The 72,089-nt window shown below is 35.8% G+C and overlaps 1 protein-coding gene across 2 annotated transcripts; it reads right to left on the bottom strand.

Annotated features, from left to right (window-relative positions):
* Positions 1–12,831: 12,831 nt before the first annotated feature.
* Positions 12,832–62,078, bottom strand: LOC105475527 (CAS1 domain containing 1). 2 transcript variants are annotated; one of them, XM_071094843.1, is made up of 18 exons: positions 61,393–62,078; positions 53,777–53,873; positions 53,122–53,242; positions 43,973–44,017; positions 42,939–43,001; positions 37,957–38,001; positions 37,416–37,539; positions 35,700–35,914; positions 33,348–33,770; positions 31,871–31,960; positions 25,912–26,031; positions 24,745–24,901; positions 23,268–23,347; positions 20,506–20,607; positions 18,340–18,480; positions 17,385–17,462; positions 15,218–15,310; positions 12,832–14,299 (listed from the first exon to the last, which is right to left on the bottom strand). In XM_071094843.1, exons 1-18 carry the CDS (start codon positions 61,937–61,939, stop codon positions 14,033–14,035), a joined length of 2,808 nt encoding a protein of 935 aa, XP_070950944.1. In that variant the 5' UTR covers positions 61,940–62,078; the 3' UTR covers positions 12,832–14,032. The 2 variants fall into 2 exon arrangements, with proteins under 2 accessions (XP_070950944.1, XP_070950945.1); XM_071094844.1 differs by lacking the exon at positions 61,393–62,078 and adding an exon at positions 60,663–61,004 and having other exon boundaries at positions 13,537–14,299.
* Between the last annotated feature and the right edge of the window lie 10,011 nt (positions 62,079–72,089).

The following is a 72,089-nucleotide window of genomic DNA, read 5'->3' as shown; positions in this document are numbered from 1 at the left end:
AAGTCAGAGACTGGTAGAATGGAGTTTTTCAAATGATCCAACTATATGCTGTCTACAAGAGACACACTTCATGCCTGGTGTGGTGGCTCACACCTGTAATCCTAGTACTTTGGGAGGCTGAGGTGGGAGGACCCCTTGAGGCCAGGAATTTGAGACCAGTCTGGAGAACATAGATAGACTCCCATCTATACAAAAAATTTAAAAACTAGCCAAGTGCGGAGGTGCCAAACTACTTGGGAGGCTGAGACAGGAGGATTACTTGAGCCCAGGAGGTAGAGGCTGCAGTGAGCCAAAATTACACCACTGCTGTCCAGTCTGGGTGACAGAGTAAGACTCTGTCTTCTTAAAAACATGAAATATACTCAGATTTCTGAAATTTTTTTCACTTAGCAATATTCCTTGGGATTTTTCCCTGTTAATACATAATCTCCCCATTCTTTATCACCACTACATGGTGTTATATAGTATTGGTTACCAGATCATCGATCCACTATTCCTTTATTGATGATGTTAGTTCCAATTACAATTATCAATTGTACAATCAATTACAAGTAATACTGCAGTGAATGACCTTATGTATATACCCTTTTCCACCAATATAAGTCACCAGATGTGGTATATGCATTTTTTATTTTAATATGTGTATCTAGACTGCCCTCCATAGGGACCCTAGGAATTTATATTCCCACAGCAATGCATCTGTGCTGTCCTGCCATAACCTTCACTCAACAGTGTCTTATCAACTCATATCTTGTCATATATTTAAAAGGCATTAATATTTCCCTTTCTGTGAACAGTTTGCTTATACTGCTTCCCCTCTGTCTTAGTCCATTTGGGTTGCTATAACATGTACCACAGACTAGGTAGCTTATAAACAACATAAATTTATTTCTTACAGTATGGAAGGCTAGGAAGTCCAAGATCAAAGTGCTGGTAGAGTTGATGTCTGGAAAGGGTCCATTTCCTGATTCCTAGATGGCCATTTTCTACGTCCTCACATGGTGGAAGGGGCAAGGAAACTCCCTGGGGCTTCTTTTATAAGGGCAATAATCCCATTCATGAGGGTTTGCCCTCATGACCTAATCATCTCCCAAAGGCCCCATCTCCAAATACCATCACATTGGTGATTAGGTTTCAACATATTAATTCATACACATTCAGATCATAGCACCCACTTCACTTATCTGTTGTTTGTTCTTTTCTCATCAATGCCTAGGAAGTCTTTATATTTCGGGGAGATTCGCCTTTTGTCTATAATATAAGATACAAGTGCCTTTTCTCAGTCTACCTTTGGATTTACTTGTTTTTGCTTTGCAAAACATTTTTTTCTAACATAGCAGATTTTGTCAATCTTTTATGACTTCTGGATTTTGCATAGTTTTTGAATAAAGAGTACTTTATCATTCCAAAGTAATACAGGATATCATTTGTATTTTTTCCATACTCTTATGATGTATGGTAGGGATCCAACTTAATTTTGTTTAAAATGACAACCTTCTTGCCAGTATTATTTATTAAACAATCCATCTTTTTTGTAACTGACTTGAGTTACTACCTATAGCATATACTAAATTCATAAACATGTATGGGATGATTTATGTACTTTTTACTCTGTATCACTAGCTATTCATGCATCACCTCCACACAGTTTTAATTCGACAGGCTTTCTATTATATTATGTCATACGATATTATAAAATAATACATTTTTATTTCTGGTGAAAGTACCCTCCCATAATGCTCTTCCTTTAAATCAGAGGTTTTCTTGCGATTCTTATTTTTCCAAATATAATTCAGAATCAGCTTATTTCTTTAAAAAACTATTAATGTTCATGTTGGAATCACATGAACTTTATAAGTTAATTTAGGATAAATGTTAAAGGAATATATATTTCCATTTCCTTATAATGTATAAAGGAACTCTGTAAGAATACATAAAAAGCTAGTAAGACTGGTTATGTGTAGTTGGGGAGTAGCAGTCGTGGGAACTAGGCAGATGAGGAATTGTAGAGGAAAAATAAAACTTTTCACTATCTGCCCTTAATATTTTATTATTGAAACACCTAAATATATTCCCTATTCAAAAATACATACATAACAAGGAAATAATAAATGACCTTGCCTTTGAAAAAAGAAGCTAGCAGGCATAGGCTGGCAACAGTAGACATTCCTATTTCAGTTCTCTCCACATAGCTTCCCTGGTATTTTAAAGATGACCAGAATGTTGAGAGAGAGGGGCTTACAAACTCTCTGGTGTCTTCTTTCTGAGATCCCCTTACTGCACTGGTATTTTCAGGGCCAGTGCCTTGCCAAAAATGAAGTGTACACACGCTTCATGAGGTAAAAATCCAGCTCATGGCAATTTTCATTTTTGTTTCAATAATATGTCTTTCTTTTACATGGCCCTACTCAGATAACATTAGAGTTCTGAAGAAAGATAAGGTAACCACTGGTATGACAGAAGCAGGGTATAGGAGGCTCAAATCAATAGAAAATAAATAAAAACTAGGCCATTTCAACATGTTAGAAAAGAGAAAAACAAATCACTATAATAAAGAGCAGTCAACAAAAAACACATATAAAACAAGATGGATGAGTATTAGCCTCTGATAATCATGAAGCAAAATCTGACATGTGGGTTTGAACTCACAGACTTGGTTCCAATAGGAAATAAATCTTTAACAGAAAGACTGAAAAAAAAAAAAGGATGGAACCAGTAAGACTAAACATCACAGTTAGCAGAATAAATGTGAAAGTGTATAACACCCCTGGTAAATATCTGGAGTATAGCTACTCTGTGTGGATGATTCAGGGTACAAATTCAAGTATAAACTGCTAGAGGATCCACCAGGGTTAGGAGAAATATTTCCGCATGTCGGAAAGCCTAACCAGAAGAGCCATCATGCTGCCACACCATGATGAGCCGAGGGGTAGTTAAGACCTGGCTAAGGTTCTCCTCAGGAAGAAACTGAATTTGCTCTTAATCACAGACAAATGGTCAATTGAGGGCCCAGATTTCTGCTCCATATAGCACAGACTCAATAATTTTACTCCGTTAAATGTTTAAGGAAGGCGTAACCAAAAGCCCACTATGGCACATTTGAAAAAAAGAGAGAGAAAACTCAATAAAGCTTCCATTAGAATGCCTAGCTTTAAGCAGTGTTGTTTCCTGATGCACCCTCCAAGCTAAACTATTTATGTAATGGAGACCAAAGTAATGGAATAAAAGTACTATATGGAATCATAAACTATGAAACAGCCATAAGTTGGAGAAAACCTGTGTTTAAAAAAATTGTAAGAGTTCTTTATGTAAGGATGTTAAAAGTAGTCCATTTGTCAAGTTTTTTTTTTTCCAATTTGACTCGTTTGTGGCATTTCTTTTTACTAAGAAATATTTCTTTTTTCTAAGTATTATAATCACATTCATTTTGCTTTCTTTTGTTTATATGCTTGAACTATTCTTTCTGTATCAGAAATTAGATAAAAATTATATTTTGTTTCCCTCCTTTCTTTGCTTACTTAAAATTCTATGTACACTGTACTAAGAATTTTCACATATATATGATTCTATTCCCAGTTTTTCTTCTGGTGTTTTGATGAAGCCCATGAATTTAATTGTAAATTTCTGCATTTATTATCTATAAATGCTCACCTCATTCTTCGTGGTTGACATGAAAATGTGCTGCTCAGCTCTCCCTTCAAAAAACCTATTGTGAGGAAGTCCTGGTTCTCCCTAGGCCGCTGATCCCAGCCAATGACTGGGCATGGAAGCAGTACTAGAGTCAGCTCATTCCCACTCAGTGATTGACATTTCCAATGGTAATCTTGGTTTTGGAGCTCCCCATCATCCTAGCCAAGACTTTCTTGAAGCTGCATTGCATTCTGAAGCTCTTCTTACCCAATTCTCTGACTACCCCTGATACCTTTCCCCTTTATCCTTCACAAGTATTTTCCTTAGCAAATGTATTGCATATATGATTCTGTCTGCTTCTAGGGAATCCAAAGTGACATAGTTGGTACCTGGAGTGGTCTGAGAATGTATATGGTAAGATGAGGTTAGGAGACTGGCTCACTCATGCTTGGCAGGCAACGAGAAGCCCCTTATTAAGCAGAATGTGAATCATGGAGTCCTTGGCATAGGTGATAGCTTAATTGCTGAAATTTTCATTAGTGGAGACCTGGGAAAATGTCCTGGTAGAGGGAAGCACCTTTACTAATGTGACAATTGAGGCATTTGAAGGTTTTGGGAGGAACAGCACCTACAGGGACAGTTAAGTCAATGGGTTATTGCTCAGCTGTATGAATGTCCTGTAGATGGAGGATGAGAAGCTGAAGGCAGTTAACAGACATAAGCTAAGTTTTACAGCCACAGGACCTTTTAGGAAGCTTACAAAGAGGAACTTTACCTTCAGTGGGAAGTAAGTTCAGGATTTAATAACTAGGGTTACAGAGCACCAGAGGTGTTTAAATGCTTAGCCAAGGCAGGTCTATTACTCTAAATTTAGGACCCTTATGTGAAGCTCGGGACTCTGAAACATGGGTTGGGAATATACACAGAACTGGTCTTGTTATTCACAATGGGTTGATAGGCCGCAAAACAACAGAGGCCAGGTAGTGGCACATAATTGTCAGAGTTGCTTTACCATTAGAGTCTTAGGGGTAGCCAAACGGTCTTCACGGCAAGGAATAGTAGAGATAGATAATAGAATATGGTGTCTCTAGGGGAAAAATACATGGGATACATGGGCAGGGAATTACTGTGTTACTTAACATATACAATCAGAAGGCAAGAATGGAGGAGCAGGAGGCTGAGAGCCGTAGCCCAACAAAACATTGCAATTCCTTGCTGATTTCCCAGATCTGAGACTATGTTCAGATCTGGAACCCATTACCTAAAGAGTTGGCCAATTTCCCAAGAGAAAGAACCCTGCAACGCAATCATATATATATACAGTACTACAAAGCTTTGTTCAGTTCTCCCCTGAGATTTACCAACATTTACTAATGTGATTGTTGCTGTTAAAAGGAGAATAACCAGCCATTTTGAGAACTATTTGACATTGATACATGGAGACTCGAAGTATTTTCAAGGCCTTCTCAGTGGGAGCACGCAAAGACTAAGTAGTAAATGGGGTCCTAGCCAAAGTAGGTTCACTGTGTCCATGGATCCACCCTGTTGGACCATGCACCCCATTTAGTACTACTTTAGCCAGGACCCTGTGGTCATTTCCTGAATGTATAATTGGAATTTATATACTTGAAAACTGAAGTTAGCCTCAATTGGGTCCTTTGCCTGTGGGGCAAGAGCTATCACAGAGGACCAAGGCCAAGTGGAAGACTTTGAAACTGCCTCCCTAACTGCTGAAGATGGTAAATTACAATTTCTTATCCCAGGGGTGATGGAAGGTATTAGTGCAACCATTAAAGATCCAAAGAATGCAGGGATAGTGGTCCCTATCACGTCACTTTAATTCATTAGTCTGGCCCTGCAGAAACCAGATGGATCTTGAGGAATATCAGTACACTACAACAAGCTCAACCAAGCAGTAGCCTGGACCGCAACTGTTGCGCCAGACACAGTTCCATTGCTAGAGCAGAGTAGTAAGGCCTCCGGTACATGTCCACGGGCTTAGTGAATGTGTTCTTTCCATTCCAATCAGAAATTGTCTGCATTCACATGAAAGAGACAAAAATATTCATTTGCTTCTTGGCTGTGGTAACTCTTTTGCTGTGTGTCATAAAATAGTCCAAAGAGATCTAAACTATCTAAACATCCCATAGGATATTATGTTGATTATGTTGAGGACATCATGCTCATAAAGTGGTTATCACACTGGAGGTCTTGGTGAGACACATGTATTCTAGAGTATAGGAAATAAGCCATTAAAAGACTAGTAGTCTTGCCACTTAAGTACACTTTTAAGAGTCCAGCAGTCACGGCTATGACAAGACATGTCAATCAAAATAAAAAACACATTGCTGCATCTTGTATTCCCTACTGCAAAGAAGGAAGCTCCTAGTGCCTGGTAGGCTCTTTGGGTTCTGGGGGCAATACATTTCACACTTAGGGATACTGCTCTGGACATATACCAAGTGATAAAAATGGTAGCCAGCTTTTAGCAGGGGGGTAGGGGTGGGGGTGCTAAATAAGAAAGGGTTGTGCTATTACTGAAAAATGTATGGATTTGTTAGAACAAAAAATGTACGAAATAACAGTCAAAACAGAAGACAAGTGGCAACCAGGAAAGTGTTTGCAAAATTAGACAGAGTTGTCTTCCTTATTATACAAGGAATATTTCTAAATTACCAAGAAAAAGACAAGCCCTTAAGTTGCATAAGGATAAAAAAATAAGCAGGAATTTTAAGAAAAATATTGAAAACTGCAAGTATTAGTTATGGCTTCATTCTCTAATTGGCCAAACCACCAAAAAATTGTTTTTCCTCAAATTCCTTATCTATGGGTAAGAGTTTTCCAGAGTTTAACTATTATCTCCACAGAGGCCTTTTCTGAGCCTTGCATGGAAGACGCATCTTTAATATTGCCCCCATTTAGGATATTTGGAAAAGGGGGTAATGAGGGAGGTAGTATAACCTCTTTTCTTACATGGTCCACTCGACGTCTTCAAGTTCCATGTTCCTTCTTGCTACTCATTTCTCTAGCAATTTGGTCACTGCTCACTTTGTCATACATCATCGGAGATTCATAGAGCAGATCCCCCCTAAAGGGGATACTGCTGTTTCTACAAAGGCCTTTGTATTTAAGATAGGGTTGGGCATAAGGAGGACCTTACTCCTTCTAGGCACCATCATATCAGGTTGTTTCAGCATCTCATATTTTTCTGAAGGGCCAGGAAAACTAAGCTGTAAAATACAGGAATTTTCCTGAATCCTCCAGCATTCTCTGGCATAAAAGAAAAAGGAGTCAGCTGAGACTACATCCCAGTTGGAGACCATCTGGTCTAAAATGAAACCACTCCCAGGCTGCAACATGATGACATGGCATTAAGAAGCATCCATAGAAGAGGTTAAAGCTACGTCATAAGGGCCAGTGTGTACCAACATCTTGAGTTTGCAGCCTGACATCTGGTCCTCAGAGCAACAATCTCAAAAGAGGAAACAATTGGCAGTTAGAGAAGGAAATGGCATAGCTACCACTGGAATTTTTGGTAATCTCAAAGGAAAAAAAAGGAAACAGTATTGGCTGAGAAGAAACACATGAGGTGAATAGGATAAGAACTTTCGGCCTTATTTTCATAAGGAGAATTGTAGAGAACTGTGAACATTTATTATAGGGACATTTCATGAGCAACTCAGGGACCCTAATGTGGAGATAAATGACTTGGAAGGCTAGGATTTTCAAACACAACCAGTAATGCAAAAATATTAATACTACTATTTGTATATACTCTGACTCTTGATCATCCTGACTGGTGTGGTCTGAAGAAACGCTTAGGACTACCAGACTGCCTCACTTCAAAAAAGAATGTAAGATGGCTTATACGGCTAGGTAAAATACAGCCAAATAACATCTGAAGTAGGTAAGAAGGAAAAAGAGATCAAGAATGAGACTAATATAAATAATACCAAAGTGCCCCGTTTTCTGGGATGGAGAACAAATTTAGCTCTAGCTTCTTATCGGCAAACATAAAAAGTCAACTCACATTGTACCTAAGACAGGAGAAAATGAGCTGTCTAGAAGAGGTGCAAATATTACAGTAAGGTCAGAATGAAATAACTTCAGACTCCACAAAAAGAGCCCACTGTGTAATGTAATCAACATTCCTACAGTTGACACAATGATGAGTTTCATAGAATTGTTTATAGAATGTCCTGCAATGCTAACCAATGGCTTCAAACTCAAGAGAAATACTAGGGGTAAGTCAGGAAGTTACTGTCCAGGTGGTCTTTGCTAAGTGCTTGCCAGACTTAATTCTCAGGTACCTTCTAAAGTATCTGAGGAAGTGATAAAAAGCAAATCCCTAATATTCCTTTATAAATACTGTTAACCATAGTCAAACCCACAGAAGATAGATATTAGCTAGCTGAGGGCTCATTACTGAAGTTCAGCCACCCTAGGGTTCTAAGAAAAACAGTGTTAATGAGACATTGAGCTGGTGTAGGAGTGACATCTTTTAGGCAAACTTGAGTTTAATAATCAGCAGTTTCTGAGGGAATACTCTAGAGTTTGACCAAGGTTCTCCTTAGGAAAAAAAAAAAATTGAATCTGTGCTCTTGCACAGAGAGATGGGCCATTTAGGTTCCAATGTTCTGTTCAATAACCTAGTCTTAACTAATTTTAGTCTGGAAAATGTTTAAGGAAGGCGTAACTAAATACAGTGGCCATTAAAAAATCTTTCCCCACCCATCAATTCCCAAAAAGCATCCATAGGAAGCCTAACTTTTGAGTACTGTGGTTTCCAGACGTTCTTCCAAGTTAAATTATTTATGTAATGTATATTGAGGTATTTGAATGAAGTGACCTTCTGTATAGAATTAGGAACCAAGTGAAAATTGGAAAACAGCTTGGTGTTTCTAAACTGCAAGAGCTCTCTATACACCCAGGATTTTATTTTATTTTATTTATTTTATTTTTTTTGAGGCGGAGTTTCGCTCTTGTTGCCCAGGCTGGAGTGTAATAGCGTGATCTTGGCTCACTGCAACCTCTGCCTCCTGGATTCAAACGATTCTCCTGCCTCAGCCTCCCAAGTAGCTGGAATTGCAGGCACCCACCACCACACCTGGCTAATTTTTTGTATTTTTAGTAGAGATGGGGTTTTGCCATATTGGCCAGGCTGGTCACGAACCAGGATATTAAATTTTCATCAAATATTAATGTTCTAAAATGTTCCCACTGTATTTTTTCTATTTATGTTTTCTGGCATACTGAAATTTTAAATTTTCATGTAATAGATGTAGCAATTCTGGTTTTACCTTTTGGCCTTAACAGGTCATTTCTCATCTAAGAATGAGATGTTCACCTACATTTTCTACTGTTTATTTTACATGTCTTTAAACCTATTAATCATTTTATATTTCTTTTGGTATACAGAGTAAGAATGGGAATTTATTGCTCTCACTCCCCAATTAAGCAATAGTCCTGGGGCTATTTAAAGAATATTTCTACCTTTCTCCAGTAATGTGAAATCAAACCATTACCTTATTCTAGTATCTTCTGATAAAACCTGTTTTTATGCTTCTGATTCTATCCATTAATCTACATATTCTTGCATCCATTCCACACTGATATTAGCGTAACTTAATAATATATCCAAATATACAACTTTACAAGTCCCACTTCTCCCATTACTCTAAAACTTTTCCTGGATATTCTGGCCCAGGTATTACTTCTTTATAGTTCCCATTTTAAATCTTACAGTCTCTGAGAAAGGGCTCCAGCTCCATGAGCCTTATGCATTACGTACTTTGAAAGTACTGGATTCCTCAGACTTCAACTAAATGTTTTTCCACCACTTTGTCTCTCCCAATGACAGGGTCTAGAGGTGGGGATGAAATGGAAGGGGTCAAGGAAAGAAAGTGCTGAATTCTTAGTTCCAGTTTTCTCTCAACACCAGAAATAACTGCCACTATTTTCTCCTGAATAACCTAAGAAAAACACATCATGCCACTCCCAGTATTAGTTATCTTCAAAAACCTGTCTAGTCTAGTCTCATGAAGGAAGGCATATTCATTCCATCTATCAGCAGGACTTTGACCCTGTGACTTGTTAAAAACAAAACAAAACAAAACAAATACTAGCCTACTTATGAAAGAGCTACAGTCAAAAATCAAGTACTAAGGATGGATAGAAAAGAGAAAGACAAAGCCTGAGAATTAAAACAACCAAACAAACCAACAAAACTGCTAGATATAGAATCAAGCTTTATTTTTACTGAATGATAGTATAAGCTTTTAATACAACATAGGCATGTATAATATTGAAGATATTTAATTTGAAAATAAAGGGAAATACATTTAATTATGACATTTTTCTTAGTTTTACTTTGAATTTGAAATAATAATTTTAATAAATGTTTGGCTGGGTGCAGTGGCTCACGCCTATATCCTAGCACTTTGGGAGACCAAGGAAGGTGGATCACCTGAGGTCAGGAATTCAAGACCAGCCTGGCCAACATGGTGAAACCACGTCTCTACTAAAAATATAAAAATTAGCCAGGCCTGCGGGTGCACAACTGTAATCGCAGCTCCTTGGGAAGCTGAGGCAGGAGAATTGCTTGAACCTGGGAGGCAAACGACGCAGTGAGCCGATATCACGCCATTGCACTCCAGCCTGGGTAACAGAGCGAGACTCCCTCTCAAAACAAAACAAAACAAAAGCAAAACAATTTTAATACTTTTTTACTAAGATGTAAAATGTCAGATGTTAGGGACAATTTTACTGCCAAGTCCTTGAAAAACAAAGAGTATTTTATTCAATTTCATATTCCCCCCAAATTGTTCATAATGGTTACTTTTGAACATAAATATTTGCATAATTTTTAAAGAAATTATTCCATATATATACATATATATACACACATACATATATATAGACATATATACAGAATTTGGGTATTCCAATATTGTTATATTAGGTTCTGGTACCATACTGAATGGCAGTTAAATAGCTTCCATTTGTGTCTCCTTGTTTCTACTATGACTATTAATATGGAAAGGCAGAACAAATAGTGCCATTAAATTTTTGTAAGATTTAAAATCAGAAAATCAGGCCAGATATAGTGGCTCATGCCTGTAATCCCAGCACTTTGGGAGGCTGAGGTGGGTGGATCACTTGAGGCCAGGAATTCGAGACCAGCTTGACCAACATGGTGAAACCCCATTTCTACTAAAAATACAAAAATTAGCCAGGTATGGTGGCAGGCACCTGTAATCCCAGCTACTCAGGAGGCTGAGGCAGGAGAATTGCCTGAACCCAGGAGGCGGAGGTTGCAGTGAGCCAAGATCGTGCCACTGCACTCCAGCCTGGGTGACAGAGTAAGACTCTGTCTCAAAAAATTAATTAATTAAATAAAATCAGAAATCTACTCTGGAAATCAGTCATCAAGCACCACAATTTTGGGAACATAGTTTGGACCACCACTTCCTTTTTTGGAAACCATTTTTAGTATAAGAAAATGAGTCAGAATTCACCTTGCCAAGTAAGTTTCCCCAAATCACAATTATTCTAAGAATGAACAAATTAAGTCATAAATGTACGCAATCATTTTTGAATGTCTTTGCAGAGAAATATTCAAAGCGGTAAGATGGATTGAATTGCCAACCAAAACTGGCAATCTTTATTTCAGTCTCCACTATTAAGCTAAAAAGGTAATTTCTCTCTTGAATGATGTGAAGAATTGAATTTCTTTCAACTGTTCCAAAAATCTCTAAGTACAATACTACCTAATCTCCTGTCATACAGCAGACTCCCATGTGGTATATCCAATTCATCACGCAAAACACTGAATTGTCTGCAATGTAAGCCATGGAACACATCCAGTTTATGATATCAATGACTATATCCAGGATGCATTCTCTTTTTAAGGTTTTAGTATAAAGTCATTTGAGAATAGAATAATGAATGAACTTGGGTTCCACATCCTTGTAAAACATTATTAATTTATGTGGGCTGAATTTTTAATGCTCCTATTGGCTATGCACAAAAATGGGAAGTTTTGGCAAAGGAAAGGACGAACGATTTGACATGGAATTCAGTCAAGCAATTACCTTTTAAAGCCAGATGGTAGATTTCTGACTGTGATTTCTATTATAGAAAATCTGAATTTAGAGAACCTCTGTGGTTTTATCTCAACTTTAGCATATCTAAACATCCTGTTGAAAATCTTATTCTGAAGAATGGTATGACTGAGTAATGCAACTGGTCAGTACCTGAGTCGATGCAGAAAATAAAATATTAAGACATTTACCATATATGCAGGTGCTACATTGTGGCAACTTCCACAATAACCTTTTAAGATTAATTAAGAAAATCAAATATAAAATAGATTTGTAACTACAAATACATATTTAAGTTATACAAATTATTATATATATAATTATATGTAAAAAATAGTGCTTTATATTAAATAAGAATATGTGATGAAGAAACAGGGCTCACCAGGTAAGTTTTAGGCTTGAGTTCAAATAGGAGAGAAAAGCATATATTCACTTGGGCATCACTACTGAAGATGTAAGTGCTTCCAAAAATACACAGGGAGACTGGTCATCTTTCTTTTTCAATTGTTTCATCAAGAAGAACCTTTTCAGGTGATAAAACTTACAAGCTAAATTAAAATGCACTGTACTCATTGGCAAGCTACACGAACAAGAATAATGTGATCACAGTACTTGGAAGTTTTTGATTTATAACTATACTATTCTCTACTTATAAGGCTGCAGTCTAGGAGGCAGAGCAATGAATCATTACAATTGTCTATCTGGGAAATGTCAAAAGATTAAGTAAGGGCAAAAGAAGGGAGAAAAGGAAAGAACACACATTTCTGTCCAAGAAATATTCCTCAATTAATGGAGGTATATCAGTAGCACATAAATCCAGTGCTAAATAAATTACATTTTTAAAATCTTCAAGCAAAATCACTAATGAACCATAATGCTTAAAATTCCTTGGTGGAAAGCAGATGACCCTCTGAAGCTCTGATAACTAAATGATTCTTTATTCAACTATCATTTGGTAATCTACCCCTACATACTAAGCAATTTAAAAAGCAAATTTAAGTTGAGGAAATAAATTAGATATTTGAACCAATCATTAATGGATCCAGCATTTTTGAAAAAGAACACAAAGAGTTTAATTGATACTTTGCCAATACAAAAATAAGCATCCACAGAATGTTTATTTACTGTTTAAATTACTCCATATTTTCATATACTGTGAACAGAAAATATATTTTACCCGACACATAGTAAAAGCAAACAAGTGCAATCTTTCAAACATTAAAATCATAATCAAATCTGTACAACAGATAAATAAATGTATACCTCTAACAGCCTGTAAAAAGAAAAAAAAAAAAAAAAAGCAAAAACATTTATTGACCAAATTCACCAGTTTACTTAAAATTCTACTTACGGTAATACAGCCCAATCATAACAACTTGCATGTTTACTACATTGTACAAGTTTAGACTGATAAATATTTAAAATAGGAGGTGGGTAATAGGAAATACCAAATGGTTATAAAGAGTTTTCCAAATATTGGAAATAATATACGAAAATTAATTAGTGGGGATAACATATTAAATGGATCCACAGGGTAACTGGTATTACACTGGTATAGCTTGAGGAAAGGAAACAGGTAAACGTTTGGATTGGAAAAAAAATTTTGGCTTTTTATAAAAAGAAGCAACAATAACATCAACAATGACAAAACCCTGTACTGGAGCCTCAGAACTATTCTGTGAGACAAAGTGTACAAAGATTTCGGCTTGCATACCTGAAAACCACAGTTAGGAAGAAAAATCATTTCAGAAAACATAACATCAGAACAAGAACACATATAAATTAAAGGCATACTGTTTATCATTCCACTTCATTGCACATATAAGAAAACAATACTGCCGTCATTCTTGAGTAAGAAAGTTTCCAATGAAATAGGAAGTTCCACAATGAATATAGGTGCAGACAGTCTTATTACCACAAATTTAGTTATATCAAAACACTCAGTGGTGTCACTAAGTTAATTAAATTATCTATATTCTTTACTGGAAAGGTAATCATTTCCCTGCCTTCATATGTTAACTTAAAATCATTTACAAATGGAAATATAGATTCAGTAGAAAAGACTTCACATGCAGTTCTATACAATGCATTCCGGTTTTTTGTTTGTTTAGTATTTCACATTGGATATGTACATTTCTAATATATACAACCACACATGTTCAACAGATATCACAGAACTGTCCTCTTGCCACAAACGTTTATATTTACATATACATTTATATCTCCAGATAGATGCTTTTCTCTTCTAGAGACACACAAAGTAAGCCTGAAGAGTTTAGATTTTTTAGAATTTTTGGAACCTAATGTTTTGATTTATCTTGAATGGATGATAAGATGAGGAGTCCACAAAAAAATGCAGCTATACATGCCAACCTTTTCAAGAGAGATGAGTTATCTTTAGGAATAATAATCTGTGCAAGATCATTAGTGATCTGAGAAATTTCATGTGCCACACAAACAAATATGAAAGTGCTGACAATGATGTTGAGCATAGGGTTTCCAGGTATCAGTACCAAGATACCCCTTGTGTCCGCTGCCAGCCATATGTGATATTGGCAAATAAACAGCTAGGAGAAAAAATATTTAAGTCAGATATTTATAGAGGGTCCATGAATAAATTATAGTTTTTCCTAATTTAAACATTTGATCGCATAGTAACATTAGAAGGCTTTCCTAAAACCATTTTATTCTGTCTCACCATTGGCCCTGAAAAGTCCACTGCAGTCTACTCCTTAGAACTCCAACTGCTAATACAATCTCTCTTATAAATGAGACCAAAGAAAATAATAGAACAATTATTCAAGAACTCAAAGAGGAATTTATTTCCCCTATTTATGAGACAATTTAATAAATCTTATACTCTAAAAACTCTAAAATATATGTTATGATTACAATATAAATTGTTTTAAAACATTCTATTTGAAATAATAAGGCTTGGACTACTCAGAATACATTTCAAAACCTACTGTTCAAACTGATTTTGTAAATAATTTCATATAATGCATCTTACACAAAATGTAATGAGTTTATACTTTCTCCCATGATTTCCAATCATAATAAGGATAAATTTTATTATGGTGTGCATCAATAAACTGAATTCCAGTAATATATTTAATTACGGAGATGAACAAAAAATCAAAATCCCCTCAGCTTGATTTCATTTATATACCTGGTCTAATATTTTTCTCTCTTGATCTCAGCATCTTGGTTGTGCTTGAAAGCTCAAGACAACGTAAATAATACTTTGCAAGTAATCTATATCTAGTCATTTAAAAATAAGACTTAAAAACATTCAAAAATACTTCAGTATTGTTGAAAGTTCTAAGTCTTTTCCTTGTAATTCCATAATAGCTTTGGTTTAGAAAAAAGTATGTCTGATTTTCATACTCACATATATATGTGTGATATTTACACACATACACATGTACATACACAAACATGTAACACCTGGCTGTGTAAGATAAGCAAAATATTAATATACCAACCTCTAATGAAATTCTTCCAAACCAAGCAAAAAATGAACTGTAAACTGAACGGGCATATCCAGGGATGTTCCTTATTAGGATGAAGGCTAAAATCTAAAGAAAAAGCACAAAGGCAAATATTAATAATCTCTTTATTGAAAATTATTTTGTATAAAGCTTTCTTTTAAATGATAACCTTATTCTTTGTAAACTTGACACATATACAATGGTCTTTTTATATTCTAAAAGTATTAGAAAGTTATTTTTGTTCTAGAGCCTACTCAAACTGGATTTCTCAACACATGGTCTGTATGCTGCATACCAATGAACATTTTTAGTAGTTCATGACTGAACAATTTTATGTATACTGAAAAAATTACAAATTTGCCTAGGGCCCTTTGTGTAGAAAAAGTTGCTATCATATTTATGTAGCAACACTTCACAAAATCATATAATTTTGCTGCTCTCATAAAGTATCTGCTTGGTTGACAGTCACTCCCTCTCTTGACTCCCTTCAAAATTCTCCTTTGGCTGACAGCCATGATAGTATGGGAAATGGCATGGCTTTTAACATGTCTTCATGTTTGCTCTGCATGGCCTCGTAGATGATGTCTTGAACTATATTCACATGTACGATATTTTCCTCTCTAGATCTTTTCTCTCCCGAAAGAATCTCCAGCTTTTGAGATCCTGGCCTTTACTCCTCTCCCCTATCCTTCTGTACCAGGTGGAACAATCTTTCATTTTCGGTGGAACAATCTTGCATTTTCTTTTCTTCTTATTACTATTTTTTATTATACTTCAAGTTCTAGGGTACATGTGCACAACGTGCAGGTTTGTTACATATCCACACATGTGCCATGTTAATAATTGTCTCACATCCAATAACCAGCTTACCAAGCAAAGAATCCTTTCCTTAGAATCCACCCTCCTTATAAAAAAGCAAGAAACTATAAAGAAAAAAAGAATCTCCACTTTCACTACTACTTTCCAGAAACTTTCTCTTATAAAAGGATTGACAAATCTGTTCACACTTCAGGGAAAAACTCATATTCAATGTTGATCATCTTCGGCATTTTGTCAAAGGATCTAAGAAGTCTCTAGGATGCATAAAAGATGAAAAAGGAGGAGATAATATGGGAAAAAGAAACCAAAGTGAACCACTCAGGTATAATTGAGTGATTCTCATGGGCAATAGCATCAAAAAGACTCAAGGTTAAATCTCGTCTTTTGCTTGTGTTAGTTCTGGGACTTGTGGCAAGGCACTTAATCTTGTGGGTCTTTTTCTTAATTCACACAAATAGAGATAAGCTTTACTTTGAAAGGTTGATGTGAACATTAAATGAGAAAACATACATAAGGTACTAATTATAGCACAGGTTGTGAGTCATTTAAAGAAACACTGTAAATAATTAATAGTACAGGTGATATACAAAATGGTGAAAATCATGAAGGTAAGACCTAAACAAAGGTTTTAAACATAAAACCATTTAATGAGTTTATTATAATAAAAGTATTGTGTAAGATGTACAACACTAAAAATAATGTAGGCTCCAAGAGAGTAGGAACTATGTCTGATTTGGTAACCACTGCAGCCCTTGGCATAATATCTAGCATGTAGTATTAACTTCTTAGGTTTTTTTGTTTGTTTGTTTGTTTGAGACAGAGTCTTGGTTGTCGCCCAGGTTGGAGTGCAATGATGCAATCTCGGATCACTGCAACCTCCGCCTTCTGGGTTCAAGTGATTCTCCTGCCTCAGTCTTTCAAGTAGCTGGGATTACAGATGCCCACCACCATGCCTGGTTAATTTTTGTATTTTTAGTAGAGACAGGGTTTCACCATGTTGTCCAGTCTGGTCTCAAACTCCTAACCTCAGGTGATCCACCAGCCTTAGCCTCCCAAAGTGCTGGGATTACAGGCGTGAGCCACCATGCCCGGCTGGGAATTAATGTTTTCTAAGGGCAGATTAAGTGAAAAATACTGAGCTACATCATTTTCACATATTAAATACAAGAACCCTTTGAAAGAGATTTTAATACCCCTACTACTACAGAGAAAGGAAGGGCTTAGAAAGATGAAGTAACTTCTCTACATTTTCTGGAGTTCAATCTCAAATCTCTCTGCCGCTAAAAACCATTTTCTTATCAAGAATTAAGATGCAAAAATTTCTCTAAATCAAGATAAGTACCTGCACCACAGAAACAGATGGATGGAGTTCATTGCATTCTGCTTTGTTTTTACAACTGCTAGCCCAGATGGAATAGGTCTAAAACAAAAAATGTATGGAAAAGTTCACAAAAACAAGTCTGGAAGAGGCATAAGCCTCACAGTGTTTTTTTTTTTTTTTAACAGTTTTCTTCATTTATAACATTATACTTCATTATGCTATATAACTATCAGTAAAAACCGCTTACAAGTTTGCTCATCACCTGTTTTGGTATGTTCAACTGTCCAAACATAAGAAAGCACAGAGGGAGGTGCACAAGTCTGTGCTTTTCTGGAAATAGTGATCAAAAGGCAGTGATGGCTCTCCATATGAAACACTTTACATTAAATTTTCTCCCAAATTTACTGTAACTTTAAAAATTCCCATTTAATTGAGCTCTCATTTATTCTTCATTTTTAACTTATATACAGTCTCTTTAGAATTTAAGTCCAGTTAGAAAAATAAGGAGATATACATCGCCTCAAGCATTTAACATTACCTTGATTTGATCATTATGCATTGCATGCTTGCATCAAAATATCACATGTGCCCCATAAATATGAATATGTATTCATAATTAAAAATAAACAATTTTTAAAAACTATTGAAAGTATTTTTATAGATAAAAATATGGTTTATTTTGGCAAACATTTTGCATGCATTTGAGATAAATGTGTATTCTGCTGTTATTGCTTACCTAACTATTCTAACATCAGGTCAAATTGATCATGTCCTTAAGATAGTCTATAGCTTTACTAAATTTGTCTAGCTATCCTATCAATTACTGGAAGAGAAGTATTAAAATTTCTAAATATTAAAAAGAAAAATAAGGAGAAAACAATAAAAGATTTATTATTAAAAATAACTAATTATATTTCCATATCTTAACATTAATATTCCATACCATTTAGGATTTTGGAAAGTTTTCAAAACTTACCAAGAAAGAAACTACTGAAATAAACAATAGAAAATTTGAAATTTTGTTTGAAAAAAGAGGTTCACCCTTTCCTTCAGAAAGTATTTGACGCTTCTGCAAAGCCAGATAAATGAAAGCAAACAGCATTCCATGGAAAACTACCTGAAAAGCAAAGACAGAAAATCTGTTTTAAACAGTTAGTTTTCAAAAAACAGGAAAACTATTTGGTTAGTGAGGAATATATGAATAAAAGTAGGTAGGTTAAAAGCTTAAAGTTTGAAGTGTCTATGAAGGACTTCAACTTCAAGAGTGAAACTTCAAGAAATGAAATAAAGCTGATGATTGTTAGAAACCATCAGCAATAGACAAGCAAGCATCTCTTGGAACAATATGAGATAACGCTGGTTCACTCTGAGCCGTCTCAGTGGTAAGTGAAGTAATAAAGACAATTTAAAAATAGAAAGAAACTCTCCTACAGACGTATGATAAAAATTAAATGCACCCAACAAAGATGAAACACATTTTATATCAGTCCTTTCAGTCAAATAAAACAAAGAATAACACCACCAGGTCATAATTTCGAAAAAAAAGTATATGCTCAAAAAAGTGAAAAAAATATGGTAGAACAGAAAGTACACGAGCTTTCTCTTTTTAAACAAAGACTTAATGTGAACTATCATTGCAACAGACTGAACATTTCCTTCCACTCAAAATCGTAAGTTGAATCATGTTAATCCCCAGTGTGATAGTTTTGGAGGTAAAGCCTTTGGTTGGTCATTAGGTCAGAGCCTTCATGAATGGGATTCATGCCCTTTAAAAAAAAAAGACCCCAGAGAGCATCCTTGCCCCTTGCAGCACGTGAGGACAGAGTGAGAAGTCGAGTGTCTATGAAACAGCAAGTGGGCCTTCACCAGACCAAATCTGCTGGTGTGATTTTACACTTCCCAGCTTCCAAAACTGTAAGAAATAAATTTTTGTTGTTTATAAACCACACAATCTACAGTACTCTACTACAGCAGCCTAAATAGACTGGGACAGTCATATCATAATACACTGCTCTAATGAGAATATTGAGTAAATTTAAAAATTATTTGATGTAGAGACTTTAGCAAACATTTTATTCAGATGTGGTTTTGAGATGCAATGTAGTACACTGGAAAAGTGCATAGGTGTTGGAAACTAGGAAAGGCAAAGAATAAGCACTAAGAAAACATTTGTTGGAAAAAAGAGATGAGTCAAAAATGAAAGGAAAAAAGGAAAGAATTAAGTAATTAATAGTTATTTAGTATCTGTTTTCCAAATGCTGTGCTAAATGTACATTTTCTTGGCCAATTAAACCTTAACCCTTCTTCAAGATCAAGTTCATAGACTAATACAAGACACCGCTCTTTCTTCTTTGCACACTTCTACCACAAAGTCTATATTGCATAGTTTAGTATCCTCTTATAATAGTAATCTTGGGTTTTAAACTAGATTCTTTTTTTTTTTTTTTTTTTTTTTTGAGACGGAGTCTCGCTCTGTCGCCCAGGCTGGAGTGCAGTGGTCAGATCTCGGCTCACTGGAAGCTCTGCCTCCCAGATTTACGCCATTCTCCTGCCTCAGCCTCCCGAGTAGCTGGGACTACAGGCACCCGTTACCTTGCCTGGCTAGTTTTTTTGTATTTTTAGTAGAGACGGGGTTTCACCGTGTTAGCCAGGATGGTCTCGATCTCCTGACCTCGTGATCCGCCCGCCTTGGCCTCCCAAAGTGCTGGGACTACAGGTTTGAGCCACCGTGCCCGGCCTAAACTAGATTCTTAAAGCTTAGAAGCCTGTTGGGATGTCTTCTTTCTTTCTCTAATGTATACTTCATGGCATCAACATCTAGGGCACGTATTGAAACTCAATAAATATTGTTTTGAATGGCTGAAGCATATATACAACAGGTCACCTACAAATCAAAATTATAAGTCAGACAGGCCACATTATAGATAACATTTTAAAATAATATTTCCCAGCAGATATATATACACATGCATACTCTTTCACTGCTGTAAAGAAACGAGTGCAAGGGGTAGTGGACTGTTTTGATTTACTAAATCAACATCTTTCTTTATTCTGAAACTAAGTATAGATAGATCAAAAATTTCCACATCATTTTCCAACAGTATGATTTGAAATGACAAAATATCACAAAGTAAATACATACATAACGGTCTAACCTCCATCTGAACCACCATTCATATACATTCCCTTTCAGTTCAAAACACTTGGACAATGGCCAAAGAGAAAAAATCTTCTCAAATGCACCCTGAGAAAAGGAATCCAGAAAATAAATTAAGATGGTACAAGTCAATATTTGCTTTGCAATTCTATTATAAATTATAGTTTTCTAAAGTTTGGATTACATAAGAGTAATTCACAATGTTAAAGTTTTGTTTTATTTCATCTGAAAATATCACTTCATTTGAAATGTATTTCAAATGAAATTTTTAAAATTTGAAAATAAATTTATCTTTCAATGACCAAGAAAGATGACTTAAAACTTGGTAAACTTATTTTCATTTCACGTGAAAGGCTACTGAGAGCGTAAAATTTTCTTAAGCCCCCAAATCAGAAAACCTGGTAATTAGAAAATCATTCTATATAAGGTTTTTAATCTCACAAACAAAATGATAGTATTTACTAATCAAACAGAAAAATACAAAATATTTCAGCCAATATGGTATCAATATCCCAAATAACAACTGTTAAAGTTAAAATATAGTTATCATTCTCCAAATGTCCTCAATAATCTATAATTAACTATTTGAGTTAAAAGAGTCCTCTGAATTAGTCACCTTACTCAATCAACCATACCCAAATGCCATTACCAGCCTTTGAAACAAAGTTTACAGTTTTACTCTGGTAAAGTTAGTGAATAGTACCCTCTTATGAATCTGACAGGTTGGAAAATCGGGGAATGAAGGGGCAGAAGTCTTGGGTACATTCCTGAACATTAATGAAGTCTTTCAAAGAAGAGAACAAAACCCTCAATTTTCAGAATAATCACAATGAACTCTCTATCAAGGAAAGCTCCATTATTAGACCTAATGCTATGGCATAAAAAGTGTAACATCATGATTTTTAAAGAGGCTATTAAAAAACAAAGAAAAAAATGAAAATAATATTGTATTTTAGATAATGTTGAGTCTTTAGGTCAGAAGAACTTTATAATATTATTTTAATAAAATGCAACCATCTCCATTTAGCCACAGAATTTAAAATGCACATAGCATATTAAAAATAAGTTCTATCAAAATCTATGTCTCAGAAAATTAAGGATTTTTTTTTTTTTTTTTTTTTGGAGATGGAGTCTCGCCCTGTTGCCCAGGCTGGAGTGCAGTGGCCGATCTTGGCTCACTGCAAGCTCTGCCTCCCGGGTTGATGCCATTCTCCTGCCTCAGCCTCCCGAGTAGCTGGGACTACAGGTGCCCGCCACCACTCCCGGTTAATTTTTTTTGTATTTTAGTAGAGACGGGGTTTCACCGTGTTAGCCAGGATGGTCTTGATCTCCTGACCTCGTGATCCACCCGTCTCAGCCTCCCAAAGTGCTGGGATTACAGGCGTGGGCCACTGTGCCCAGCCAGGGGTGATTTTTACCAAGAGTGGCAATCTGAAGTCTGAAGTGCTTATAGATCATATATACGTGTGTGTGTGTATATATATATATAAACATGAATATAGATATACACTAGGTACATACCTCTAAGATAAAATATATGATCTTATGGATCATACACATGTAACATACCTATGAATATATATGATGTATATACAATTTAAAATTTTATCTCTAATTAATTTATTATGTGATCAATAAACAAGTATTTATTAAGCACTATTTTGTGAAAGACAGTGGGCTTTTTGTTCTTGTCCAGTGGTCAACACTGACCCAAAGCTAGGGAAACATTCTTAATCCCTATATTGAATCTCTAGTCAGCTTTTCTTTCTTTCCCTCAGCAGTATCCACAGAGTGTTGGGAATTTTAATGAATAACTGTCAAGAAGTTGTTGCCGTAACCTGGCTATTTCTTTATACATTTGTTAGTTGTTTCCTTATTTATCTTCTATAAAAAAGCTTGAGTGTCAGGCAGAAATAACAGTGCTTTAAAGACCTCTAAGTATAAAAACAAATATAAAAGTCTACAAAAAGAAAAAAAAAAACCCAAACAGCATAGGATTGTACATACACACAAAATGCCTATAGGGCACTTCCTTCCACCTGACACAGCCAGGCACAAAACAGAGTGTTGGAGATGTGAGTACACTGCAGAATATGACACAACTATAGGCATTCAAATTAAAATGTGTTGTTATAAATATCATGCTGCCCAAATAATACATCTCCCTGATGGATTTAACCAGCAGGTAGCAGACTGCCATCCTGTTAAAATAATAGAATATCTCAACCATCAGAATAGAAAAATACAAGGTTAGAGCTAAAAAAAATGACCAAAAGTTTTATTTAATTAAACATACTATATATACGTAAACCCCTTTGCTCCTAAGTTGGTTTTACTAACTGCTAAAATTTTACCGTATGTAGTTATGGAAAAATCAAGTAATACTCTGATGCAATGAATAATACACAAACTAGCTGCAAATTCTGTCAGAAAATTTTGATCTCCGCTTAGACTAGTGTCTTACAAGAAGCATTCAATAAATGTTTGATTGATCAAAGTCAAGTAAAATGGATCTTGAACAACTGCCAAAGGAAGAGCTTTAAATTGCTCTTACAACAAAAACAGTGGTAACAAAGTATATATATCTCAAAAGAACTACACTGAGTAGTCAACTACAGAGTGACATTTTTATTACAGTCATTAAAAAATGAAGCTAAAAAAAAGCTCTGACTCTTCTCACATGCTTTAATAGATTTGAACTTTAAAATGAAATATTAAAAAACATAAACTGAAAGGATTGTACAAACCTGAGAATATGCCAAAAAACATATGAATAACAGCAAAAAGCCTAGTTTCAACAGTAAGCCAAAATGCCAGAAACAATTTCCTAAGAGAGAAAATATTTAATTTACTAAAAAATAAATTTATATTACACAACATATTAAATACTCTCTATTTGATATATGTACATGCTGAATAGTTCTTAAAAGAATATAAGAATGCTTACAAGAATACACAAAATATACCTAGCTGGTATAAATTACAAGTAGGACAAAAAGAAAAACAAAGGATTCTTGCTAGGAATGAGGCTATAAAGTATAACTGATACCCTGTACACCTGCTGTTCATCCATTAGAAATAAATTTCAAAATGCCTCCTAGATTCAATTATACTTATTCATTATTCAAAGTTACAGCAACATCTGGAACAAGATGTTCAATATAATTCTAACACTCTTGTTGAATATGACTTAGGTGATATTGCTTAAACATTAAAGTTCCAAGGAGAAAGCTTAAACTCCCTAATGGATTAGAGTTTAAATATAAAATGTATTGTAACATATGCATATTTAAAATTACGTGTTCAAAGTTTATACATATTGATAGTTTATTTGATCAATATGCTGGGTTTGTATAGAGAAATTAAATGACAAAGGCTGTCCAAAGACACTATTGGACTTTAATAGAGGCTAGACCTCAACTCATTCCTGAAAAATTATTTGATATTATACTGGAAGCCAATGGAAAAATATTTTTGACATATAATATTGGGTTGAGTCAAGTTAAATACATTTTTTAAAATAAAAAATTATTTTTCCAAAAAAGGAAGATTTTATTTTAATTATATGATCTTGAGGGTGAAAAAAGCATTAAGATAAATGACTGTGGCCTCACTTTGAACATTATTAGTAACTAACCATGTGAAATTTGAAAATAACAAGCTTTTGGGTATTTACGTTCCTTATATGTAAAACAGGTTGATAATAACTGCTTTAACGCTTGTCTAGAAAATAAATTATATTAGTGCTTTTAATTGTGTTTGACATAAGCAGCATTTTGCAAAGAAATATTTACTCAAAAATCTCAATATATACATAAGAAATCAAAGTAGAGCTGCCAAGATTGAAGCAAGACATAGGGGCACGGAGGCTTATTTGGCTTTCCCTTCTCTCTTTCAGCTCTCTCCACTCTGCCTCTGTATAAGAAGACAGTTTAAAAACTGTAGCATTAGTTAATATGTAAAATGGTTTTGAAAAATTTAAATTTAAAAAAGAAAAAACATATACAATGTAAACTATTATTCTCCACTGTTAATATTACTTTAACTACTTAGCTGTAACATTTTAGAAATATCGTTTAAGAACAGAACTTCAAAATGTCAAAACTACATATAAATTTAAACTGTCTATATCACTTAATAAAAATAATATCCTTTAGCAACTAAAAAGAAATTTCACACTTTGAAAAAATATATTTACTAACATTAGTAAGAAAGTATATTTACCGTTTGCTTTCTTTTGGATTATTTGTGGCCATAGTGCTAAAGTAACATATATGACCATGAACCATACAGTGACCAAGGGGACAAAGTAATAGAATTGATAAGGTCGATCCATTACTATACATAACACCACTACCAGGAAATTGAGACGAAATAAAACCTATTGAAAAGGAGAAGAAAATAGTTTCATTCTAAGTAATGGTTTTCATTCTAGGTATACACAAACAGCAAAGGCAGAATTTCTCTGACAGAGTATAAATGGCTAAGACTCAGTAATGACTGTACAAGTACATATTACTAATCCCTTAAATTACATTTGTTCTACAATCACCGTGAAGAGTTGAATATAAAATATGCATACATCATTACATTAACTAAATCCCAGCAAAGCACCAACCTAGGCTGTCCTCTGGCTATAATTGCTATCTTGCTAAAGGAGAAAAAAGCAGTCCTTCTGAGGGCTATAGTTTCGAAGCACAGATTATATTATCTTAAGAAAGCATTGTCCATTTCATCTAGTTAAATGTTGATTTACCCCATTTGGGATCAAATTAAGAGTTGTCATACATACGAAATAGTATTACTCAAAACTCAAATTTATAAGTGTCTTTGGGACTTTCATAACAGTCATTTCAGATATCAGTTTAATGTCATTCAAAAAACACAGAATTTGGGCAGAGCTTTATTAGTGCTCTACCACTTACTATGTGACCTTGGGCAAATTATTTAAGCTCTCTGAGCCTTACATTCCTCATCTGTAAATATAAGGATAACAACTCAAGGTTGTAATGTGGGGTAAATGAAATAATGTTTAGAAACTACTTAGCACTAGGTAGAAACTTAATTAATATTCATCCTCTTCTCAGAGAAAGAAAACATAGCACATTATACTAATTCCAGGTAACTGTCTGTTTCTACAAAACCAAAGTGAATCAGCAATGCTGTCTCCTGTGTACCAGTGCTTTTATTATATATTAAATTATATTTTCCTTCTTTCACTATTTATCTTGAAATACTAAACACAGAACACAGAATACAACTTTACAGTGCTATTTCATAAATTCAAATTATTCATAGTCTTATAATGACTATATATTTTTTTCTCAAGTTAATGATTTCTCAAGAAAGCATGTTCAACTGAAAGAAAAGGAAATAACAGTGCATTCCTACCTGACATACTCTATGGATTCCAAAATCTCCTTTGATCCAGAAGTATGAGAAATGACCATACCCTGTTTGAAATAAGTATGCGGCAACCAGAACTCGAATGTGCATGTATACAGGCAAAAACTGTTGACAAAGATAAACAGGTAAAACATATGTTGGCATCAACTACACCTTGGATTATCATAAAAAGTACATTTAACAAAGATAATAAATCATTATTAGCACTTGGCATCAGTTCAATCACAACGTTGATTCTCATAAGTTAATCATTATAGCAAGGATTACAAAAATGTAGAATTGGAATTGGAGAGACCTAGGTTCAAATTCTAATTCTGCTACTTTCTAACATGACTGAGTTTTCTGATTTGCAAAATGAGACTATTCCTTCCTTCCTTGAAGGGTTCTTGTGAAGGATGAACGAGATAATAAATGTGAAGCACTTTATACATTAACTTGAAACCAATTAAAATTCAATATATGATAGCTATAATTATTAACTGTCATACATCCTGAATGCAAGATGGATTTGCACTTTTACCCAGTGTAAACATAATTTAGGAATATTATTTCCCTCCCACTCTTATTTTACAAAACAATTTTGTTTTACACTCCTACATCACTATCTTCATCATTACCAAGTAAGTCCCTTAGTGTCATTTATTATGGTATTTGAGAGCATCACATCTTTACTTCTAAGTTGAATGAAATACAACACATTTGAATCCACATATGATAGAAGGCACCAAAAATGTTATCTAATTTACTAGCACTAATTCTCATAACCTTAGAACACTGTCATTCCACCTATCTACCACCTGCTGGCCCTTTATGTGTACAAGCACAATTTCCACAGCATAATTTGTACAGTGCTTTTTTTTTTTTTTTTTTAGACAGTCTCACTCTGTCATCCAGGCTGGACTGCAGTGGCGTGATCTCGGCTCACCGCAACCTCCACCTCTTGGATTCAAGCAATTCTCCTGCCTTAGCCTCCCAAGTAGCTGGGACTAAAGGCGCCCACCACTACATCCAGCTAACTTTTTGTATTTTTAGTAGAGACGGGGTTTCGCCATGTTGGCCAGAACTCCTGACCTCGGGTGATCCACCCGCCTTGGCCTCCCAAAGTGCTGAGATTACAGGCGTGAGTCACTGCTCCTGGCCATACACTGCTTTCTAAAGTGATCTTTAAGGCTGGGTGCAGTGGCTCAAGCCTGTAATCCCAGCATTTTGGGAGGCTGAGGCAGGTGGATCACCGGAGGTCAGGAGTTTGAGACCAGCCTGGACAACATGGTGAAATCCCATCTCTATTAAAAATACAAAAATGAGCCAGGCATAGTGGCACACACTTGTAATCCCAGCTACTCAGAGGCTGAGGCAAGAGAACCGCTTGAATCCGGGAGGTGGAGCTTACAGTGAGCCAAGCTCACGCCACTGTACTCCAACCTGGGTGACAGAACAAGACTCCGTCACAAAAAATAACAAAAATAAAGTGATATTTAAAAGGCTTGTTCAGTGACATGCAATCCTTGTAATTATAAGGCCATTCTTTTGGGGATAATTACTAGATCTATGTAAAATTTCTTTGGCTTCTATTTTACGAACTCATCTGATCATCTCTGCAGTTACCTAGCATTAACACTGCTTGTGATCATTTCAGGTTAATGTGCCTTTCCCAAGTGATACTTTGTAGGATAAAATAAAGTAATTGGGCAGACACATTAAATAGATTTTACAAGTCCTGAAATATATGCATCTTTTGCAAACAACCTTGAATTCATCTGTTTCTTTTTTGACAGATATTTCTTCTGGGGAAAAAAAAACAAACAAACATGAACTTAGATCGTAAGTTCTTCTACACAGCCTCCACTCTAAGCAAACTTAGAGATTCCCTGTCTCTTAAACTGATCCTTCTTGTACTCTTTTGTCAAGTCTCTTTTATTTACCTGCTTATTCTTGCCCTGGAATGTTCTTCCCCTAAGCGTTTTGCTTATTCAAATCCTACTCTTCTTCAGAGCCTGGTTCAAAACTCCAATTTTTGCTATCAGATGAATGTCACTTCTCCTTCCTGAGTTCCTACAGCACCTACAATCTACATATCAAAGAGTTTTTATTTATTGCCCTTCATCATGTTTTTTTTAAATGACTTATTACATCAAAAATTTTCAAGAAGGGTGTAACATTAGAATCACAAGGATGGAGGCAGGAAATGTACTGAAATAACCTCAGAATTTATCTAATCCAAATCTGTGCCCTTACCTCATTTTTGAATGTACTCTAAAATATCCCCTTCGTGGATTGTCTAAGCATCTTTTAATAGCAGAAAACAAACTCCCAACGCAATCCATTCCACCTTTAGATGGTCACTAACTGCTATAATGTTCCTTTTCATGGAAAGTAGAAACCTAACTATATGTAAAAGCTACTAAGTTCAATCCTCTAGAGCAGCGCTGTCCAACAGAAATAAAATAAAATGTGAGCCATAAGCAATTTTCTAATGAGGCTACATTTTAAAAGTTAAAAGAAACAGGTAAAATTAATTTCAATAAATATATTTTATTTAACCCAATATATTCAAAATATTATTTTAATATATGAGCTATTTTCATTCTTTATATAAAGTTTTTAAATCTATTACTGATTCATCATAATTAACCATATTTAATGTGGTATATATTTCACACTTACAGCACATTTGAATCCTGAATAGCTACAAAGTGCTCAACAGCCACATGCAGCGAATGGGGCTAGCACAGCGGAAAGTCTAGCTCTAGAGTCTGTCAGAGCTAACTCACTTTTACATCTGATGGCTCTATAAATATTTGAAAACAGATGTCAAACCTAGGTTAGTCATTCCTAATTACTTTAAGCACTCTCCATAAAACATGCTTTCAACTCCCTTAAAGACTGGGGCTGGGACTACAAAGTTGGGTTGGTTATTACATTTAAACAGTTAGTTCATTTAAACAAAATTAAATACTGTAACAACAATTTTCCAAGTTTTTGCCGATTTTGGCCTTATTGCAAATTTCATGTAATATTTATTCCAACATTTTAAGATATTTAAAATAAACAGAAAAGTTGTACTAGTACAATGGACACTTATATGCTGTATGCTGGACCTTTTAAAAGTATGTTGCAGACCATGTGACAGTGCTCCTAAACTATTTCACCACGTATATCTCAGGAAAAAAGGATGGTTTCTTATATGACCACATTATCATTACCATAACCAATAAATTTAATACGAAGACAACAGTATTTACGGTATGATCCATATTCAAAATTCTCTATTATTTTGTTATGTTACTTACAACAAAAATTTATTATTAAAAATATGTATGAAATTTCAAGTTTACATTACAGTTAATAGCTAGTTTGACTTCCGGTTCTGCTCTTTCTTTAGTCCCCCATATATTCTCATGACCTTTCATTCAGGTCTTTCCATGGAAGTTACAAACTCTCCAAAGGCAAAAAAAACACAAAAAACGAAACAATGGAACACAAAATCCACCTACCATATATACCAAACTCACTATTCTCTTCATATTAAATTCACATTTAATCTATATTTCATATATACACTTTAAAATAATATTTACACTAACAGTGAGAATCTGTCAGACTATAAGGATTATTTTCATAATTCTCCAGAATTTTTGAACAGTTCTTATCTTTTTGCATAAAAACATGACACAACTGAAGTTTGAGATTTTATTCAAAATAAAAAATATTAATTAAAATAATCATGTTAGAAAGTTTTTAAGATGAGTAATCCCTCAAATATCCAAGAATCAAGTCCCCAAATATGCTATAACGTATACTAATAATGTTTTGCCTATGTAGATAAAGCAAATTTTTTAACCACAACATCCTATACAAAAGAACAGGGATATGTTAATTAATCATTATAAATGATCTGTTAGTGAAAAGTATGTCCTTCCAGAACAGAGATTTTTTAAAATTGTAAATTAGAATATATTAGGATGCAGTGTAAGATATATTAGAATGTTAGGTTGGTAAATGATTTTAATAGAATACCAAATTGCCTTCATCCTTTTATGATATAAATCCTTTCTTGAATCACTGAATTGAGGAACTTAATCTGCCATTAATTCTCTCTACCTGATTTTTTTTAAACAGTAGTATCACCCTTTAATATGTCAGCAATTAATTATGTCTCTAAGTGGTATTTTCTTAAAACAAATTCCCATTACCCAGTCTTTATTCACACATCAGAGATATTCTTAGGATTCAATTTTCATCTCTACTTACTTCTTAGAGAATCTCTGGATTTATACTACAAATTCTTAGCTGGGCTTATAAACTATGTCTTACTATCTCCATCTCTCCTTGCCTTGGATCATTTACACTATCTTGGCTCTTTCATAATGACTCAAATTCACTAGCTTCCCTTCAGCTGCAGCATCACAGGAATTTCCCTATTGCAACAAATATACATATCATAGCCAAATAATTTTAGTAAAATTTATACTTCATTTCTCTGACTTCTACACTTCAAATAAATAATTGATAAAATCATAATTTTTGAAAATAATAAAGAGACAATGAAGAAAGACATCCTTCAATTGTTAGAGATATCTGAAAAACACTAGTAACCATGTTATTTATCTTCTTAATGCTGCTTAAATCTTCAAAATACTCCTTTCTGGGCAACACTCCTCTCTAACTTCAACTTATCATTGATGCACGTACTGTTTATAGATGTGTGCTTTCTGTAAGCAAATAGAACAATAAAAAACAGTTCAGTTGTTCCCAAATTATGAATTTCTTAAAATTTTCAAACATATTTTATGGAAAGTTTGCATCTTCACTATAAAAGTTTGTGTGAAAAGTGGCTGTTAGGCTCAGCCACAAAAGTTTGTTTTAACTGTAATGTGGCTGGGGTGTTAAAATTCAGAGCACACATTTTTTTCTAGCCCTGCCACATCCAAGGTGGCCAGAGATTATAATAATCCTGTCTTTTAAGACACCTATGGAGAAGGAAAAAAATATTTTTTCCAGGTACAAAAGGCACTAATTAGGTGACCAAAGGAAGGGTCCTCCACAGCACAGAGGAGGCAATAGTACTTAGCACTTAGGAAGTATGGCACACTCTACATAGTCTACAATGGTAGTTCGCCTGTATTTGGATTCTTTGAACACTGAGGCAAGAGAGTTGTAAGTTTTTTAAACTTTAAAAATGTAAAAACAGCTAGTCACACTTCCTAAAAGACAGTGAAGTATAGAACATAAACTATAATAATCAAATTTGATTTCTTCTGGTAGTAATTTGCCTATGCTACATCCTTTATAATCATCATCTTCAAAGTTTATTTTTTTCTTGTTTTTATTGAGACGGAGTCTTGCCCTGCAACCCAGGCTGGAGTACAGTGGCGAAATATTGGCTCACTGCAACCTCCATTCCCTGGGTTCAAGTGTTTCTCCTGCCTCAGCTTCCCGAGTAGCTGGGATTACAGGCATGCACTACCATGCCCGGCTAATTTTTGTATTTTTAGTAGAGACAGGGTCTCACCATGTTGGCTAGGCTGGTCTTGAACTCCTGACCTCAAGTGATCCACCCGCCTCGGCCTCCCAAAGTGCTTGAATTACAGGCATGAGCCACTGCACCTGGCCTCTTCAAAGTTTCCTGATAACTTCAAATTAGCTGTTCAATAAGATGGCATAAAATAATACCCTTAGATATCAGCTATTTCTATTACATTAAAAATTAAGGCCAAGTAAATACAAATCAATTATTGCCTTATCTTTTTTAAAAAAAAATTTTGCTTTTAAAATTACATTTTCTCAAAGAGTTAGGAGAATGGAAAGGCAGAAAGATTAAGTGGGAAATAAGAAGGGTCTATAACTGGTAGAGAATATAAAACACAGAAAAGCTAGTGCCCTTAAAGAAACATTAAAATGACATCATTTTCTGTACTTTCTGAACTTAAATTCCAATACTTACTGTACTTGCTCCAGAAATGTGATAAATCAAAATCACAAGTTGCATCCAGCCTTTCCATTCATCTGTTTGTTCTCTATTTAATACTTTGGTCTGTGTAAAGGAACCAAAATCTCTTTTAAAATTTATCATGAAGAAATTATTTAACAGTATATAATAAGTATGTTAAAAGTCTTCTTACAGGACATAAAGCTAATGCTTCTGTCAAAAGAACCCTGATGGTGGTGAGAAAGAGTTAAAAACTGTCATTTTATCTCTTGCTAAAAGATAGTGTAAAACTATTTTAAATATAATATGAATCTGAAAAATATAAACTAAAGAGATTTTGAATATTTAAGTTGATCCCCTTGGTTTTGTATTAAATGACAATGTATTAAAATTAAATGTACTAAAATTAAACTATGACAGATGTATTTATAAATCTAAAAATGGCATTCTATAATTTTCTTTAGAATTTCAGAGTTAAAAGGATCTTACACTTCCCCTACACTTCATTGACAGGAAAAAAAGCTCTATCATTACAGTTTACTTTCCCCAATATATTCTCACTGAAGATGAATACCTAATTAATAATCCTCACAGGAGAGGTATATTTTATAATAGAATTCAGTAATTCAAATAAATCATGCCTGTAAAGAAGTTACACAAATATTTTGAGCAATGACAGCAATTCTAAAATAGGAAAATGAGAATACTGTGAGTAGTGGTGGCCACATCATTAAGTTCTAATTGGTACGTATATATGTCTGACTGATAAATATATAAATATAAAATGTCTGTGTGCATAGGTATTTGTTAATATAATCATATTATTTTACTTTATAAAAGATAATAGTATCTCATGCTTGAAGACCATTATAAAATCAGAAGTACTTCAACTTTCTCCATCAACAAGCAGGCAAAATAACACTAAGTCATGAAATCTTTTTCACAGGTCATATTTCTCAACTTTTCAACATTTTCACGTGACTCTGACCTTTCTCCAAACTGTTCCGAATAAGCAACAGTTAAGAGTCCACTAAGTGGGCCGGGCGCGGTGGCTCAAGCCTGTAATCCCAGCACTTTGGGAGGCCGAGACGGGCGGATCACGAGGTCAGGAGATCGAGACCATCCTGGCTAACACAATGAAACCCCGTCTCTACTAAAAATACAAAAAAATTAGCCGGGCGAGGTGGCGGGCGCCTGTAGTCCCAGCTACTCGGGAGGCTGAGGCAGGAGAATGGCGTAAACCCGGGAGGCAGAGCTTGCAGTGAGCGGAGATAGCGCCACTGCACTCCAGCCTGGGCGACAGAGCGAGACTCCGTCTCAAAAAAAAAAAAAAAAAAAAAAGAGTCCACTAAGTGAAGTGTAACTACAATATTCCTTCATCTTCATCTATAAACCTGTTTGTATATTCTGTCACGATAAATGATATTAGTTCTTTAACAGAGTTTATAATGATAAAAAGGGTAACATGAGTTAAAAAGAAAATGACTCTTACCTCTTTAGTATTTTCATTGTAAAATACTCCCAAAACCAAAATGTAGATAATTGGAATAAAGAAAGATGAATGTGTATAAAATTTGTTTTCCTTCATGAACAGATTTGCACGGTCACACATGTAGAAATATGCCATAATCAGGCCAAGTTTGCAGAAAGACTGTAAAAGTATTTCTAATGAAGACACAGGGGTATTGATAATATTTTTCTTTTCCTCTCCACTTTCCAAATCAGTACATGGCTTATTCTTCCGATGAGCATTACGATGAATTATGTAAAAAATTAAATATCCGATAATACATGAAGTGAAAAAACAAGCAGCTAGCTTCTGTATGAGAGTAAGAGGAGGCCGAGGTTGACAACAGGACCCATCCACAGGCTTCAAAATCTTATTGCAGTACACGTTCATAAGAATCATTGCACTCTGTGAACAAATCAAGTTATTTGGTTATTATCTTGTCAGTGATGTATTTCACATTAAATTTTCTCCAGTGACTACTACTGAGTTTTTAGCACTGAAACCAGAATGCTTTTGTATCTTTTGCTACCATTTCCCAAATCACGCAAATAATGGTATTCCTTCCATCTGTAACAGCTAGTTCAGGGTGTTTCAAACTTCTGGGGCTATGAACCAAAATACAAAATTCATTTTATAATGTGACCCAGGACATTTACAGGAAACAATACCTATCCTTACTACTTGGAATGCACTCCGAGATTGTTCTATTCTTTTTTTTTTCCCAACACCAATTTCATGGTTGTTAATGGGTTGTGACCTTTAGTTAAAAAATGCTGACAGACATCAAGAACCAAAGAATTTTAATTAGAAGACTTTCAAAACAAAAGATATCAGGACACTTAAGATAAAGTCTACTGTTTAAATGTGAAAAAAAAAAAGCATAAAATAACTGCCACTAAAAAATTATTAATTTTTAGCTAGCAATATTTGTAATAGGTCTTTCATTTGGATTATAGTTTATAGGCCATTTAGGATTCTACAGTTTTAAGATATCTAATGTTAAATAAAACTTAGAACCTTCAACATGGTTTAACTACAATAAAATTATTCTGGGAAAGTTGTCAAGAGTCTGTCTAGTTGAAGGTTCAGTCAAACTCTAGTTTTATAAAAACTTCGTAGTTTAGGCATCTGTGGAACTCCAGATGATTATGTTATTTAAGCCTAAACATTCAAAATAAGCAAGATTCGAGGAAATCTCATCCTTTTAGCCTTAAGACTGCAGGTGGTTTTATGCCTGGCACTCTTACAGATACTAGCCTGCAAATTCCACTGCAAGGTTCTTTACCAGCTTTTAGGGGGTTCATCAAGCCCTTTTATGTATATGGAGAACCATATGTATATGCAAACATACACATTATTCTGCAGGAGAAGAACAAAACCCTTGTCTTGTATCAGATACTCAAAGGGCTCATGCAACTCTCACAAAGGTTAAGAACCACTGCTTAATGAGAAAAAAACTAATTTGTTCCACTGTTTGTTAAAATTTATAGTTATGTAGTTCTCTTTCATACTTAACCTAAATCCCCTTCCATAGGTCAACTTGGATTTGTTCAGTATGTACTCTGTATCTTGAATAATGCTTAGGATAGAAGAGTTGTAAGAATTCTTTTTTTCTTTTCTTGAGACAGAGTCTCTCTCTGTCACGCAGGCTGGAGTGCAGTAGTGGGATCCTGACTCACTGCAACCTCTGCCTCCTCGGTTCAAGCAATTCTCCTGCCTCAACCTCCCGAGTAGCTGGGATTACAAGCATGTGCCACCACGCCCAGCTAATTTTTGTATTTTTAGTAGAGATGGGGTTTCCCTATGTTAGGCTAGTCTCGAACTCCTGACCTCAAGTGATCCACCTGCCTCAGCCTCCCAAAGTGCTGGGATTACAGGCATGAGCCACCACGCCTGGCCAGAAGAGCTATAGGGAAATAATAAACATTATTTTAAGCATTAAAAAGTGTATTCTTCATTGAAGCTTAATCTTATAACCTTAAGGTTTAACATAAGGAGAACATAGAAGCAGTAGTTTTTAAACGTGAGTGTGCTGAGAACATATATGCTTCTGAGGAGACAATGTATATTAACAGTGATTAGCACTCAATAAATGAAGTTTAATTTCCCTTCTTCCCTAACTTCTTTCTCTCTTAGAATGTACCAAAACTCTTATGTACATATTCAGCTAGATGACAGAAAGCAAAAGTATTTCTAGATATATCTATACAGAATAACTACAAGTTACTAGGACTGCAATAAAATAAATTATTTATAACCATGTTATAATGACTTATGGCTTAAAGCAATTGATATTATAGTCTCCATCTACTGATATATGTAAAAATTTCTTACAGTTTCTCTGCTTGATTCAGGAAGATGTAAGCCATCCAAAGATTCCATGATGGTTTCTTGAGCAATTAATTTGGAAACACTGAACATCTTAACATTTGATTTAGAATTTCTGGTGCTACTATTCAAAATACTGACTGCAGCTTCATTGTAAGCATCTATCTTCTCATTAGTGATCATCTTCCTATTTTCACTTAATAGATCTTCATAAACAGGATCTGCATGTGAGATACATTTTTAAAAACACATTTTAAAAATCCCTATTGGTAAAAATCGTGATCATGCACGTTAGCTGTTCCACATTTCAAATGTTGTTTTTAAAAGTATAGATGATATCAGGTACCTAATAATTCATTTTTACATAAAGCTTCCCAAAGTTTGCAACAGATTTCCCATTTTATATTCAAGTTTTGAGTCAAGCAATATCCCTCTCAAATTTAAAGAACTGTTGTCTCATCTCTATATACACAGATTTTGGGAAATATTTTTATGCTCTAGCATGTCTTAAGAGTTTAACATTTTTGGATGCTGGGATATAATGGGTAACAAGAAATCTAAAATTAGTTATAGAAGATTGCTTAAATAAAAATAGCTGCCCATCTTTTTTTTCTCTTGTCACTGCTTAATTCTGTAAACTTTGTTCATACCATTAGGAGGTAATATTATTGAGGCTCAAGGTCTGCCTATTGTCTTATCACTTACTATAAATAAATTTAATTTTTCCTCATTTTAATATGAGAAAGGGTAACAATGAGTCTGTGAATAAAATAGGAATTATGGAACAGATCATCACTACCATTTTTCTTATTCCTTTCATTTTGACATTCAACTTGGAAATAATAAGAATTCCTGACAAAAAGCATGAATTGCTAAAATATCCATGACATTTCATATTGTGCTAGGCATTAAATAACATTCAATAAATTCCTAAAATGAGTTATCCTAATGTCTACTAAGAATTTCATTACCAAGCATAAACTAGATTGTGTAAATTTAAACATATTCTGTCAATTCAAAAGTGTATTTTATTTAATTATTTTTATTTTTTCAGAAACCCTTTGCTTGCTAAAAAAGTATATTTACTTCTAATGACTTTAATATTATGAAGCAGGGTGAAGTATATTTACTTCTAATGACTTTAATGTTATGAAACACGGCAAAACCCCGTCTCTACCAAACACACAAAAAATTAGCTGGGTGTGGTTGTGAACACCTGTAGTCCCAGCTACTCGGGAGGCCGAGGCGGGAGGATCGCTTGAGCCTGGGAGGCGGAGGTTGCAGTGAGCCAAGATCATGCCACTGCACTCCAACCTGGGAAAGAGAGCGAGACCCTGTCTCAAAAAAATATATATATATAAAATGAAATAGATCGTATTTTTTCTATATATTTCCCAATCACAATAAATATGTTTTGTAAGAAAAAAAGTCAGAGAGACCACATCTCATTTGCCTTTAGGACTTATCTTTTTGTTATACATTCTATAGCCATTCTGCTGAGGTTCCTTGGAGGATATTTCTTATTTTTCACCTATGTTTATTAATTTGTTCCTTACATTTGAAAAAGGAGAGCAAATAACTCAAGTGTACTCTAATCTTGCAAATCTTGTTTCAAAATTAATTCACATAAAGCAGTAATTCTGCTTCTTGAAACAGAAGATAATAAAAACCCATGCTTCAAAATATACACAAAATGACGTTTTCTCATTACTCATTCCTTACCTTGTAAGACCCAATAAACATCACTAGTCTTTGCCAATTTTTCTAAAAGTGGTGCTATGGAGGTAATGTTCATTTTATATTGAGAAAGCGCTTCACTGCTACCATTGTGAATCTTGATGGACCACTAAAAAGAAGTATATATTATCCATTAATGTAGCATTTATCATAAACAATTAAAGTATATAATTTACCTATTGTAACAAGTGTTATTATTTTAGATATTTCTCATTTTATTTAATATAAGAATAAAATTTGGTCAAATTATTTCATGAAATACATGAAGGCAATTAGAAAAAGCTGTTATAAAACTATACTTTCAATGCATTCAAGAAGAATACAATTTTAGATATAAAAAATACTGATATTTAACAGTAAGTTTCCTAAGTTCATTCCAACCTTATTAAAATTCAACAATCTAATCATAATAGAAGTAAGAATTAAAAATTTAGGTACAATCAAGAATTCTGAATACAAATTAACTTTTTCTTAGCATGGTCTTAAACGTGAAACAAAATCATTAAGAATATAGATAATAACTTACTGTGGCAGCTCCTGCTACAATCACATGTGGTTTTGCAATGGAATCCTAAAGGAAGAAAAATCTTTATCATAGTATTATATCCAGTTCAGGGAATTAATACAAATAAGATCATTTAATTTTTTTTTCCTTAAAATGTAAGTTCTTCCTTCTAAATTCATTCTAAGTTTTTAGAATTCCTTGTTATTATTATCGCTTATTATTGTTATAGCAAGACCGATATCCAATGCCTAAAATCTTGTAAGGCTACATATACATACAGGATGACAGAAATTTGGATGGTTAACTCTTTGACGTTCTAAAAAAAAAGCACCACTGAAATCTAACACGACCTAATATTATTCTGAACTCTGAGTAAAATGCTTAGAGTAAAGCACTAGTGTATTATGTCAGTCAATTAAAAGGTAATCATGGAAGCCTAAAGGGTACACAGCATAAGTGTTAAATAAAATACAAGGTCAGTGCCAAAACAATCTTCTGGGAAAGTGAAATCCAATGCATATTTAACAAAATAAACCGATAATTATTAAAGACCACATGCAGAAAAACGCAAGTAGAGATCCCTAAAAACCTTCGCCAAACGCAAATTAGAGTAGTTCCCTCCCTTACACATGGTTTCAGTGTACACTGTTTCAGTTACCCGTGGTCAACTGAAGTCCAAAAACATTAAATAGAAACTTCCAGAAATAAATAATTCGTAAGTTTTAAATTATGTGCCACTCTGAGTAACATGATAAAGTCTCATGCTATCCTGCACTGTCCCTCCTGGGATGTGAATCCTCCCTTTGTCCAGGGTATCACACTGTATGCTACCTGCCCATTAGTCACTTAGTAGCCATCTCAGTTGTCAGACCAACTGTCACAGCATCACAATCTTTGTGTTAAAGTAACCCCTATTTTACTCAATAATGACCCCAAAGCTCAAAAATAGTAATGCTGAGATACTGTTATAATTGTTCTATTTTATTATTATTTATTGCTGTTAACCTCTTACTATGCCTAATTTATACATTAAACTTCATCATGCATTTGTATGTATAGGAAAAAACATTGTACACATAGGGTTTGGTACCATCTATAGTTTCAGCACATGCTGGGGTCTTGGAACATATTAACCATGGATAAATGGGGACTACTGTATGCTATTTATAATATATTGCAATAGTATATTATAGTACAATTATATTTGTAGGTAACTATATGTTATGTATAGCATAACAAGTATATAGTACTTTATAGTACTTACTAACTTACTAAGTACATTCTCTTATCTCATTGTAATATAGATTCCCTGCCTTCCACCCTGTGGGGCAGGCAAGATGATATTATATATCTCTTATAAAACAAAGACACAGACTCAGAATGGCTAATAGGATATTGCTGAGGCCTGCCAGGTAAGTCAGAACTTAAGTCTTCTGACTTCTGAATCATCAAAGACCTGATATTGCAATCATACACACAAGAAACAATTAAAAACAAGCATGAAATTTAGTAACAAAAAATGGACTGATGTAAAAAATGACAGTTACTTTTTCACTATAAAGGTAATACATGCTTCATGTAAAATACTACAAAAATAGAGAAAAATAACAAAATAAATCAATTTTCTTTTAGATATATGACCATTTCCAGTTTAGCATGCTTCATTTTACACTGTTAAAGAATTTTTAGTGAATACAAAATTTTTAATATTTTTTCCTCATCTCTAGGTGCCTTTCTCATTCCCAAAACTTACACTGGTTATCCCAAACCTTACATTCCATGCCCTCCTTCTCAGCATAAAGTTTAATTCTCAAACTTCGTAGAGAAAATAAAATTCATCCAACAAGTGTGCTCTTGCCTTCCTTCCTTCATTCTTACAACTTCTCTATACTCCCGCAGCTATCTTCCTGACAAGAGAGTAAAGAAAGTATGTCTCTATTCTTCTCAATGGCTAATGCCTTCCTCTGTCTACATTCCCTCCCTTTTCACTTCTGGAGCTATGATTCATGAATTATGTCCTCCAACTCTCATAGTATCAATCTTGTCCTCCTCCTCCACTCTCTTTCCTTCCCTCAACTTAAAAGTGTTAAATCATCCTTATCCTCAAAAAGTTTTCCTTCAACCCTGTCTCACACCTGTAACTAACAGATTACTTGAAAGATAACTTCCCTCACTACGCCAATTTCTTTATCTCTCATTTATGCCTCAACTTATGCTTTGAATTTGGGCTTCACTATCCATTAAAACTGTCCCACGAGCCCATTAACGAACCCTGGATTGCCAAACGCTGTAGCTTCATTCCACCTTAGCAAGTTTTGAAAGTGACACTGGTGACTATCCATCTTTTAAAATCCTTACCTCCCCCTGTATGTGATTTTACAGTCCTTCCTCCCTTGGTTTTCTTCCTACTCCTTTTACTGCCACTTCTCGGAATCTCCTTGATAATTCCATTCCTCAAAAGCCCTCTCCTCTTGAATCTCTAAATTCTCTGCCTATTCAATTTCTTCCATTCAAATAACTTCAAATATCACCTCAATCCATACCAAGACTCCCAAAATCCATCCAATAGCTCAGACTTAATGACTTCCATTCACTTATAGAATTACATCTCAACTGCCAGTTTCTTTACAAGTCAGCCTAATTTCCTTCCACTCTTCCACTATATCACATCATTCTCCTGTTTAAAACTTTCAATGGTTCTCCACTTCAATTCAATTCAATGTACTTATTATCAGAAAATACACCCTGAAGTATTTAGAAGTAGTTAAAAAACAGATAAAATAAATCCACTCCCCCAATATGGCTTAGGATATCATTCATAATGTAGTACCTGCTTCCTCATCTCTTGTCAACTCCCTGTAAAATGAAGCATATGAAAAGAACAACCAAAACCAACACACATAAAGAAGCATTTTGTATGTCAGCTCCACTAAAACTGCTGGAAAGTCCCTGAATAGGCTATACTCCATCTTCAGCATCATTGCACACGCTGTTTCCTTTGCAGGAAATAACCCCACTTCTCGTTCCCCACACTCACCTTCATGACCACTTTATCTGAAAACTAATTTTGAAAACTTAAAAAAAAATTACACTTATGGTCTATCCTCTGTAATCCTGTTTGTTGTGCCCTTTACATTTCCTATTTTAGCACTTGTCACATTGCTTAAGTGTATGTGTTATTCATCTAGCTCTTTGAGGGGAGGATCTCTATGTTAACCAACATATCAACAGTGTCTAACTTAGTGCCTAGAATATAGAAATATCTGTGGAATAACAATCTACTTAGAGTCCTCTCAATTCAACTTTGCTTTTACGCCTATAGGCTTCTAAAAGGCTATTCTAGTTAATAAGTGTATCTTCTTCCTAACTCATAGTTCTCAAATATTATCTCCTCTATAAAATGTTCTTAGATAATTACCAATACTCTCATCACCTCCTGTCCTAAGTGTCTCTATTCATGGTGCTTCCATAATCCTTTGAGCTCAATTCTGTGTTAGCTTTTGCCTTCTTTTGTCGTTATTCATCAGTAAGTCACCATCTACTAGATTACAAATTCCTTGAAGGCTGAGACTGGAGCTAATTCCCAGCCACATTACTATTACTCAGCACAAAGCTGGCAATAGTACATTAACAACAAAAATGTGGGTCTCCAAATCCTCAGGATCTAGCAGTTTACTATGGAAATAGTAAAAAGCAAATACATACATCCACACTGAAAACCATCAACTAATCAATCTCAGGTGACCATGTGGTCATCTACCTGAATAAAATATTTCCTTTTTCTCAACAACCATAATGAGTTTTACAACAGAATCTAAGGCTCCAAAAACTAGCTTTAACAAATGTATGAGAATTGAAATTTTGGATATGTAATGTATCTCCAGGTTAGTAAATAACCTATAAAGGTTTTCTGTGATCTTATAGGATTTACAAATTGTAGTGTATTAATGTTTAATTATGAATTTCTACTACTTTAATAAATATATTTTCAGTCCAGCACAAATATGAACCATATGCTTAAATCATTTCAAATATACACGGAACATTATTCTACACTTAGGCACATTTAAAAACATATCGACAAAACCAAAACGCACTGTAGACCTCAATTTCCCAGAAATTTGAATTCCAGAAGCCGTCTACATGTTTGTTTTTTGGAAAACATTTGCTCAAAGAAACAAGATTAGAAATGGTAGCTAGGTTCCCCCAAGATCCTACAAAAGCCTATTTATTGTATGATGTGGTTGTAATACTAAATATTTATTGTGAAGAAAAAAATCCCAAACCAAAAAACTGTTGCAGAGCAATTAATTAAACAAAACAAGGTCAATAAAATTAAATATTGTTTTATCCATCTGAAATACAAATGTCTCTGGGAAAGAATACAGGTTTAATTAAAGGACTGACAAAAGGCTGTATGGAAACTACTACACAGATTGTAAAATGGACTTGTGAGAACTTAGGAGTTTTCTGAGGTTAATAGCATGCTTACCTTTACATCTAATTTATCTCCAAACATGATGAGCTAAAACATATTAGTCTTGCCTGCTAGGTCACAAATATAATAATAAAAAGAAAAAAAAAAGGCTATAAAAACAAATAAACAAAAGTTTCCTGAAGTATCTGGGCATGAGTTTGAAGGAGAAAACAGAAAAATGCACAAGAGAATATACACTGTGCTGGGAAGATTACCTGGGTTTGAATCAGCTGAACTACAGCAGTAAAAGAAGACTTTAAATATGGAAAGTCTGGTATAAACATAATCTGCTTTATGGTTAGAATGGTGATAATGGGGCAGAGATATTGGATCAACACGTTCTCTTCTCAATAAAGTGCTAGAATCAGTGCAGCGCAGCTTAGTTGCTATCAAGAAGGCAGGTATAAAATATAGGAGAGTGGGACAAGTGAGTAAAGGGAAGAAATATATGCTTGAGGGCTTTTAAAATTTGGTTGCTAAAAAAAAAAAAAAAAAAAAAAAAGCCCTAGGATTTTTAAATACAGACCTCAGTCCACACTTTGATACACTGTTTCATAGAACCATTAACTTCAGGATGCCACAGAAAATCCTAAAAGAGAAATGTTAGAAGTAAAGACAAAGTCGAAGAAACTCTTAATTCCACCATTCAGAATAAACATTAACATTCTCTTATAGAGTACTTAAAAGTAAAACACTACATTGTCCAATACATCTTCAATTCCTATCTTAATTTGCCAAGAGTCTTACAATAGTTCTTGAATCCACTTCTGTCTTCCTCTAACCTCTGTCCACATTTTAGCCAGAGCAATCTTTTAAAAACTTAAATCTGATCTTGCCACACCCCTGCTTAAGTATTCAGAGACTTTCTACTGCCTTGAGAATAAAATCTAAAACACTATAAATTGCTAAGAAGGTTCAGGATCTCCACCTGTCTCTTCTGCGTCTCCTGCTACTTGTACCCTTGCTCTCCCTTTTGGTACTCAGTCAGCTCCTGGAATGCTCTATGTTCTCCTTTTTCTCTAGGACTTTGCACATACTATTCCTTCTGTCCATAATGCTCACAAACTCTTCCACTGAGCCTGCCTAACTCTTACTTATTTTTGAAGGCTCAGTTAAAATATCACTTCTGCAGGGAGGAAAACAACTTTCAATTCCTTGCTCTGTACATTCCCATTGCCCCTCTTTTTCTTTTCTGCCATGCTTGTCCCATTTGTATTTGCATGTAGAGAACTACAAAAACCTGCAATCTTCATTAGGTCAAGGCCATTTTTGTCTTGATCCTCACTGAATTCTTAATGATTGGGAATTCAGAAAATTCACATATTCTTTTACAGACATTAATCCAGAACGCATACTGGTTTTGAATTCATGTGCAAGATTACTCTTTCCTAATAAAATTTTGAGACCATTACATAAAACAACTCACACAAACTTTTACTCCACTATCCTAATATTCTTATCTAGTCTCAAGAATACACTGAAGTACACTTAGGATGTTCAATTAACCAAAGAATATAGTTTCAACATTGTAACATCTAGCTTACTATTACATGAACTTACCACTTTAACTGATGCAGTCTTGTCTTCAAAAGGAATATTTTCATGCTGCCATAAAAGACAGAGAAACATTAATGTATAGATTAAATTTATATAAATAATGCCCCATTTAGCAGCTTTGTTGATTTATTTTTATGCATATTTTTTATTTATTTTTAAGCACCAAATCTCAATTATCTAAAAACTCTACCCAAAGGGGAAAAAACCGAGATAGAACATAACAAAATAAGTGACATTAGTTAAATTGTCTACATGTGATTTTCAACATCTAAGATATAGTTCAAAGATAAAATTTCAACAGCAAACAAGCAAATACATAAACATGTCTATATAAATTACCTTTTTGCCAAGATTGCCAGGATTCCAATTTAGTCCCAGTATTACTATTTTTTGTTTGATTTGTTTTTTGTTTGCTATTTTGAGACAGAGTCTCACTCTGTTGCCTGGGCTGTAGTACAGAGGTGCGATCTCGGCTCATTGCAACCTCCGCCTCCCGGGCTCAAGCAATCCTCTCACCTCAGCCTCCCAAGTAGCTAGGACCACAGGTGCACGCCACCATGCTTGGCTAATTTTTTAAAAATATTTTTTGTAGTGATGGGGTTTTGCCATGTTGCCCAGCTGGTCTCGAACTCCTGGGCTCAAGTGATCCACCCACCTCAGCCTCCCAAAGTGCTGGGATTACAAGGCATATGCCACTGTGCCCAGCACTTGTATTACTATTTGTCTCAGAAATGGACTGCTACCCTTCATTTTCCGAGTCCCTTCCGGTTAGGCAGAGCCACAAGGCTAGTTTTGGCTAATGCAATGTGGATATATGTGACATACGCCACTTCCAGGCTGAATTTCCCAAGGCAATTCTCTGGTCTCTAACTTAACTGATGCACAGACTAAGGAAGCCAAATGTTCCAAGGTACTTTAGAAGACAGTAAAAATTCCAATAGTAGGAACGGCTAAATGACTATGTGGAGCAAAGCCTCTCGCCAACCCACCTAGGACATGCAACGCTAAGCAAGAACTTCTGTTTTGTTAAGACATTAGAGCGGTTTGTTGGTGTAGCAACACCTAGTCCATTCTCACCAGTGTACTAGTATAGGCCCTGACTGACAGGAATGGATGAACATGACTCTAGGTTATTGTAGGTTTCACTCTGAAAACAGCATATAAATAGTTCATTTGTAGAAAAAATTGAAACGTGAACACTACAACTTCTTATAACCAAATGTTCTACACAAAGAATGGCATTCCTTTCAGAATTAGAAATCCTAGGTGGGAAAGGGGTAAGGGTGGTCAGTAAGAAGCTAATTCTATTGTTAAAATCAAAATTGAAATGTTTTCATTAATTCAAACAAATAGTATTTATACTGAAATCTCCATGAAACAAAATTTGTTCTATCAACAAGTTAACTTTTTAGGTTCTTGTTGGTGCTTCTAAAACATTACTTTCCAAAAGGAGTCTTGAGACTATTAATTCAATGAAACTTTAAGGTAAGTTTCTTTGGTCAAATAGATCTGGGATATACTGGGTCAAACAAAATCACACAGGTGTTTTCCTCCTTCTACCGCATCTTCAACCTTTTAAAAATGTGTCCTCAGAAAAATAATGTCATGAACTTTCTTTGTCTTACTTTGCATAGAGTAGTTAATGCAACTCGATCTCTTTCTTCTTTTTCCTTTTCTAATACAACATTTGATATACACAAAAAAGTCACATATATGAAAATCACAAAGCACAGTAGAAATAAACACAAATCAGAGCATTGCCAACACACTGAACCACCTATGTGGTCCTTTCCCTATCTTAACTCCATGTTTCACCCAAAGTAAACCACTCTCCTGAATTGTGTGTTTATACTTTGTTTTTAAAAACTTTCTGTAGTTTTTGTCACATAAATATGCATCTTTAAATGATATATTTGTCACATAAATATGCATCTTTAAATGATATATATTAATTTTGCCAGTTTTCTCTCCAACTTTTAATTTTAAAAATTTTCAATCTTACAGCAAAGCTGACAGAATTAAATGAATGCCCAAAACGTTTTACCAATTGTTAACATTTCCTATACCAGCTTCACCTTTCTTCCTCTCTACACATATATATTCTATAGTTTTTCTCCTTTGCTGAACTATGTGAAAGTTCATTATAGAAGTCATAACATTTCACCCTTAAATACTTAAGCATATTCTCTTTAAGTATATACCCCTAAGAACATTCTCTTACATAAGGAATTTGACATTGAAAAAATATTATCTCATTTAATATATAGTCCATATTCAATTTTTTCCAATTTCCCAAGAATATCCTTTCTATAGCTCTTATATTTTAATCTACAATTCCATTAAAATCGTGTTACATTTAGTTGTCAAATCTCTTAATCTCACATAACCTGGAACATTCCCTAGCGTTTAAAAATTTGTACATATCAGTTTATTTTATCAATACTATTTTTATTAATATCAAGTATCGTATTTACTATTTTTGTAGAGTACAGGTCAACTGATATATTACTATCTAGATTATAAAAAGCACTAACTGTTGTCTTCTTGGATATGTCTCTTAAGAAAAGAGTAAGAATTTCCCTAATTGTTCCATAGATCCATAAGCCATAAAAATGTTCACCATCAAACGATAATGCAAATTATTTTCTGGAGTATTTATAACAATTTACACTCTCACTAGCAGTTTATAAGACATCTACTGGTACACAGCCTAATACATCTGGTCTGTTTTCATATTTCTTGCCATTGTCAGATTTAATTTCTGCCATTATAGTAGGTATAAAAAAAAAAATCTCACTTCTACTTCAGTAAAATGCCTGGCCATACTCCCTGACCCCCACCTTCTGTCCACTGGGTTATCTTTTTCATTAATTTGCAGTTTCTGACATTTCTTGAATGTATGTTGTAAATTATCTTTTCTCAATTTGTAGCTTATCTTTTTTCTTTAAGGTATCTTTTGGTGAATAGATACTCTTTATCTTAAGGTATGTGAATTTATCTTTTATTTCTTAGCACTTTTTGTTTCTTATGTAAGAGATGTTTCCCTACCTTGAGATAATGACGATATTCTCCTACATTTTATTTCTATTTCTAAAGGTTTCAAATTTTTTACTTTCATATTTAAGTTTAAACTCATCCATCTAGAAACGATTTTACTCGATGGTGTGAGGTAGGAATCCAATTTCAACTTTTTCCATGTGCAAATTGCCTTAGCACCCTTAACTGAATAGACCTTCTTTTCCCCAGGGATCTTCTATGGCATTTCTGTTACTTTTAAAGTCATTTTATATGGAAGTTTCTATCTTAGAGCTCTATATTTTATTCTACTGGTTTATTTGTTTAACTCTACACCAATACCCCACTGTTTTAATTACTACAAGGTAAAATTAAATCTTGATATTGTAGAACAAATCCTTTCCACCTTGTTTTCAGATCTGTTGGGGTTATTCTTGGTCTGCTGCCCTTCCATAAAAAATTTAGAATCCATTAGTAAAGTTCCACAGCAAATTCTGTTGGGATTTTATTGGAATTACACTGAACCTACAGATCAGTCTGGCAATAACTGACATCTTTACAATACTGAGTCTTCCCATCCAAGGAAACAGTATATTATATTCCATCTAATTATGTCATTTGGAACTGTCTTCCAAAAAATTTTTATGGCTTTTCTGCATACAGATCTTCCACATTTGCTGTTTATTCTTATGTAACATATAGTTGTTGTTGTTACCATTGCACATGATATATTTTAAAAGCCTTTAGAACTCTACATTGTTGGCATGTAGATATGTGTTAATTTTTAACAGCTTTGTTGAGGTATCACAATTTTTGTATGTACATCTTATAATCAGCTACCTTGTTAAAATCTTTATTACTTCTAGTAAATTTTCTATAAATTCTTTGGGATTTTCTATGTAGAGAATTGTATCATATGAACTCCTAAGTTTATTTCTTTCCAATCCTTACATCTTTAGATTATCTTTTTTGGCTAGAATCTCTAATACAATGTTGAATAGAAGCAGCAGTAATGAACATCCTTGTCTTTTTCCTGATTTTAATGGAAATATGTCTGACATTTCACCATTAAGAACATTTACCGTAGGCTTCTAGAATTTTTACCAGGTTAAGTTTGATATAAAGTAACTTAAAGAAAGAATGACACCAATTCTCTGATATTGTTGGAATTTGTTTAATGGTGTAATACACATTAAAAATCAAAAAGTTGGCCAGGTGCAGTGGCTCACACCTGTAATCCCAGCACTTTGGGAGGCCGAGGTGGGCAGATCACAAGGTCAGGAAATCGAGACCATCCTGGCTAACACGGTGAAACCCCGTCTCTACTAAAAATACAAAAACAAAATTATCTGGGCGTGGTGGCGGGCACCCGTAGTCCCAGCTACCGGGGAGGCAGAGGCAGGAGAACGGCGTGAACCAGAGCTGAGACTGCACCACTGCACTCCAGCCTGGGCAACAGAGAAAGACTCTATCTCAAAAAAAAGGAAAAATAAAAATAAAAATAATTCAAAAGTTTCATGCATTCTTGAAACAAACATATTCCCTGATTGTAAAGTGTATTTTCTAAATTATTGAGCTATAAGGTTATAGAATCAAGCATGTTAATGGTCTACTGTATGTTTACTAGTTTTATTTGCTTGTTCTATCATTAATTGAGAGCAGTATGCAATTCTCCCACTATGAGTGAGAATTTGCCAATTTCTCCTTGTAGTTATATTTTTGCTTTATAAATTTTAAGGCTAATTTATTAGATGCCTATAAGTTTAAAATCTTAGTTATCTGAATTCTTTGTCATTAGAAAGTGACTTTCTGTATCCCTGAAAATGCTTTTGCCTTAAAATCTATTTATCTCATACTAATATGACTTAACTTTCTTTAGTATTTATCTGGTGAATCCTTTTTCATTTTTAATTAAAACCTTTTCATGTCCTTTTTATTTTAAGTATGTCTTTTTAACCAGCAGAAAGTTCTCTTTAAGAGCACTCTGAAAAATCTGTGTTTAGCTCATAAGTTTAGGCTACTTGCATTTATTTTGACTATAAATGTTTTTACCATCTCACTTTTTTGCTTTTTTTTTTTTTTGAGATGGAGTCTCACTCTGTCACCCAGGCTGCACTCCAGCGATTTCAGCTCACTGCAAGCTCCGTCTCCCAGGGTTCACACAATTCTCCTGCCTCAGCCTCCCGAGTAGCTGGGACTACAGGCGCCCACCAGCACACAAGCTAATTTTTTGTGTTTTTAGCAGAGACAGGGTTTCACTGTGTTAGCCAGGATGGTCTTGATCTCCTGCCCTCGTGATCCACCCACCTCGGCCTCCCAAAGTGCTGCAATTACAGGTGTGAGCCACAGGGCCCGGCTTTATCATCTCACTTTTTAATTTCTATTCCTGCCACATATATGTAGCTTTCTCATATATGTATAATATATGTAAAAACAGCTTTTTACATAGACATATAAATGTGTGTGTGTATGTATATCATACATATGTGTATGGTATATGCATGTGTATGCATATGTATAAAATACATTTGGCATTAGATGGGTTTGGTTTTTGCTTAATTTTTTTATTCTTTTGGTTGAAATGTATACATCCTAATTCTATTCTTTCTTTTGGTCCTTATTCTTGAAGTTTTACTGTGCATCTTTAAGTTTTTAAAAAACACAATATTTTAGAGAATATAGAGTACATTAGAACACTTTGTGATCATTTACCCTTGATATATATGCTATTATTAGCCAGTTCTTTAGTTCTGTCTTTTCACTAACTGCAAAAGATATTATTTTATACATTGTTGAGATTTATATACATGTTTACTATTTTCTTAAACCATTGCTTCTTATATTTCAGATAATTTTTTTCTGAACATTTCCCTCATTCCTGATGTTTATCCTTCAGAAATTCCTTTAGTGTTAAGTCTATTTTATAGTAAACCCTCATTATTTTCATATATCTGAGAATGTCCTATAATACATCTCAAGAATGCAGAAATTTTAATTCCAGGTATACAATTCTGGGTTAAAACTTACTTTCAGAACTTTAATGCTACTATTCTTTTTTTTTTTTTTTTTTTTTTTGAGACGGAGTCTCGCTCTGTCACCCAGGCTGGAGTGCGGTGGCCGGATCTCAGCTCACTGCAAGCTCCGCCTCCCGGGTTCACGCCATTCTCCTGCCTCAGCCTCCCGAGTAGCTGGGACTATAGGCGCCCGCCACCTCGCCCGGCTAGTTTTTTGTATTTTTTAGTAGAGACGGGGTTTCACCGTGTTAGCCAGGATGGTCTCGATCTCCTGACCTCGTGATCCGCCCGTCTCGGCCTCCCAAAGTGCTGGGATTACAGGCGTGAGCCACCGCGCCCGGCCTCTTTTTTTTTTTTTCTTTTTGAGACAGAGTCTCACTCTGTCACCAGGCTGGAGTGCAGTGGCTTGATCTCAGCTCACTGCAACCTCCACCTCCTGGGTTCAAGTGACTTTCCTGCCTCAGCCTCCCGAGTAGCTGGGACTGCAGGCACATGCCACCACACTCAGCTAATTTTTTGCATTTTAGTAGACATGGGGTATCACCATGTTGGCCAGGATGGCCTCGATCTCCTGACCTCAGTTGATCCGCCCGCCTCGGCATCCCAAAGTGCTGGGATTACAGGCATGAGCCACCACGGCCGGCCTAATTTTTGTATTTTTAGGAGAGATGGGATTTCACTATGTTGGCCAGGATGGTCTCCATCTCAACCTCGTGATCCGACTGCTTCAGCCTCCCAAAGTGTTGGGATTACAGGCATGAGCCACCACACCCAGCCCATCAACAGTATTTTTTTAAACCTAGGCTCCAGTTGGTTTGATGTAGAAGGAGTCCCCAGAGTATCCAGTCAGCCCTATGGCTGGAAGCAACACAAAATGGATTTCTTTATTATAAGACTTCTCAAGTTTTTAATATCCCAGCCTAAATTAAAACTAAGAGGGAGATACGATATCTAGCTCTGCCCAAATTCATTTGACCAAAGCTTCTCACAGAACTAGTTTCCCACAAAGCATAATTTGAAAAAATTCACCTCTGAGGTCTCTTTTTTAAAAAATTTGCCTCGATACAGAAAATAAATCAAATTCAAACAAAGAATTATCTTCAATATTCCTATTCTACCCAGACATACCCATACCAGGCTTTAAATAAAATTAATAAGCTTTTATAATATGCCAGATTATGCTAGGCAGAAGAAATATATTTAAAAATAATAATGATGGTATGTAATTTCTGTCCTCAAGGTGTGCAGAGACAAGGTAACATATAATTTGGCAAATGCTCCACTAGCAGCTTGAATTAAATATTTTCTTGAAAACTGTCTCTTTAAGACCGGGACACACAATCTTTGTTTCTTTTTAAATGCATATAAATTAATCTTGTCTGATATCTCGTTTGATAATCTTGGGATAACTGGGCATCTTAGACTCTAAAAACTGGAAACCTAAGTGTTGTAACTGGGGCTCAAGAACAATGTACCATATTGTATCTACTTTTGGTTGCAGACTAAACCATTATAGCTTTTTTCAACTACCTGTTGTCAAATGGATTATTCAAATTTTTAGAAAGTCATGCAAGTTTAAACCAAGAAATATTAAAACCTTCATAGTAATCAGAAATCTCTCTACTTTTCAAAAGTTTACTAAAGGTTGGGCAGGCACAGTGGCTCATGCCTGTAATTCCAGCACTTTGGGAGGTCAAGGTGGAAGAACTGCTTAAGCTCAGAAGTTTAAGAACAGCTTGGGCAACATAGTGAGACCTCATCTCTATTAAAAATAATTTTTTTAATTATTAAAAATAAAAGTTTATTAAACATTTTCACTTTAAATTGTAATAATTTCATGTTAAATAGTTTTGAGTCTTCTCTATAATTTCATATGTATAAATGCAAATGGAAAATACAGATAGCAAATAAAATGAAAAGTTGACTGTATCGTTTGTTTCCATTATTCTCATTCTCACATGGAATAGCTGCTAAAGATTTAGGACCTGGTATCATCATCACTATGTTAAAAACTACTTAGCTATGAAGCCTCTAAGTTTTCAACTCTTTACTACAGGCAGATTTTCATAAATTCATGAGCTACTCCCCTCTACTCTTGTACTCTACTTTCTTGTATTCTACTTTCCCCCTTTGCTATTCCCCTCTCGCAATCACATGGTATTTGAAGACAATGATTAGAATCTGAGATCACTTATAAAGGTATAAACAGAGGATATGAGATAATTCACCAAAAAATAATGAACTAATTAATTTATAGAAAGAAATTAATCCTTGTTAGTTTTTAAAGTTATATTTTTTAAATGAGAAATTTTCTAACAAAATCAGTAACAGAAATCTATTGCATTGCTGTTTTAATTTATAGTATGATCGCCCAATGCCAGAAAGTTTGCAGAAAATTAGGCCCCAAAATATATTGCTAATTAGTATAAACTGAAAGAATTTTGCAGCATAATTAATAATTTTTAAATGTTTAGGTTATTTAACCTAATATTTGAATTGTAGAGATTCCACCCTAAGGAAATAATTTAAAAAGCAAAGTTTTCACATAAAGTAGTAATTTAAAATGTCTTTTTTAACTGCAAAAAATTAGAAAACTACAAAAAGCTTTAAAAAGTGGGAAATTATGTAAAATTACATTATATCCACTCAATAATATGCTGCCATTAAGAAGATACTTAAGTTGATTATATAATGATGAATAAGTGGTGAAGAAAAAAAGGAAGATATAAAATTGCACATATTAAAAGATTACTAGTATTTTTTTTAAAAAAGAGATGAGCAAAAAGAAGTATGGAAAAATACTAACAGGAGAATAAGGGGTGTATTTTCTCTTTGTCTTCTTTCTAAGGAAATTTAAAAGTTCTTCCATGGTAAAAATGTATTACTTCTGAAAACTAAAAGTTTAGGTTATTATAATAAAAAGCCTGCCAATGTCTTAGCCACAACTTCTTTTTCTCATCTTCCTCATTAAAGCAAGTCATCCCTCTTTTTCCCCAACCTTTCTGAAAATCAAAGTAAAATTTTTTCAGCTCCTACTCAATCTGGAGAGACACATTCCTTCTGTAACTATTCAGTTGGTTAACTTCTAAAACAACTCTACAGAAGGGAATAGACAAATTTTACCTTATTTCCTTCTTCTTTGAATTGGGGATTAATTATTTTTACAAAAGAATAAAACAATTGACGAATTCTGGAATCTCCAATAAATGCAATATGTTTATCTACAAGGCAGTTCTTTGCTTCACTGAAAGCAACAAAGAAAAATTAATTAAAATAAGTAAAATCAGCCATATTGGCATTTCAAAGCACACGGTTTTTGAAGAAAGTTGTACTGGATTGTTACACATACCATTATATTGCTTTAGAAGCCGGTGGCCAGGTTTGTTTAACTTACCACTCCACGTACCTAGGATCAGTTAACTCTCTGTAATAGCTCAATTCATTACATGTTTAAGATGTATTCTAACTGTATTAGGTGCTTTATATCTATTATCTCTTAATCCTTAGAATAACTCCATTAAGATAGGTACCCAGGTGCCAGAGCAAGAGTCTTTTGCTCAAGGATTATTGCCTTAGGCCTAGTTATCTCTCACCTGAGATAAAGCAGATTGGCCAAAGCCTTTCCCTAAAACTTTAGGGGGCAGGGAAATCTTCATTTGCAATCAGCCCTACACACAGTCAGCAAGTCTCTACCCCAGCATAGAGAAGAAACGTACTGCTTCATCAACCCCTCTCCACCCATCCTAAAAAGTAAAACAACAAAATGAAGAAATGTTACCTGATTTTGTATTTATGCATCATACAGCTGTGAGGTTGCCAAACTTTCTCTCCAAGAAATCTGCCACTTGAGAGAAGGTATTCACATGAATCATTGCCTAAAACAGTTAAACACAACAGTGTCGTAAACAATAGTTAAAATTTTACACATCAGCTAGCTATCTTGACCCTATATAAGTTCCTTGAAATCAAAAAGTAGAGTTTTCTATGTTTCACTATACCGTCCAGGTTCATATTTCCCATTCATGAGAAACATGGTAAATATTAATACATAAATATTCAAGAGGACAAGAGCCACTGATGGCTTATACTTCACCTAACTCCTAAATGATACGTTCCCTGCTTTGGCAGTTCCTTCTGCTTCAGGTTTTCTTTCCGGGGACATCATCTCAATCTTAAATTAGCCTTTACATCTGAATATCACTCCTACTTCTAGCTGAGAAAGAAAAGTTTAAGGGAGGCCAGGCGTGGTGGCTCACACCTGTAATCCCAGCACTTTGGGAGGCCTAGGTGGGCAGATCACTCAAGGTCAGGAGTTCAAGACCAGCCTGGCCAACATGGTGAAACCCCATCTCTACCAAGAATACAAAAATTGGCCAGATGTGGTGGCACACGTCTGTAGTCCCAGCTACTCAGGAGGCTGAGGCATGAGAATTGCTTGAACCCGGGAGGCAGAGGTTGCAGTGAGCCAAGATCATGTCACTGCATTCCAGCCTGGGTGACAGAGCGAGACTCTATCTAATTTAATAATAAAAAAAAAAAAGTTTAAGGGATAAAAGACAAGACTTTGGAAATGACTTCCTATTCAACTACTCAACTACTATAATACATAGTGCATCAGCATACGTGGAGACCTAGTTTTAAACAGAAAGTTCCATAACTAGGAAACTCCTCAGTCCCAGGTAAACCGAGGCAAAGAGTCACTCTACACTTTTAGACATTTTACTGTACATTAGCTAAATATACATGACCAAAGGGGTTAAAAGAGAGTTTGGAGGCATTTAAGCTCAAACATGTCAAATGAATGGGGTGGGATGGGGGTTTGTGGGGGGGCAGAATGAGATGTTTAGGTTAATTATGGGGATACAATAAAATATTATTTAATCTCCAGTTCTTTATTAATAGTCAATAGCAAGTTATACTTGACATTTAATTAAGGTCAGGCTAAGGAGTCTGGGAGGAAGAATACTGCAGAACCAAAAGGATATTGAGCTTTTCAGGGTAGAGATAAGGAAGACACAAAGATATTTAAAGTAGAAGAACACATTTCTTTTCTCAATCTAGTTACTCATCATTTAGCCAAAATGCAGACAAAAGATGATACAAATGTAAGATAAGTATGCATAAATATTGAAAGTGTTGCTGTTTCTTATGTCATAAATTCTAAAGTAGAACAGGAAGGAAAAGTTAAAATGTTGCACTATCTTATTGATGGGAAACTGGTTAAGGAAAGCAGGATATCAATTACTAAATTTGTGTTAACTGTATATGCAGCCTGACCAGGTTTTTTTGTATTTCAAAGATTTTTTTAATAACCTGTCTCTAAGTAAACTACAAATAATTAGTTTTTCACTTTCCCCATTACTAAAAACTAATTCTAGTTCTAAAAAACAAAATTAAGCTATATAAATAACTAAGGATGAGTAAAACGAGAACTGTATAAACACACAAGTTATTTTTCTACAAATAGCAATTTTGTAGGATTCTTTTATAATGGCCACATGGTAAAATCTTATTAAAACATTTAGTAAATGTTTAAAATTAAGGCCAAAATTCCACATTTATAGCATTTCTCTTTAAATCTATTAAACCAAGTTAAAAGTTAGCAACACTTCTATTTTTTTAAAAAGTTGTAAGTTGTAAATAACTAGGCGTTAATCCTTTAAGGTTTTCTTCTTTTTCTTTTCTGTCTTCTTTCTCCCTTCCCCTTTTTTGGGGGGAGGGGGGTGTTGTTACTTGCCTTTTGTCTTTTAATTAAAAGCCTAGACAGAAACATACCTTAATCAAACTTCAGTGTCTGGGATTATGCATCTATATGGGTTACCAATATGTTTTTATAGAGAATGGAAACACCATACCAGTATCTCAAAACAACCAGTCTTTTCTCCCCAGAAAACGTGTCTAAAATACAAACAACTTTTTTTGCCTCCAGTCAATACTACTACCCACATCTTGCTAATCAGTTGTTGAGCTGATGGAAAACAATAGTTCTAATCTGATGAACCCGTGTCAAAACAAAACAAAACAAAATAAAACAAAACCATAGCAAAATAAGATTTGAAGTTGTCACTACCCCAAAGGCATTATAAACACAGCATTTTAGAGAATACTGAGCTTTCCACGGAAGAAATTCTTAATTTGCTAATGAATGCTAGTTGATGATGACTTAACACATTTCATAATGCAAAGATGTTTTTTACAAGACTTGTATCTGAAATTAATCCGTATGTGTCTATATCATATCGCTGGGGTCCAGTCAAAAGACAGGAACTGTACAGTTATTTTAACAGAATCTAATACAAAGGATTGCTAAGTAGACAACCAAAAGAAGCAAGAAGAGAATGACTTTTTTGTATGTCAGCAAAATAAAAATAGTAGTAATAATAAATTACTACTATTATTATAACCTGATTAAAATAAATTAATGTGATCCAGAAAAAACTCCATAAAATTTCATACTCTAAAACAAGTTATCTTTTCTCAGGAAGGAAATTTTTAAAAATCAAATCACTAAATGTAAATCTAGATCTTAATATAATGTGCCACCTTTTTAATATTTACACTATATATAAATATTTGTTGGCACATATTTTCCTTTCCAAATTTACCAAAGACAAACCAAAACAAAACTTTGGTTATTTTCAATTGTCTAGCATAATTTTGATAGCTATTTTAATACAACTAATGTGAGATAAATGTTGCCAAGCGCTCAGAAAAATCAAGCAAGAAACACACACACACACACACACAAAGAAACTAAAGAGACAGAATTATCTACTTCAGCTATCTCCAACACCAAGATTATCTGGATGAATAGCTGTCTTCCTCTTTATTCTATTATCTTAAGTATAAGCATTCTGGTTTGTCAATCTACAATCTCAGAATTTTATGCATGATTTTTCTGTGATAGAAAAATACTTTTAAAAGCAAGCAAACAAAAACAAACTGAAAAATAAAATGTAACAACTAAAGAAAACATCTGATGGCCCATATAAACCCCAACTTATGTTTTCCTTTGAAGAGATTATCTCTGGCACACTGCACCTAAATTTAGACTGAATCATCCTGCTAAAACTGTGTGTTTCCTACTACCAACCATTAAAATATCAGATCATGAAGTTTACAGTATAGTCCACAGAACATTTTGTTTGCCTAAGATACAGCAAGTTACACTTTAGTCTGTGCTGAAAATCACCATTAAAATTTATCTTTAGACAAGCAAGGAGTGTCTCATTACAAGTGGTATCATAAAGATCAGGATCTTTCTCACAAAGAAAGAAAAGGCTAAGAGACCCAGAGCTGCTGCTTTCTTGCTTTAATTTCTGAAGCTTTCAAGTTACTTTTCTCCAGAACATCAAATATCATTTAGCATTGGCATTTAACATACTTAGTGATTTAAAAAAAAAATTGATTTCAATAAAATTAAGACATTCGAAGTTAACTTTATCAATTTAAAAAATTAAAATTTATCCAGATTGGAACTATCCTTAAGGCTACAGATATTGGCCATTTGTCGCAGAAACGATGTTTTTAACCTGTAATCAAACTAATAATGGACATTTTGAGATTCATAATATTGGAAATTGATAACATTTGGAAAAAGTATAGTTAAGGCAGTAATTATTTTCAAAATGTCATTCTATTATGTGAAAATAATATTAATAATTTTATAAAGCCTACTTTCTAAAATTGAGATTAGAACATGAAATTCCATTAAAGCCAGAAAAGAACATAAAAGGAAATAAGGACTTTGAAATCTATTTATGCACAGTTATTTAAGGATTTCCTATTGTGTGTTAGGGTCTGATGATTTAAAGATTTAAAGACGAGTAAGATACTCTTGGAAGCTCAACAGTCTGTGTGGGTAGGCAGATACCAATTATTACAATACAACACAATAAGTAAGTGTAAGTTGCTGGCAGAACTGAACTGCTAATTCCTACTGCTGTGGGGGTGACATTTGAACCAGGCCTTGAAGGAGAACGTATACTTTCTTTCAAGAGAGAAGTCACTGCAGGCAGAGAAAATCAGATAACTGTGAGATGTGAATGGGCAAAGCACATTCAGATTGTGAACCCGAAATCTGGGGAAAATAACGAAAAAACATAGGTAACAAAAAGTAGGCTCGGGTCAGATTTTGAAGCTTTACACAAACAACTTTTAGAAAATTACCTCCTGACTGGAAAAAAAAAAAAAAATTTAGAAAAACTCTTAGCTGGTACAACAAAGTTGAATAATTATTATTATTATTATTATTATTATTATTATTATTTTGAGACAGAGTCTTGCTCTGTTGCCCACGCTGGAATGTGATCTTGGCTCACTGCAACCTCCGCCTCCTGGGTTCAAGTGATTCTCCTGCCTCAGCCTCCTGAGTAGCTGGAATTACAGGTGCCCGCCACCACACCCGGCTAATTTTTGTATTTTTAGTAGAGAGGGAGTTTCACCATGTTGGCCAGGCTGGTCTTGAACTCCTGACCTCAGGTGATCCACCTGCCTCAGCCTCCCAAAGTGCTGGGATTACAGGCGTGAGCCACTGTGCCCAGCCTGAATTACTGTTTCTAAGTTGTTTAACCCATGCTTCCCTGGAAAATGCTTTCTCCCTCTATTTTCTATACTCTCCACTGTCTAAGAAGCTCTGAGAAAGACAATAAGGCATGAGACAGACTAACGGGGATCTAAATCCTAGCTCAGTCATTGTGTATCCTTAGGCGATTCATTTAATCTGTCATGCTTCATATTTAAAATGGAAATAATACTGTAATTCACTGAATCTAAGACCATTGATTATAAGACACATGATTATTTTATGTCATAGTAAGAAAAAAATGTTACCAATTAAACTTTGACATGCAATCAAAGTTTTAAAGACTCGCCCTGATTACAGAGATGTTAAAAATAGTAGGGGGGAGTGAAATATGGTAATTGTATCTACCTCATAGAATGGTTATAAAGACAAAGTGAGTTAAAACATGTAAAACCTTTAGTAGAACAGTCCCTGACATATAAGCGCTCAATGTTAGCACACAGTATTTGCCAAGCTTTACTTTCTGTAGTGGGTAATTCTTTCCTTTACTTTCGGCAGTTTGTAAAGCAAGAGATACTGAATATGTATATCCAAACTGCATTCAGTCTAGCTTGCCTGAGCACACTCACATTCAAAATCCAAATACACAGCCTAATCCCCTTCATCTGATGTAAGATCCTTTCTTATTCTAAAGCAAGATTTTCCAAGCCATGGCCTGGGCTGCTGGCGGCCCAGGATGGCTTTGAATGTAGCCTGAATTCGTAAACTTTCTTAAAACAATCCAAGATGTTTTTGCAATTTTTTTTTAAGCTCATCAGCTCTCATTAGTGTTAATTTTATGTGTGGCCCAAAGACAATTCTTCTTCCAATGTGGCCCACGGAAGCCAAAAGATTGGCCACCTCTGTCCTAAAGAGTTATAATGTGAGTCAAATGTATGATTATCTTTGTATGAAGGGCATTGCACCTGACTCAGTTTGATACTGCCAAAGCATGAGGATGGCTAAGATGTTCCTGGTAAGATGTTTATTTTTCCCAAAGTCTTCAGTTCAAATTATTGACATTCAGTCTGGGCAAGTACACACACCAGGTGTACTGCTTCACACTCAAGGCACTGAAGTACCTATGGAAACTGATGACTTACTTCTGGAGGCTTTACAAACAATCCTAGATTGCTACACTGACTCATAAATCCCCATCTGACATTCTATTCTCCCTGATGACAGATCTTGATAAGATGAAATCTATAATCTAAAAATCATAGTATTCCAAGCTTATCAAAAGATAAAAAGCACAAAAAAATAAAAGGCAGGGGACTAGATGTTTATCTTAGGACAACAGTACTGTAGTTACAAAATTTCTCTCTACTACCATAACATACACAAAATTGAATTAAATTACGGTTATTTTACACCAAATTGGCATAAAATGATTAATAGTAGTTAAAAGAAATATTTCCTCAAAACTACCACAAATCAATGCATCAACATTGCTAGTTTTACATAATTGTAGACGAACCAAGGCCTTGCCAGGTCATATGGCTGTAATCTGGAGAGAGCTGGAGAGAGGCCAAAAGGTTATAAAGAATCTATATATTTTTATCAATTTAGTATATTAAAAGCTGTTCACCCAGTATGGCTCTAGAGTATAAGATTTTTCATTCTCAGGAGCTGGAAGAAATAAAGCAGCAAAACTGACCAAAATGCCCTACACCTTGAAAGATCTCCTGGGATGAGACTACAGCTCAGACTCCAGCACCCCGTTTATGGATATTTTGCCAAAGTAGGTGTAAAGTTAAACGGGCACAGCGTTAATTTGCACCTGTCCATTACATATTACATCTTGACTGATTAATCTCACAGTCACCAAGAGCTGTCCAGATAATGGCTTTGATAGTATTAAGAGCCAAAAATAAAAGATCCTATCATTATTAATTTCCCTTTGCCTGTCAGCCTCTCTCAGTGGCATTTTTACAGAGGAAAAAAACAATCAATCAACAAGGAGAAGTAAATATCCCTTGATTACTGAAAGATAATTCGTTCTGAAATAAGGTCATATTTCCTTTTCCCCTTTACACCAATCTCAAAACCCATGGCCAAGGCCTGCTTTCAAACTGCTTACAATTTGCTTTCAACTGCCCACCTTTATGCCTGTCAACCCATAAGTTCCTTCCAAGAATCTGCTCCAGTGCCTTTACTTTGTAAAAAGTGCGCACTCCGAAGTCTTTAAACGTTTCTGTATCACAAAAGCTGGGTGGCACCTCTTCCATTTGGCCACAGGCATCTTTTGCCAGCTGTCGCCCTTTTGGCAAAGGAACATGGGGGCGGCCCTTGACGCTGTCCAACAGCCCAGACTGAGTTTTACAGGGCAGAGGCAAAATTAAACAAAGGCTAAAGAGCCGGACTCTTAAGAGGCAGGACCTGCGACCCCACTCCTGGCAGCGGTGCCCCTTGTAAGGCGGCCTTGGGCTTCATGCGCCCCGGGCTGCCCCCAAGGGCCGCCTGTCAGACTTCCTGCACGCGAGCCCCTGGTCTGGCGCGTCTCCCCCAGCCCAGACCGCTCAGGAGCCGGACCCCGGCAACACCTTGGGCCAGGCCCAGGGTAGGCGTCCCCGACCCCAGCGCGGGAGGCTCGGGGGGCCCAGAACCACCAGCCATTGTCCTGTGGTGGCCCCCACTGGGGTCCACTCAGTTGGCCTGGGGCGCCGGCCCGCTGCTGGGGACACCTGGGGGCACGTGGGGGAACCGCCTCCCCCGCGGGCCGGGCGGGCGGGAGGCCGCGTGGGCGTGTGTTGGGAGAGGGGGGCGGCCTCCAGTCGCCGTGTCGCCGCCTCCCCCACGGCCTGCCCGGGCAGGGGGGAGGGCCCGCTCACCTCGGTAGCGGCGGGAGGCGAGGTGGCACGCTGCGAGCAGCAGCACGGCCACCAGCGCCAGCACCTTGGCGCTCCTCACGCTGAAGTAGTGGTTGATCTCCCGCTTGCCCAGGTTGTAGGCCAGAGCCGCCATCTTGGTTCCTCCATGACAACAGTGCGCGGCGGAGCGGGGAAGGGGCGCCGCACAGGGGCAGCACTGGGGCTGCTGCCGCTGCAGCCAGGCGAGGATCCGCCACCAGCCCCCACGGCCGCCACCCGCGCCGCCCGCCGGGGAACCTGACCCTGCGGCCGCGGCGCCCCCGACCTCCGCCTGCCCCTCCTCGGCCGCGGCCGACTCGGCGGCCTCCCCCCAGCCCCGCCGCCGCTGCTCCGCCGTGCCGGTTCCCCAGGCGCCCTGGACGCCTGTCTCCTCCCCTTCCTTCTGCTCTTTAGCCTCCTGCCTTAATAGCGGCTGCGCCTGCGAGGGGGGTCCGGATGCCCAGTGCTCCGGGGTCACCGGGTCACAGGCCCCGGCAGGCGGCGGCGGTGGCGGCTGAGGCAGAGCCATGGGTGTGTGGGGAGAGGGTACTAGGGATACCGCCTGGCCCGGACGGGAGCCTTAGGGCTGTCTCCTAGTTTACTGGCCGCTACCTGAGCCCAGGTTGGGACAATAGAACTACAGTTCCGGGAGAAAAGTACACATCGTCCCACTCCTGCCTTCCCCAACACTCCCCTTTCTCAGCCTTCTACTCCCAGAACCCGCCCAGCGGGATGGGAAGGACACCATAAGGTCGATTATTGTCTGGCTGGTCAATCTGGCTGCCCCTGGGTGCTGGCCAGATGGGATTGATGGATACGGTTGATGGTGCTGGCTGATGGATTGCTGGCGTCCAACCCAAGAAGTAAGACCAGTCTTAACACTTCTCTCTCTGCTCTGGCCAGTTTCTCTTAAACCATTTTTTAAATGTCCTGAGTTTGCCCGGTTCTGGTGGGCAAAGATACACCAAAGTACCGAGTGGAAGGTACAGAAGGAGCCTAACTTAGTGTAGGTGTTGATGAGAAAAAAGCCTGACTCTCACTTGTATTTACACAAGGTTGGCTAGGTCGTTGTGTCAAAAAAAAAAAAATTTTTTTTTTAAGAGGGAGTCTCTGTCGTCCAGGCTCTAGTGCAAGAGGCGCAATCTTGGCTCACTGCAACCTCTGCCTCCTGGGTTCAAGTGATTCTCCTGCCTCAGCCTGCAAAGTAGCTGAGATTACAGGCGCCCACCACCACGCCCGGCTAATTTTTGAATTTTAATAGAGATGGGGGCTTCACCATTTTGGTCAGGCTGGTTTCGAACTCCTGACTTCAAATGATCGGCCCGTCTCGGCCTCCCAAAGTGCTGGGATTACAGGCATGAGCCACCACACCCTGCCAAAAAAAATTTTTTTTATGTGCTTATGGCAATCATCCCCGCTACTAAACGTTGGTTAATGTTTTGTGATTCTCAATAAAGCCAGCACTCCATTTCCTTAATAAAGCACTTGTTATCCCTACTCTCTTCTCGCTCCCATCCCACCCCTTTTTAAAATGTTTTTTCTTGTGCTGCCTCCCAGATGGGAATGGTTATTTACATTGCTTGCCATTCTACTTGCCTTGCCTTGTTTAGAGTGAGTCATTGTTTAGTTGGGGTGTTGTCAAGTATTCTTTACAACTTTCCCATTTAGCCATTCCTGAACTTGGCCCCTCTTAAAATTATAGAATATTAGATATGAAGGGACTGTAGAGATCTTGTCTACTCATTCCCATTCTCTTCATCCAAGGACCTTTTATTATGTTTTCATCCATGGACTTCATATCTTGAAAGATTTTGTCACTTAAATGAAATCACATACATCACTGTCATGGATGTAATACTAATAAGCAATAAAGTTAAATAAGTGTACAAACACTTAGGCACTGTTCCCTGCAAATAGTCTTTTAATTTTGGCTGTCATTCTGATCGGAGGTTGATCACATGCTGTAAGAATTGGATACTGTAAAAACCAGATAACTCTGCCAACAATATATGGTCTGCCAGTCACATCGTAGACATTTCTATGATGTCATCAACAGCAAATTAGAATTTCTGATCAGCATGCAGTAACCAGCGTTAACCCAAAGGGTTGAGTTAATGCGTGCAAAAAGTAAAGAAACTTGACATTCTATTAATTGCAATTTCCAGAAGGCTTTCTGAAATGTTGTAGATAGCTTGTGAACCTCCTTTTTCTTCTCTCAAGTTTAAGGCCAGTCTCTCTACCTCTGCTCTGAATCTTTTCTTGTCCTCCTTTCTTGAGGATGTTGATTCCTCCATCAGTTATCCCTATGCAAATCATCCTTTTTCAGTGTCTTCCAGTTCTTCCTATCTCCTTGCTGTTTGCCTTCCTCCAAAAGAATTTGTTTTTATATGAAAAACACCCATGGACACTCTTCCTGTGTGTTTACCTGGTCAACTCTTTCCTCCTCTTGCAAACATCTAGAAAGAGCAGTGTTGACTCTCTGCCTTCACTGGCTCAATTAGCATTCTCTCCTCAGCCACTTCATTGTTCTTCACCAAGACTGTGTGGTATGACCACTTGTTAACTCCAAGGGACACTTTATATTCCTTATCTTCCTGGACCATTCTGTGGCACCTGACATTGTTGACCATTCTTCCTTATTTAGTATCCATCTAAAACAGAGCAGGGACTCTGTTTTCAGCCCACTTCTTGCTGTTTTTAAGTGATCTTAGGATCACTTAGCCATTATTTGTGGTCCCACCACTGCCATGGGATCAATTTCCTTATACACACACACATGCACGCATGCACGCACACACACACGCCTGATTATGTCAGTCCATATTTATCTATCCTCATGCTGTAAGAACCACCTGCCTACTGGATCTCTCTACTAGGATATGCTTCAGGTGCCTAATACTTACCATTTCCTAAACAAACTCATCACCTTCCTTCTCCTTTATCTACTTTCAACCTTTATGCCTAAGTTTTTGCCATTAACCCAGCTATCCAAGCAAGTGTTTGAGTCATTCTTGCTTCCTTCTAAATAACTCTCAACTGTGTTGCCCCCTTTCTATCCACTTGCTGTTACCTTGGTTAAGGGATGATTTCCTGCCTGCACTTCTTATCCTTTTACTCATCTTTCTCAGGTCACTCAAAATCCAATCCTACTGACATTCTGCCATACCTCTTACCAGACAGAACTTTCTTAAATTAAAATCTGATAATGTCATTTCCTGCTAAAAACTAGTTAGTGGCTCCATGTTTATTTCCTTACCCCTGAGCTATCCAGAATGTTTACTAATGCTCAGCAGGTTACCTCACACCTTAATAATATTTTTAAAAGAGAGAGACAGAAACCATCTGACAGAAACTCTCTCAACCTGTGCATTACTTCTATTTTTATTTTTATTTTTATTTTTTGATATGGAGTCTCACTGTGTTACCCAAGCTAGAGTGCAGTGGTGTGATCTTGGCTCACTGCAACCTCTGCCTCCCAGGTTGAAGCGATTCTCCTGCCTGTCTCCTGAGTAGCTGAGACTACAGGTGTGCACCACCATACCTGGCTAATTTTTGTATTTTTAATAGAGACGGGGTTTTACCATGCTGGCCAGGCTGGTCTCGAACTCCTGACCTTAGGTGATCCACCTGCCTTGGCCTCCCAAACTGCTGGGATTACAGACATGAGCCACAACGCCAGCCCTATGTATTACTTTAAAACAAACTGCTACACTTTATCTTGTCCTTTCTGATTCAAAGAAAAATTCCTCCTCCCCTTTCCCAAAACTGTCACTCTCACCTGTGTCTATGATTATATCAATATCATTTCATTGAGAATCTGGTCTCCTAAGTTCACCTTCCTTATTTCTACCTTTAATTTATCTCTCTTCTTTGTTTGCCAAATGCATCCTATCTTCCTTAATGGACCACACACAATCTCTCTTTTTTCACCACCACACTTCTGAAGGAACAGTTTGTGGTTACTTCCCCCATTTAAAAAAAGTTTATTTTAACTACTTGTCAGTTCTTTACGTGAAAACTAACTTATGTCCCTACTACTTTATTTAAACCACTCTTTCAAATGAGGGCCACATCCTAAATTACCAAATTCAACGTATTTATCTTAGCTTTATCCTTCTTGGCTGTGCATCTTCCTTGAAATATTTGCTTTATTCAAATCTCTCCTCTTACCTTTCTCATGCATCTCCGAAGACTCCTCTTGCTTTTCTCAAAGCCCCTTTTTAAAAGCGCTTTTCAAGTTTCTCATTTGCCTATTTCTCTTCTTAGCAAAACTAAATTGTAAGTTGACTTCAACTATCACTCCTGATCCACACGTGCAACCTGGCTTCTCATGGTCCTCTGATTTTCATATACCTCAGGGACAGCTTCAGTGACTCTCATAGTACCTCAGATTCAATGTGTTGGAAAACAAGTTTTATTTTCCTTCTAAACCTTGTTCATCCTTTAAATTTTCCCTTTAGTTCATTGGCACACTATCCTTCAAGTAATTTCTGCTAATCTTTGACTCATCTTCTTTCTACTCTGCCTTCTACTCATCTAAAGTATAGGGTTTTGGCCAGGCATCCAAGCACTTTGGGAGGCCAAGGTGGGTGAATCACTTGAGGTCAGGAGTTCGAGACCAGCCTGGCCAACATGGTGAACCCCCCGCCTCTACTAAAAATGCAAAAATTAGCCAGCTGTGGTGGCAGGCACCTGTAGTCCTGGTTATTTGGGAGGCTCAATCATGAGAATCGCTTGAACCTGGGAGGCAGAGGTTGCAGTGAGCCGAAATCATGCCGCTCTCCTCCAGTCTGTGTAACAGAGTGAGACTCCAACTCAAAAAAAAAAAAAACCCTTTACACCGGGCATGGTGGCTCCTACCTGTAATCCCAGCATTTCGGGAGACCAAGGTGGGCAGAGTGCTTGAGCTCAGGAGTTCAAGACCAGCCTGGGCAACATAGTGAAACCCTGCCTGTAATCCCAGCATTTCAGGAGACCAAGGTGGGCAGAGTGCTGGAGCTCAGGAGTTCAAGACCAGCCTGGGCAATGTAGTGAAACCCTGCCTGTAATCCCAGCATTTCGGGAGACCAAGGTGGGCAGAGTGCTTGAGCTCAGGAGTTCAAGACCAGCCTGGGCAACATAGTGAAACCCTGTCTCTACAGAAAAGATAAAAATTAGCCAAGTGTGGTGGCGCAGTGGCGCGTGCCTGTAGTCCCAGCTACTCAGAAGGCTGAGGTAGCAGGATCACCTGAGCATGGGAGGTCAAGGCTGCAGTGAGCCAAGATCACACCACTGCACTTCAGCCTGGGTGACAGAGTGAGACTCTGTCTCAGAAAAAAAACAAAAACCAAAAAACTCAACTCTTTATTAGTTACATTATATGCTTAAAACAAAAGTATGTATGTGTGTGTGTGTATATATATATATATCATACATATATATATATCATGGTCACTTAAATCTGTAAGATATCAGAAAAAAATAAAATTATCAAAACTGTTTGAAATAAGGATTTATAGACCTTGCTGTAAATGTACAGTGCTTTGAGAGTTACTACTGATATAAAGCCATCAACATTAGCAAGACATTTAGAAACTAAGCACCAAAACATGAATTAAATCTTTACTCTTTGAGAGCAAAAAAAAATTTGTGAGCATGTATGAATGTTTCAAATTACATGTATTGTATTAGTACCTTAGTAGAGCAGTATATAATTTGTAACTAATTAATATGCAAAAGTTGGAGGAGTGCATGCTCCAATTTTTAACGAATGTGAACTCACAGTCACAAAAATTGGAATCACTTACCTAATGAATCAACATATCCTGTTCACTCTGCCTTCCCCAAAGCTTTTCTTTTCCTCTCCAGAATGCTCTGGTTTAGGCTCTATCCTGACCATTGCAACAGGCTCTACTGTATTCCTTGCCTCTAGTTTCTCACTTTTTCAATCTCTTTTTTCCAATTGCTACTAGCATTTTTTGTCTAAGACTTATATTTGATCTTGTCATGCACCTGCTCAAAATCTCTGGTGGTTCTTTATTGGAACAAAATGAATAACAAACCTGTCAACGTGTTTAAGATTGTTCGTGATTTGGCCTAAATCTCCCTCTCTTAGCTCTGATTTCATCAAACCATGCTAAACTACAAGTCAGGAACATTACGTATGTGGCTTTTCTCTTACTATTCCCTTAAGTTGAAATATTTCCCACCTCCACATCTCATATTCTACTTATTTAAAATCTTTCTGTTTTAAAGACCTGCTACATTTTGCTTTTTCCATGAACTTGTGCCATACTTCCTTATGGGAATATAAATCTTTTCCTTTTTTTCATTTCTCATAGCATTTTGTTTCTATATATGCTTAAGTATGCCTTCAACACAGGCACCATCCAATCAGAACAGATATCTTCATTACTTGTGCATATTGTGTGTAATTGGGAAATTATCAGTTCTGTTTTTTGGGATATATCCCACTGAACCTTATAAACTATTCAGTTACTACGTTTATTTTCCTTTTCCTCATCCCCCTCCCTCCATACTTTATACATTGGGGCACAGGAACTTAGTCCTTGTTATATTATATGTAGGGAAAACGTGAAAAACTTAGAAATTGAGAAAAAATATGGTTGTCATCAGTGGAAACTTGGGCATTGTCCAGATTATCTGATTCTATGGGGGTTTGTGTATCTTGCCTTTGTTTTACATTGCCGTAAAATAACTATAATACATAATTATACTATATTATCTAATACTTGTAGTAATGCAAATGATTCTTGTCCATAGAAATGCAAATTGTCTCTCATTTGAGAGTCAGTTGATTATTGCCCTCTGGATATTGAACAGATTTAAGTTTTTACATCTATTAAGCAAATTTATTTCACAATTTCTGCTGACCTATATATGTGTGGTCCTTTGAATTTTTCTTTAAGCCAGTTGTTACATCTTATTGGTTCCCTCATTAATTAATGAGCTAAATAAATAAAAGTTTTGACACATGTTCACTTTATATCTGTTTGAAAGTCATAATATCTTCTTTTAAAAATTATCTTTTAATACGTGTGTCCCACCCCCTGGGCCATGGACCAGTACCAGTCTGTAACCTGTTAGGAACCAGGCTGCACAGCAGGAGTTGAAAGTTGGTGAAGGAGCATTACCACCTGAGCTCCGCCTTCTATCATCTCAGTGGAGGCATCAGATTCTCATAGGAGCACGAATGCTATTGTGAACTGTGCATGAGAGAGATCTAGGTTGCATGCTGCTTATGAGAATCTAACTAATGCCTGATGATCTGAGGTGAAACATTTTCATCTGGAAACCATCCACCCTGCCCATCCGGTCCATGGAAAAATTGTCTTCCATGAAATTGGTCTCTGATGCCAAGAAGGTTTGGGACCACTGTTTTAATACATGAGTATGCCTTACATTTAGTAAATATTAATATTTCTTTTTTTGTTTGGAGACAGAGTCTTGCTCTGTTGCACAGGCTGGAATGCAGTGATGTGATCACAGCTTACTGCAGCCTTGAACTCCTGGGCTCAAGTGATCCACCCACTTCAGCATCCCCAGTAGCTGGGATCACAGGCACAGGACACCACGCCCAGCTAATTTTTGTATTTTTTTTTTTTTTTTTTGTAGTGACAGGGTTTCATCATGTTGCCTGCCCGCTCTGGTCTTGGACTCCTGGGCTCAAGCAATCCTCCTGCCTCATCCCCCCAAAGTGCTGGGATTACCCGTGTGAGCCACAACAACTGGCATGATATTTCTTAAATATAGATTAAAGATCATTTAATGAAGAATATTGGAGGAAATTTAGACACTTTTCATTTAAAATTTTTTAAGATTATGAGGTAAAGAAATATTTTCCAAGCCAAATTTTTGTTTGCCTAGATGAGAGAACAACTTCCTCTAAAAGACTAAAAATGACATTTTTAATTAAAAAGTATTTATTTTTTTATTTAAAAAAATTTAAATTCAGCAGGTATATGTTCAGTTTTGTTACATGGATATATTGCATGATGCTGAGGTTTGGGCTTTGATTGAACTCATCACCCAAATAGTAAACATAGTAACGAATAGGTAATTTTTCTATCCTCCACCTGGCTTTTGGAGTCCCCACTGTCTATTGTACCCATCGTTACGTCTATGTATACCCACTGTTTAGCTCCCACTTATAAGTGAGAATATGTAGTATTTCGTTTTCTGTTTCTATGTTAATTCACTTAGGATATTGGCCTTTAGTTGCGTCCATGTTGTTGCAAAGGACATGATTTTGTTCTTTCTCATGGCTCTGTAGTATTTCATGGTATATACGTATCACATTTTCTTTATTCATCCACCATTGATGGACACCTATGTTAATTCCATGTCTTTGAATAGTGCTGTGATAAATATGTGAGTGCAGTTGTCTTTTTGGTAGAATGATTTACTTTCCTTTGGGTATATACCCAGTAATGGAATAACTGAGTTGAATGATAATTCTATTTTTAGTTCTTTGAGAAATCTTGAAACTGCTTTCCACATGGGCTGGACTAATTTACAATCCCATTAACAGTACTTGAATGTTCCCTTTTCTCTGCAACCTCGCCAGTATCTGTTATTTTTTTACTTTTTAGTAGTAGCCATTTTGACTGGTGTGAGATGATATCTCATTGTGGTTTTGATTTGCATTTCTCTGATAATTAGTGATGAGCATATTTTTTAGATTTGTTGGCTGCTTTTATGTCTTTTGAGAAGTGTCTATTTATGTTCTTTGCCCACTCTTTAGTGGTTTTTTTGTTTTTTTGTTTGTTTTTTTAAGTTCCTTATAGATTCTGGATATTAGTCCTTTGTCAGATGCATAGTTTGCAAATATTTTCTCCCATTCTGTACGTTGCTTGTTTACTCTGTTGCTGCTTTCTTTTGCTGTGCAGAAGCTCTTTAATTAGGTACCACTTAGTTTTTGTTTTTGTTGCATTTGCTTTTAAGGACTTAGTCATAAATTATTTGCCTAGGTCAATGTCCAGAAGAGTATTTTCCAGTTTATCTTCTAGGATTTCTATAGGCTGAGGACTTACATTTAAGTCTTCAATCCATCTTGAGCTAATTTTTGTATATGGCGAGAAGTAGGGTTTGAATTTCATTCTTCTGCATGTGGTTCACCAGTTTCCCCAGCAACATTTATTGAATAAGGTGTTCTTTCCCTATTGTTTATTTTCATTGACTTTGTGGAAGATCAGTAGGTTGTACATGTGCAGCTTTATTTCTGGCTTCTCTATTCTGTTCTATTTGTCTATGGGTCTGGTTTTGTACCAGTACCATGCTGTTTTGGTTATTACAGCGTTGTGGTATAGCTTGAAGTTGGGTAATGAGATGCCTCTGGCTTTGTTCTTTTTGCTTAGAATTGCTTTGGCTATTCAGGCTGGTTTTTTGTTTGTTTGTTTCATGTGAATTTTAGAATAGTTTTTTCTAATTCTGTGAAGAATGACGTTGGTAATTTGATAGGAATTGCATTGAATTCAATGATTGCTTTGGGTAGTATAGACATTTTAGCAATATTCATTCTGCTAATCATGAACGTGAAATGTTTTTCCATTTGTTTGTGTTATCTATTCTTCCTTTCAGCAATGTTTTGTAGTTCTCATTGTAGAGTTCTTTCACCTCCTTGGTTAGATGTATTCCTAGGTATTTTATTCTTTTTGTGGCTATTGTAAATGGAATTGTGTTCTTAATTTGGTTCTCAGTTTGAATGTTATTGGTATATAGAAATGCTACTGATTTCTTATGCATTGATTTTGTATTCTGAAACTTTACTGAGGTCATTTCTCAGTTTCAGGAGTTTTTTGGTGGAATCATTAGAGTTTTCTAGATATAGAATCATATCCTCAGCAAAGAGAGGTAACTCCCTCTTTTCCTATTTGGATTTCTTGAAATATTTTTAGCACGATGAATTTGAACATCAGCCTTTAGATCCTTCAATCAAGTTGAGTATCCCCTACCAAAATAAAACAAAAAAAAACCAAAGATCCAATTTGTATTTATTCAATTACTTGAAAACTGATACAAGAGAATAAACATAAAGAAGTCCTAAAGTATTACTCAATTATTTTTGTACTTTTTCAATCTGGAAGTTTTCACAGTGAAAAAAAGATACAGAAATCTTCTCAATAATCATTTGGAAGTTGTATAAAGTAAAAGTTTTATACATGGTATAGTAGTCTTCAGTGTAATTAACACATTCCAAATTCACTCCAAATTCACACATGTCCTATTTGTCTTCAGACTGGAAGCACTTGAGATTTAACTTTAGGTCTCTGGTTCTTTCTGTTTAAATTATCTTCCTATCTCAAGTATATTCTGGTTTTCCCACCTTTTTAGCTTCTCTTCTATCTCGTTTCCTTCTGCCACCAATTGTAGTATTTACTAAATATTTGTACTTCCAAGAAAACTCTTTACTCCTTACCCTGGTGGCTTCATTTGTTTTAATAGTTTGGGCAAAGGTGGAAACAGAGGAAATGACAGAAAAGTGGACAGATTGGATTTTAGAAGTAAAATTGACATAACTTGCTGATGGATTGTATGTGATGGATTAGAGAGAGGGAGAATCAAAGGTGATTTCTATTTCTGGCTTAAACAGTGGTTTCAGAGCCTACTTATTAACAGGGGAAAGACTGCAGTAGGAATAATCTTAGAAATGATTATCGGAATATTTCTTCAGTTAATTC

This window comes from Macaca nemestrina, chromosome 4 (assembly GCF_043159975.1).
Source record: "Macaca nemestrina isolate mMacNem1 chromosome 4, mMacNem.hap1, whole genome shotgun sequence".
NCBI lineage: Eukaryota > Metazoa > Chordata > Mammalia > Primates > Cercopithecidae > Macaca > Macaca nemestrina.
Note: the sequence above shows the minus strand (reverse complement) of the source record. Positions and strands in the feature narration are given on the sequence as shown.

Coding starts and splice junctions, on each gene's coding strand:
- LOC105475527 (XM_071094843.1), bottom strand. CDS start 61,939: ATGGCTCTGCCTCAGCCGCCACCGCCGCCGCCTGCCGGGGCCTGTGAC. Junction 33,771..35,699: donor CTGAATCAAGCAGAGAAACT/GTAAGAAATTTT, acceptor ATTTGTTCACAG/AGTGCAATGATTCTTATGAA. Junction 14,300..15,217: donor TTGGAAGAATTTCATTAGAG/GTTGGTATATTA, acceptor TTTTTCTCCTAG/CTGTTTATTTGCCAATATCA.